A 72,089-nucleotide genomic window follows, 5' to 3' on the forward strand; every position below is an offset into this window, starting at 1 on the left:
ACAAACAATAAATTCTATTAGACAATTTCATTTCATTCGCTAATTTGTGCATAATGCAACAATCCTTTCATATTAAACTTGTAGGCTAATTCAGAGTCTATGGACGCCGAATTGAGACAAGTCGCTAATGGTTTTGACTATTAGGTCTGTTCATTTGACAAATACGACATCAACGGGTATCGTTTTCCTACCTATGGCAAAGAGCTATCTATGGCCGACCGAAAGTCTACAAATTGTTGTGTATCTGCTATCGGGGAAGGAGGTACCGAGTATTATGGGAGAGTTGAAGCAATTTATGAACTTCTATTCTATGGTGAAAACCCACCGAATGTCGTAGTCTTCAAATGTTATTGGTTTCAGCCGAAGGAGACTAGAAGGACTCATGAACATATAGGGCTAGTTGAAATCAACCAAAGCACCCATTTAGATGTTCCTGATGTCTATATTATGGCTCAACAGGCGACCCAAGTATTCTATCTACCCTGGGCCTGCCAAACTAATCCAAATCTGAAAGGTTGGGATGTCGTTTATGAAGTGCTGCCACGTGCGAGACTATCTCCCCCAAAGGAAGAGGATTATGAACCTCACATTAACCCAGACACATATGAAGGAGAATTCTTCTAAGAGACACGTCTTTCCAAAAAGCGTTTCAAGAACCGGTATACTTCACCCCAAAACATTGAAGTAGACAGCGACAGTGAATCCCACATCACCCCAGAGGAGGAACAAGCAGAGCCGGAACAAGAAGAGGTTACTGCTGCGGACGACCTCTCAATGCTTGACCGATTACGTAAAGGTGGCCTTCCACATGTTGATGCCACTGAACCCTATGAGCCTGTCATTGACTATAGTGATGATGATGATTATGCATTTATTGATGATACTGATCGAGATTATTAGTAGTCTCAGGTATTCAATTTTTTTATGTTGTACTTGATGATGATACACTTAAGTGATATACATATTATTATTCATGTCGGTATTTTTTTATGTTGTACAAATTTCGTTTACTCTTTGTCATAGCAGGTGTTGAAAGATGGAAGGGGAGACGACTGAGGCCAAGGACAAACGTGCCCAAATTGAAGGTGTGCCACACCATCAAGGTAGCTCCAGCTTATATTAGTTCGGACGGAATTGGGTAATGTGGTTTGCTTCATTATTAATGCAATTCATTCATCATGCTAGCTTGAGCCCTTTAATTACTAATTTACTTTGTTTCTCTCTTTCAGGCATGCTACAATAAGACGGATAAGGTGCCAGAGGGGTACGACCTGTATGCCATGGCCCACACTGCCTCTTACAAGCAAGTCAAGGGGAAGGCGAGGAAAGGGGAGGAGTTTAACCCGAGCCAGATCCCCTACAATCCAGAGCAGGTGATGACATCTAGTGGCGGGATGTCCCGTGGCTCCATAGCCATTGATCCAGAGATTTCTCCTGAGACCACGGTGAGTTTAATTTGAATGGACGTTACTTGCTAGTCTTAACATTTGAGTGTCATCATGCTAACGAAACATTGGAAATGATCTTTAGTGCAGGTTTACTCCACACAAGCATCACACGATCCTTCTCCAGCTACTGGCCTGAGCCAGCCCGCTCCCACACCTCCATGATCAAGGTAAGTTTCTCTAGTTTTTGGCTTAACAAATGCATAAAGACCTAGACTTAGCTTTATTTCATCCAATATGCTTACCTTAATGACCTAGACGTAGCTTCTTTTCCTGCAAAATGACTTAATAAGCTTACTGACCTCCAAAACCAGCCATTTTACCTAAGTTAGCTCTAAAACAATCTGTACTTAGCTTTGTTTCCTCCAAAATGACCTAAGTTAGTTATAATATGCTTAGTTAACTAGGTTTGCTCAATAATGACATGTACTTACCTTACTTATGTAAAAAACGGCATAATTAGCTTAGTTAGCTCATAAACGATCCATTTCACCTAAGTTACCTCACAAACAATGGCGTGCTTCTTCTTCTAGTCTTCTTCTTCTAGTCACCTTTTCCTAACTTTCTTATTTGCCATTTTGCAGATTTCAATCACTTCTCGGAAGCTAGCTTGCTATGATGGAGTGCTTGTTTTAAATTTCATTCTCTTCTAGTATTCTTCTAGCTTGCTACGATGGAACTTGCTATCTTGATGAAACTTTGCATTGTAATATGTATGTGCAACTTTTCTATCTTGGAACTTGCTATGTATGAGTGGATGGAACTATATACGTATGTACGATGAAACTTATGTGCTGTTAAATAGCTCTGTGAAATATATCTATATATGTCATATATATTTGCTGTGAAAATTGTTGGATTTAAACAAAACAGAAAAAAAGAGCCAATATGCAGGCTCTTTGCCGTCAGCCACCGATGGCAAAGGTCTCTTTGCCATCAGCACCGGACGGCAAAGAGGCCACGTGGCAGGCAACTGTGCTTCCTGGGAGGCTCACCTATTTGGTCAGTTTGGCAACAGTGGCTGACGGCAAAGAGAAATTTTTTTTGCCTACAGCGGCGGACGGCAAAGGCCTTCCGATGTTTGCCGTCAGCGGCTGACGGCAAAGGCTTGCCGTTAACCACCTAACGGTGTAACAACGCAATTATTGCCATCAGTATTCTTTGCCGCCGGCAGCTGATGGCAAAGGACCCTTTGCCGTTAGCCGCCCAAAGCCGACGGCAATGTAGCTCTTTGCCGTCCCGTACGTTGCCGTCCACTTTTGCCATCCGCGGCGGACGGCAAAGACCTTTGTCGTCCTCCATCCGTGCCTTTGCCATCCGCCGTGGCTGATGGCAAAGTAGCTGATTCCTGTAGTGTGTGTTTGATATTTTGATAGTATGTATGTTGTGATTCCCTTAGTGGTGTCATGTGAACGCCGACTACATGGCACTTTGCCATATTTGGGCCCAAGGGAATGCATTGTGGAGTAGTTATTAGATGATGGGTTGCGAGAGTGATAGAAGCTTAAATCCTAGTTTATGCGCTATTCCGTAAGGGACCGATTGCATCCAAAAGTTTAATGCTATGGTTAGAATTTATTCTTAATACTTTTCTCATAGTTACAGATCCTTGCGAGGGGGTTAATCATAAGTAGGAGGTTTTTCCAAGTAAGAACATCAGCTAAGCACCGGTCCACCCACATATTAAATTATCAAAGTAGAGAACACGAATCGAATCAACATGATGAAAGTGACTAGATGAAATTCCCGTGTACCCTCAAGAATGCTTTGCTTATTATAAGAGAGAGTTTTGGCCTGTCCTTTGCCTTGAAAGGATTGGGCTACCTTTCTGCACTTTTGTTACTACTATCATTACTTGCTAGTTACAAATTATCTTCCTATCAAACTAAGCTGTTATTATAATTTCAGCACTTGCAAACATTACCTTGCTGAAAACCACTTGTCATTTCCTTATGCTCCTCGTTGGGTTCGACACTCTTACTTATCGAAAAGTCTACAATTGATCCCATATACTTGTGTTCATCAAGGCTATTTTCTGGCGCCACTGCCGGGAGTGAAGCGCTCTTGGTAAGTGGAAATTGGTAAGGAAAAATTAGTACTATGTGCTGAAATTTATTGCCACTTGTTACTATGGAAAACAATCCTTTGAGGGCTTTGTTCGGGGTATCTTCACCTCAACCGGAACCACAATTAATCACCCCTCAACCTAATGCACCTACTGAAAATATACAATATGAAATTCCTTCGGGTATGATAGAATAACTGCTAGCTAATCCTTACGCAGGAGATGGAACCGAACATCCTGATATGCACTTGATATATGTGGAAGAAATTTGTTGATTGTTTAAGCTTGTAGATTTACCCGGAGATGAAGTTAAGAACAAGGTTTTCCCTTTATCTTTGAAGGGAAAATCATTGACATGGTATAGGCTATGCGATGATATTGGATCTTGGAATTGGAATCGATTGAACTTGGAGTTTCACAAAAAAAATTATCCTATGCATCTAGTTCATCGTTATCGGAAATATATAAATAATTTTTGGCCTTGTGAAGGAGAAAGTACCGCTCTAGCTTGGGGGAGGCTTAAGTCAATGTTATATTCATGCCCCAATCATGAGCTCTCAGGATAAATTATTATTTAGAACTTCTATGCTCGGCTTTCTCGTGATGATCAATCCATGCTTGATACTTCTTGTACCGGTTCATTTATGAAGAAGACTATTGAATTCTGGTGGGATCTTTTAGAAAGAATTAAATGCAACTCTAAATATTGGGAACTCGACAAAGGTAAAGAGTCAGGTATCACTACAGGAATCAGGCACTTTGCTGTCTACCATGGCTGACAGCAAAGGCCTTTGTCGTCAGCCAGCAGGGCACCAGGTCCGGCTGAACGAACTACGACAAAGGGCACTTTGCCAGCTGCTGGCAGACAACAAAGATGCAAAGGCCTTTGCACTACTAGGAAAATGCTTATACATAGTAGATAGTAGTAGCACTATAAAATTATAACCGCTGTTGATAGTTAGCAGTAGCACTTTTCCTGGCGGGCGCTACTAGTAACTTCGTAGTAGTAGCGCTAGGAGTCAAAAATACGCTACTACTATGTGGGGCCAGACGAGGCCACCGACGGTAGCTGGAGTTGTAGCACTGTACAGAAACAAGCGCTACTACTAACTGTTTAGTAGTAGCGATGCTTTAGAGCCCAGCGCTATAGCTAAGTTAGCTATAACGCTGGTCCTAACCCAGCGCTACTACTATTTTGAGTTAACCACCGCGAGGGCTCAAATTTTGTCAAGTCCCAACCCCACTCTTCCCACACTCTTCCCCCGCTCTGTTGCCGCCGCCCTGCCCGCCCTCGCCCCATCCGTCACCCTCGACTGCCGGCCGTCGCCCCTGGCCGCCGTCGACCTCATCGTCGACCGCCTCCCCGTAAGCCTGTCCTCTCCTCTGCCCTCCTCTCCCCTCACCTTCCCTCCTCTCCTCTCCCCTTCCCCCCTCTCCTCTCCCCTGTCCTCGTCTCCCCTCGCCGTACGCCTCTCCTCTTACCTCGCTGTAAACCTCTCCTCTCCCCTGCCCTCCTCTCTCTATGTTTAGGGCAAATTTAGCAAATTTTTGGGAAAGTTAGCAAATTTAGCCAAAAATAGCAAAGTTCGCAAATTTAGCAAAGTTATCAGCTTTTCTTACCAAATTAGGGCAGTAGCTGATTAGGAAATTTTTTGTTTTTTTAGCAAGTTAGCAAATTTTTGTAGCAAGTTAGCAAAAACTTAGGTATAAAAAATAGTAGCAATTTTTTTTAAAAAATAGTAGCAAAGTAAAAAACAGTAGCAAAATTGAGAACTACTCCTATTTTGAATGCTCAAATTTGAGAGCACTATTTTGAATACTATTTTGTTTTTGCAGCCAAATCTCCATGTCATCACCGCTATCATCCCCGTCACAGGCCCCCTCCGACCACGAGGTGAGACTAGCCAAATCTCCATGCCAATATGAGTCCTATAAGATATTTTGAAATATTTTTGTTCATATTTTCAACCATTGAAATGCAATGATCATCAAGTTTGAATGCAATGACCATCAAGTTTGAATGCAAATAGGATATGTGCTTGCCCAAGTGGCCATGTTTGCAGGTAACACCTCCGAGTGGCCTATGTTTTGCCGGAGTGTTGATTAATTTCTGTTCTGGCAAATTTCAGGCGATCGATATGTCCTTTTTTAGCAATGGTCATGCCGGATTGTTTCCGTGAATTTTGGCATGACTTGTGCTAGAATATGTAGGAAATATCGAGTGGCCTGTATTTTCTAGAAAGATAATTAAACGACATTTTGGGTTGACTTTAAGTCTATCGAGGCTCCATACATGACAATCAAAAAATGAGTGAGGGAGAAAGTCTGCATCATATATGAGAGAGGAAGAAACCCGATTGTTATTGCGGGGGCCGTTTCTCCTTCTTCTCCTTGTGCTAGACCTTTGTTAGGCACTAGGGGAAGGAGGAGTAACGGCCATCACTTACGGTTGAAAAATCAATGAGGGAGTGTGTCCACCATATATGAGAGAAGAAGAATGCCGATTGTTGTCATGGGGGTCGCTTCTCCTTCATTCCCGTGTGCTAGACATTTTGGTTTAATGCACTCAGGGACGAAGGGAGGAGCGACCATCACCAATTGTCGAATATATATGCCACGTGAGCTGAGAGTTTTCAAAAAAAAGACTTGATGGACCGATAGTCAACCTGTGCAGAATAATAGTGATCTAATTTAGTTTTTGTAGTACATATATTAAATTTTAGAAGTTTAATCATTGAATTATGAACATAGGAAATGTCGTCGGACGAAAGTCTCGTGGAGTTCTTCTGGTGCAGCGACAACCGGGCTTTCTGCGGCAGGCCTCACTTGGTAGAAGGTCAGCGCTTCAGCATTAAGCTCCAGGAGGCTTTCAATATTGAAATAGTATGCTACGACACAAAGTGTTTTTTTCGTAATTAAGCTCGACTTCTACTACTTCAACGTGTAATTTTTGTGTTTTACAATTCGACTAGCTTATCCCATGCCATGCAAGATGCTATGTCTTAGAGAGGATAGATTTTGAAGATCATGAGAGTATGGAAACAAAGAAAGTTCACCTAAGGACCCATCGTGCTATGGATTTTCAGGTAAATCTATACAATTCTGAGAGCATATCACATTTTGGTTGCCCGGATTGGGAAGCACTTTGCAAGATGTATGATTTTCATGAGGGTATGCTTGTCACCATGGATCTTGGTGATCCTGACATCGAGGAAGACAATTTGGAAATTTGGGTCCTTGTTGATACGCTTCCAATTCTACCCCTATGTGAGTTTCTCAAACATAGTTATTAAGTAATATTGTTTATTTCAAAATAGTTGACAACTTATTTCCATTGACAACTTATTTTCGTTCTTCAAAGAATGTGCGGAAGATGGTAGACAGAACCTACTACACCGATGGCTCTGAGTTAACTTGACTGGAGAAAAATCATCTAGTCGCATTTTGTGCTAATCTTGAGAATTATAATATCTATTATAAAACTCCTTCACATTATGGTTAATATGTGCCACTAATGCATGTGTTGAACTATGCTAACAACCATGGAGATGTCATGGTAAGATTTTTTAGTATTATGATAGCTTTGCATCTTTTGCATAAATTCTTCTAAAACTGAACTACATTGTTAACTACGAAGTTATTACTATGTTTTTAAATAGATAATCCCGCAGGAGTGTGTGCCTCATCTGATGTTTCAGAAAGGTCGCCTTGATGTTTTGAATATACGGCAAGGTCATCCTACGAATCACTCCTGTTCATATCGGATTTCTAAAACCAATATAGACATGACATTCAAAGATTGGAAAAATGTATGGTCACTCGTAGGGAGCTACATGGAAGCAACATTAGGCGAAGGGAAAGAATTGGAGACAGGATAATCTCCATTCTCCATAATGGAGAGTCAGGGCCTATCTTGTTTTATGCTATTTTACCTAAGAGAAGGTAGTAGGTCCTAGCTAATACTCAAGATCATGTGCTAAGAACAACTAAGTATAGGATTGGTTAGATGACTATGATGGTGATGTGTTATCGAGTAGAAGTTGTATGATCGATGATGATGAGTAGGACTTATTATTATGATACCAATGATGAGTTATTTAGTATTATGATCGATGATGCATGACGCTAAGTTGTTACATGAGCATGATGAGTTATTATATATATCAATGGGTGAAATGAACATGGAATAGATTCAAGTGGAGGCAGCATGTGGTGCACATCGAAAGTACTACTAATCCAAACTAGAGCAAGTTTGGATTAGTAGTACGTTCGACATGCACCACATGTTGCCTCCACTTGAATCTACTCCACGTTCGTTTCACCCACTATTATGTGTAATAACTAATCATGGTCATAACATCATAGGATGAAAGTATTGTATATAAAACCACAATGAAAATTAGCTGTATTTTCAAAAATACAGTAAAAGTTAGCAGCAGCGCTTTTCTAAAAGAAACACTACTGCTACTTTCTATTACCTGTAGCGCTTTCCCAAAGAAAGCGCTATTGCTAACTCGGTATAGCAGTAGCGCTGGCATTCCAGCTCTACTGCTAACAGTTAGCTGTAGCGCCTTAGTGGTAGCGCTTTACAAGCACTACTGCTAGCTACAAAACAAGCACTACTACTAGGGTTTTCCCTAGCAGTGTTGCCATAAGCCAATAGACAACAAAGGGCATGGACGGCACAAGTTAGGCTTAGGTCCGTTAAGGGGTTAACGGCGTGCTTTTCCATTTGCTGGCAGACGGCAAAGGCCTTTTCATCTTTGTCATCTGCTAGTAGATGGCAAAGTGGCCAAATAGGCCAGCCCGGGTGCCCCCCAGGTAGCTGCCATGTAGCTTGCTATGTCGTCTGCTGGCAGACGGAAAAGATGCAAAGTTCTTAGTCGTCTGCCAGCAGACAGCAAAGCAACCATATAGGCCAGCCCAGTGCCCCCCAGGTTGCACAGGTAGCTGCCACATGGCAGCTGTCGGTGTCAAAACCGACAGATCTTGGGTAGGGGGTCCCGAACTATGCGTCTAAGGATCAAAGGTAACAAGGCCGGGGACGCAATGTTTACCCAGGTTCGGGCCCTCTTAATGAAGGTAATACCCTACTTCCTGCTTGATTGACTTTGATGAGTATAGGGGTTACATGAGTTGATCTACCTCGAGATCGTATTGGCTAAACCCTAGATGTCTAGCCTGTATGATTGTGATCTCCCCTATGGACTACACCCTCCGGTTTATATAGACATTGGAGGGATCTAGGGTTGTACAGAGTTGGTTATGGAGAAAGGAAGGTACGTGATCCGAATGCCAAGCTTGCCATCCATGCAAAGGGGGAGGTCCTTCTATCTCATATCTTCACGGCCCATCAGTCCGGCCCATGTCACAAAGGCCGGCTCCCTGAGGACCCCATAGTCTAGGACTCCCTCAGTAGCCCCCGAACTGGCCTTCAATGACGACATTTGTATCCAGTTTCATGTCTTTGGATTTGCAAGGAAAGTTCCTCATTGTACTCCGTATAGTTCAGCCTTTACATTTAAATATTGTACTCTTTAACTTTTGTGCCACCGTCGCCTTGGCTTCCATGTGTCAGACGAACACGAAGGGTTTAAGTATTTTTACAAATAACCCCTTGACCATGTAGGGAAGGCGCTTATATAAAGAGATTGAATCTCAGATCCCATTACGCACCAGACGAAAATCCCTAGAGCTTGCCATAAGAAATCAACCAAAGATGGCCAATGCTCCTTGCTCTTCCTCGCGTGCCCAAGGCCCTCAAGAAGGCGACTGGGAGATCTGCTCGGTGCCCCATGCCCAATAGACCAAGCTTCAGGCGCAGGGATACCTCCCTCCATCGGATCTAGTCCCCGTTCGGGCGGGATAAACTACCTTCAATGGCGAAGCCCTGGCGGAGAAATTCCCCAATCCCCATAAAGGGGAGTGGGTGTGCTTCGTTTCCTTCTCGCCGAGGGGCATGGGATTTCCAATCCACCCTTTCCTCAGAGGTCTTCTGGAGTATTACGGTATCCTACTGCAAAACCTCACCCCGGGCTCCATTCTACACATCGCGGGCTTTGTTGCTCTTGACGAGCTGTTCCTAGGCTGCGAGGCCCATTTCGATTTATGGAGGAAATACTCTGCCTCGTCACCCGTTCCCAGAAGGGATCCATATTCGAGGTGGGCGGTGCCAAAGTATGGCGTGTAGGTGGAACAGGATGCCTGCCCGGCACTCCAAAGAAGGCATCCAAAGAGTGGCCCTCGGAGTGGTTCTATATTGAAGACATTGTCCTTCCGGACCCGATCCAGCAAGGTCTTCCCGAATTTTCTTCTGCTCCTTTAAAGAAGCACGCCAGCTGGCATCCCCGAAGCTATGAAGAAAAAGATAGTGCGGAGGTTAAGAGGCTAGCAAACAAGATCGGAATACTTGCCCACTCTAGACTATCTATAGTTGAGGTAATGGCGATTTCAAGAATGTGATGTGTTCATCCCGTTCAATTCAGGGGGCTTCCCATGTGGCATTACAATGGGGAGGACGACGCCTCTCGTTGTGGGTGCAAGGGTCCAGCTAATTTCTCCATGCTGGCCGCCACATTGGCTGACCTTTTCAAACGGGAAAAGGAAGAATTCGCTCTCCTAAAGTGTCGAGAAGGTTTCTCCATGTATACCCCCATTGACTGGGTGAGTCTTTGATTGTAGGCCTTAATTGATCTTTTCTCCTTAACTATGCTTTATAGTCGAATTTAATCCAACTGACTTTAACAGGAATGGAGAAAGGTCATCCCGGGGATCTACAACCCCGCTCCACATTTGGAGGACCATAATCGATACCTTGATCCTGGATACGAAGAGTATCCGGACATATTTGTAGATTTTGAGGATGGAGTCTTTTATCAGACGAGCTACGACGACACAGAAGTGGCCATTATGGCCGACTACCCCGGCCTACTCCATTCCTCCCATGTAAATACCCAGGAGACATCTCCTCAAAAAGAGTTTTCCCACTGCGACTCAACCACCACACTACCTCGTTCTCACAAGGAGCGACACTCGCACCAGCGTGCCGCAGCAAAGGCGTACTCCAAGCAGACGATGGTTGCATAAGCCGCATCTCTTAAAAGAAAGGTGAACAATGATACAACTTGGCCCTCTTCTGCATCGAAGATGTATAATCTTTTAGCACACACTTAGCGGATAGATCGGGCGGTGATGTTCCCTGTTGTGCCATATTGCAGGAGGAGTGTATGCCGAACTGCATCCGAAGACCTGGTCGGCCATGCACAGACTACTCTAGCCTCGGGCCCTACCCCAAGGACTGGAGGGAATGCGGGAGCAATGCCGGATTATCATCTCCCAGACGATTCAGATAATGTATCCATCACAAACTCTGAAATGGAGAGTGCGATGGGTCACCGACAGCGGAGAGCGACTATGCGCGACCCACATTTTACTGAAGAGGCTTTTAATGCTCTCAGCTCAACGGATGCTTATATCCGAGCTGCTCATGATGGAGTTGCTGGAGCCACTCACCAGGTTTCAAAGGAAATGCGGGTAAGAATTTTTTGCGTATATCCAATAATCATATGCCAGTAGCCCCTGAGTCTTGAAGTAGTTCGCCCAACTGATTTAAGAGTTGCTACATTGTTAGGTACGCACGGAGAGGAATAACATTCTATTGAAGGAGCTAGAAGAATGTTGAACTAAGCCGACTGCTGCCACCGCGAAACTGGAAATTTGAAGAAGTCCAAGAACACACCTGATGGTAAGTATAGCAGCAGCTCGGAAATAAGGTTCCGTGCCCATAACGAGGTTACTTAAATATGCTTTTGTCTCATTGGTAGGCTCGATAGATCAACTGGAGGAGAGGCTAAGGGCTGCTCAAGCGGATAAACAACATGCGGAAGGGCAAGAAGCCACTGGTCAACGTGTATTGACGCGGACCATTAATGAGAAGAACAAACTACAGGATGCAAATATCAAGCAAGCCGAAGAACTGAAGGATTTAAGAGCCCAATTATCGGATGCTTTGAAGGTGAACAAGAAGCTGAAAGGCGACATATTCAGTATGCTCTTTAACTTATCTGTCACAAGGTCTCCTGTTTGAAATTTTGACAAGTTTGCTTTTGTAGGTGTTCTAACCAGACGTCCCGAAGGAGAAGTGTCTAGATTCCAAGGCGGCATAATGGAAGTGTTTCACCCCGAGTGGCTGGCCAATCCAGTCCTCGACCTGAAGAAGAACAAGACCTGGCGCATCTGTATCGACTACACCAGCCTCAACAAGGCATGTCCCAAGTATCCGTTCGCTCTCCCGCGGATCGACCAAGTCATCGACTCGACCGCTGGGTGCGAGCTCCTATCCTTCCTGGACGCTTACTCCGTCTATCACCAGATCAAGCTGGACCCGTCCGATGCCCTGAAGACGTCCTTCATCACGCCCTTTCGGCCGTATTGCTACATCACCATGTACTTCGGCTTGAAGAACGCCGACGCCACCTTCCAGCGTTGCATGCAAAAATGCCTGCTACTGCAACTAGGCTGCAACATCCACGTGTACATGGACGATATTGTGGTGACGACCAAGCAGCACCTCACGCTCCTCGATGATTTGAAGGAAACATTCGCCAACCTCCGCGAATACAAGGTCAAGCTCAACCCGGAAAAATGCGTCTTCTGCGTCCTGGCAGGAAAGTTGCTCGGCTTCCTCGTCTTGGAACGCGACATTGAGGCAAACTCGGAGAAGATCAAGGCCATCAAGTGCATGCGCAAGCCAGCTCGGCTGTGCGATGTGCAGAAGTTCACCGGATGCTTGGCCTTAGTCAGCCGGTTTCTAAGCCGGCTGGGCGAGAAGGCGCTACCTCTATACTAGCTGATGAAGAAGACAAGCCTGTTCGAGTGGAACGGCAAGGCGGACGAAGCCTTCCAAGACCTCAAGCGCATGCTCTCCACCGCACCAGTCCTGGCCGCGCCGACCGACAAGGAGCCGATGTTGCTCTACATAGCCACGACCTCGCGGGCGGTCAGCATGGTGCTGGTGGTCGAGCAACCAGAGAAGGGCAAGATCCAGGCCGTCCAGCGCCCGGTCTACTACCTGAGCGAGGTGCTCTCCACCTCCAAGCAGAACTACCCACACTACCAGAAGATGTGTTACGGCGTGTACCTCACCGCCAAGAAGCTGAAGTAGTACTTTCAAGAGCACGTCGTCACCGTCGTCAGCACGACGCCTATCAGAGAAATCATTGGGTGCCGGTACGCCTCTGGCCGGGTCGCCAAATGGGCGATCCAGCTAGCCGGCCACACCATCCTCTACGAGCCCCGCACCACGATCAAGTCTCAGGCCCTGGTTGATTTCCTTGTCGACTGGACCGACCGCCTCCCGACTCAACGCATTGGCGCATGCACTTCGACAGGTCCAAGATGCGACTCGGCTTAGGGGACGGCATCGTACCGTCATCTCCAAAGGATGATCGACTCCGCTACGCACTCCAGATCCACTTTGCCGCCTCCAACAATGTCGCCCAATATGAAGCCCTTGTGCACGGCCTCCGGCTTGCCAAGGAACTCGGCATCCAGCGCATCTTGTGCTACGGCGACTCGGACCTGGTGGTGCAGCAGTGCTCTGGCGAGTGGGGCGCCCGCGACTCCAACATGGCAAGCTACCGCTTCCTCGTCCAGAAGCTATCCGGATCCTTCGAGGGCTACGAGTTCCTCCACGTCCAGCACGCAGAGAATGAGGAAGCCGACACGCTCGCCAAGATTGCCTCATCACGTCAAGCCATCCCGTCCGGCGTCTCCCTCGAGCACCTACGCAAGCCGTCCATCAAGCCATCGCCCGACTCCAAGTCCATCAACATTCCAGAAGACCCGGCCGCACCGCAAGCCGACTCGGGGACTGCTGAACCCAGCCCGGGGGATGCTCAGCTCAACCCGGCCACCATCACCCCGGACCCAGCTGTCGCCGTTCCCAACCTGGGGGCGGCGCAACCCGGCCTAGGGGCTGTCGACTCGGAACCTACCCTGGTGGCCGTCTTCACCGTGGTTGCGGCCCCATCTTGGGCCCTGCCGGTATCAGAATTTCTGGAGAATGGGGTTCTCCCCATGGACGAGACCGAAGCTCGGCAAGTTCAGCATGGGGCCTCCGCCTACAGCATCATCAACAATGAGCTTGTCAAGCGCAGCTCTACCGGCGTGTTCCAGTGCTGCGTCGAGCAGGATCGTGGCATAGACATCCTCCTCGACATTCACCAGAGCAAGTGCGGGCACCACGCCGCATCATGATCCCTGGTGGCCAAGGCGTTCCGCCACGGGTTTTACTAGCCAACGGCCCTCGAAGACGTCGAGTCACTCGTCCTCAAGTGTGAAGGGTGCCAACGCTTCAGCAAACGCAGCCACCAGCCGGTGTCAGCACTCCGCACCATACCGATCGCCTGGCCCTTTGCGGTCTGGGGCTCGACATGGTGGGACCCTTCAAAACCGCTCGAGGCGGCATGACGCACTTGCTGGTGGCAGTGGACAAATTCACCAAGTGGATCGAGGCAAGACCAATCAAGAAACTGGACAGGCCAAAAGCCGTCCCGTTCATCAAGGACATAGCGGTGCACTACGGCATGCCAAACAACATCATCACCGACAACGACACCAACTTCGCCAAGGGCGTGCTCGAACAATACTACTCCGTCTCTGGCATCCGCCTCGACCTGGCCTCCGTGGCACATCCGCAATCCAACGGGCAGGTCGAGTGGGCCAACAGACTCATCCTGATCGGCACCAAGCCGCGACTCGTCGAGCCACTCATCCGCTCACCCGACAGTTGGCTTGACGAGTTGCCTGCATTCCTCTGGAGTCTACGCACCACACTGAACCGGTCGACCGGGTTCACCCTGCTCTTCCTCGTTTATGGAGCCGAAGCCATCATCCCGACCGACGTCGAGTTTGACTCGCCGCGCGTTGCGATCTACACCGAAGCTGAAGCCAGAGAGGCATGCGAAGACGGCGTCGACCTGCTCAAAGAAGCGCGCCTTCTGGCACTTACCTGTTCGGCTATCTACCAGCAAGGCCTGAGGCACTACCACAGCAAGAAGATCAAGCCTCTCGCATTCCGTGAAGGCAACCTCGTCCTCAGACTCATCCAAGAGCAGGCAGGCCAACACAAGCTGTCCTCTCCATGGGAGGGCCCATTCATCGTGAGCAGGGCCTTGCGCGATCACAATGCCTACTACCTCATCGACGCGCGCAAGTCAAAGAAGCGCAAGAAGGACACCGCCGGCAAAGAAACGACCCGGCCATGGAACACGGAACTCCTCCGCCCGTTTTACAGTTAGCCGCACAAGTGTATGTATTGTCGCCTTTTGTAAACGTATGAAACTATGGGGTCCCCGAACGAGACTCGAGGGCTGCCTTTTGCCGACCAATTTATTGCATCCCTATTTTACATCACTTTACATCTGAACCCGGCCACTGGCTCGACTCGCTCGACCCAGGGGCTTGGTGGCAGGCCGGCTCGATCTCCACCCCGCCGCTTTACTTGGTGATTCCTGATAAAGTTAGGATGCCATGGTCCCCCACTTCGCCCTAAAACCGCAAATCCAGCTCTGGCTGTCGGCAGGCAAGCACAATGGGCCAAAGCTCCTCTATGATTCATACACTAAGTCAAAAGCCGCCGGGTCGATCAACCCGGCCCATCGCTCATCAACTAAGTTAGCCGCACGACCGGCTACTCACCAACCGGCCTAGCCGGATTGCCGCCAGCCAGCCCAGTGGGTGTTTTGCTCGTGCTCAACGCTTCTAAGGACCCAAGTCCTGCGCTCCCCTCTCAAACAATCAAACTCCTTGTCACGGACTAGAGCCTCGGCCGTCTGACTCGCGCAGGGGGGGGGGGTGGTTTGAGAGAGGAAAAGCGTATGAAATTGGTTCAAAAAAGCGGAAGGCAAAAAGCAAACAAACACTCACGACATTTACACACAAATAGCAAAGGCCCATGGCCCAAGTTCATTACACCCTGAAAAACCCCAGTGGGTGGGTGGACCTGCTACTTAACGGTTTTCTACACAAAGTTTCTCAGGCATCCCCAGCATCGCGTCATGACGTCGACGGCTCTCCCCTGTCGGCCTCCGGGTCCAGCGAGGCACCAGTGTCCTCTTCGGCATCCGCATCACCGTAGACACCCGTCTCCTCTGAGCTCCCCTCCGGATCGCGAAGAAGCAAGCCATAGTCGTCGTCATCCATGACCCCGCTGTCTTCCGTCCACTCCAGATGGAACACGTCGTGGAAGGCGAACTTGGCAATGTAGCTGGCTCGGGAGGCGATCCAGCCGGCTTGCTCCTGCAGCAACTACTCCGAACCAGCGTGCTGGCCCATCAGCGCGTCCAGTTGAAGATCTGGATGCCAAGACAGCGCGATCCGGAGTGCCATCTCAGCACCGGCCTGGACGGCAGAAACACGCCATTCGCCAAGGCAGTCCGGGCCCATCTCCAACCAGCGCCCCAGGCGCGAGAAGCTGCACGGATGGACGGAGTACGGCCACAGGGCCGTCGTCATCGCGGTGCCGGCCCGAGACAGCCGCTCCATCTGCATCACCAGGACCCGCAGGCTGGCCTCAACAGCAGCGATGATCTCCGGGAAGGTCCAGGCCGTCAGCGGATCCGTCCCAGACCCAGCAACACCGGTCGGGTCACGCTGGTAACGGACGGCTTCCTCCGCCAACCGCTGCGTCTCCGGGAAGGCCCCTATCACAAAAGAAGAAGCAAGTAAGAAGAACAACAAGGAAGAGAGGACTAGGTCCCGACCCGGCAAACTACAAGAAGCAGCACTTACTGGAGAAGGATTCTTCCAGGTGCTGCGCCTCGAGCAACCTACCACGCCGCTCTCGCTCCATGACGCGGTCGCGCTCCTCGAGCGCCTTCTCAAGGTTGGCCGCCTTAGCAAGGGCCGCCTTCAGCTCGATGTCCTTGTCTTCGGCCGCCTTCTCGGCCTCCTCACGGCGGTAAGTCTTGTCCTGACGAGCCTCCTCAGCCGCGGTGGCCTGCTCCCGCAGGCGCTCCACCTCGGCCTGGAGCTGGCCCTTGTCGTCGGCCTGCTGGCCGTGCTGCTGGTCCGCGTCGACCAGGACCTGCTGCGCCCCCACCACCTTGGCAGCCTCTGCCTGAAGGAGCTCCACCTCGGCCTCGAGGCGGCTCTTGTGACCCGCCAGCTGCTCATGCAGCCGGTTGGCCTCGTCAAGAGACCGTCGGGCCGTGGCCGCCTCCGCCCTCGCCTGCGCCGCCTCGATGCCAAGACGGCCGGTATCGGCAACAAGCCGGTCGTAATGATGACCAGCCCGGAGCAGCCGGGTCCGCCAAGATAGCACCTCGGCTGCAAAGAAGAAGAATTCAGCAGAAGAAAACAAAAAGACAAGACTTAAGATTTGGCCCAACTGTTACACAGTTGGCCCGGATCTCGGGGCCTACACCCAGTGGGTGCGCTAGCGCCCCCCCACTAGAAAAGAGCACAAGAGTACCTGCGGCGACGCGAAGCTCCTCCTCCTTGGTAGCAAGTTGCTCCTTGAGCTCCCGATGCTTGTCCAGGAGCTGGTTGAAGGCAACAACCCGGAATGCGTCAAGATGCTGAAAAAGGATAGAAGTCAGAACATGGCCAGCGCTCTTAAGATTCAACCCAACTACTACATAGTTGGCCCGAATCTCGGGGGCTACACCCAGTGGGTGCGCTGGCGCGCCCCCACAAAGAAGAAATCGCAAGAAAACAGAAGAAAGAAGACTTACCAGAACGGCGCGCTCCATCTCGCGTGTCCGCTCCACCTCGGCATGGGCGAAGGCCTCAAGCCGCACCGTCCGGCCTCGCGGGCGGCAGCTGACGGCGTCCAGCGCTGCCTCCTCCTGGTTTGAGGACCGAAGACAGTCGTGCCCCCGCTCTGCGCGGGCTGTTGGAAATATGCCCTAGAGGCAATAATAAAAGTATTATTATTATATTTCCTTGTTCATGACAATTGTCTTTTATTCATGCTATAATTGTATTATCCAGAAATCGTAATACACGTGTGAATACATAGACCACAATATGTCCCTAGTAAGCCTCTAGTTGACTAGCTCGTTGATCAACAGATATTCATGGTTTCCTGACTATGGACATTGGATGTCATTGATAATGGGATCACATCATTAGGAGAATGATGTGATGGACAAGACCCAATCCTAAGCATAGCACAAGATCGTGTAGTTCGTTTTGCTAGAGCTTTTCCAATGTCAAGTATCTTTTCCTTAGACCATGAGATCGTGTAACTCCCGGATACCGTAAGAGTGCTTTGGATGTACCAAACGTCACAACATAACTGGGTGACTATAAAGGTGCACTACAGGTATCTTTGAAAGTGTCTGTTGGGTTGACACGGATCGAGACTGGGATTTCTCACTCCTTATGACGGAGAGGTATCACTGGGTCCACTCGGTAGTGCATCATCATAATGAGCTCAAAAGTGACCAAAGTGTCTGGTCACGGGATCGTGCATTACGGTACGAGTAAAGTGACTTGCTGGTAACGAGATTGAATGAGGTATTGGGATACCAACGATCGAATCTCGGGCAAGTAACATACCGATTGACAAAGGGAATTGTATACGGGGTTGCTTAAATCCTCGACATCGTGGTTCATCCGATGAGATCATGTGGGAGACAACATGGGTATCCAGATCCCGCTGTTGGTTATTGACCGGAGAGCCGTCTCGGTCATGTCTACATGTCTCCCGAACCCGTAGGGTCTACACACTTAAGGTTTGGTGACGCTAGGGTTGTATGAATATGAGTATGCAACAAACCGAAAGTTGTTCGGAGTCCCGGATGAGATCCCGGACGTCACGAGGGGTTCCAGAATGGTCCAGAGGTAAAGAATTATATATAGGAAGTGCTATTTCGTCCATCGGGAGAGTTTTGGGGGTCACTGGTATTGTACCGGGACCACCGGAAGGGTCCCGGGGGTCCACCGGGTGGGGCCACCTATCCCGGAGGGCCCCATGGGCTGAAGTGGGATGGGAACCAGCCCCTAGTGGGCTGGTGCGCCCCCCCTTGGCCCCCCTACGCCTAGGGTTGGAAACCCAAGGGTGGGGGGCGCACCACTTGCCTTGGGGGGCACTCCATCCCCTTGGCCGCCGCCCCCCTTGGGAGATTCAATCTCCAGGGCCGGCGCCCCCCTGAGGGCCTATATAAAGGAGGGGGGAGGGAGGGCAGCCGCACCCTGAAGTCTTGGCGCCTCCCTCTCCCTTGATACACCTCTCCCTCTCGCAGAAGCTCGGCGAAGCTCTGCCGGAACCCTGCTGCATCCACCACCACGCCGCCGTGCTGCTGGATCTTCATCAACCTCTCCTTCCCCCTTGCTGGATCAAGAAGGAGGAGACGTCATCTTCTCCGTACGTGTTTTGAACACGGAGGTGCTGTCCGTTCGGCACTTGGTCATCGGTGATTTGGATCACGACGAGTACGACTCCCTCAACCCCGTTCTCTTGAACGCTTCCGCACGCGATCTACAAGGGTATGTAGATACATCTCTCTCTCTCTCTCGTTGCTAGATGAACTCATAGATTGATCTTGGTGAATGTAGGAATTTTTTTATTTTATGCAACATTCCCCTACAGTGGTATCAGAGCCAGGTTTATGTGTAGTTCTCTATTGCACGAGTAGAACACAATCTGTTGTGGGCGTAGATCTTGTCAACTTGCTTGCCGCTACTAGTCTTATTTTGCTTCAGCGGTATTGTGGGATGAAGCGGCCCGGACCGACCTTACACGTACGCTTACGTGAGACAGGTTCCACCGACTGACATGCACTAGTTGCATAAGGTGGCTAGCGGGTGTCTGTCTCTCCCACTTTAGTTGGAGCGGATTCGACGAAAATGGTCCTGATGAAGGTTAAATAGAAGTTGACAAAATCACGTTGTGGTAATTCGTAGGTAAGAAAACATTCTTGCTAGAACCCAATTGCAGCCACGTAAAAGATGCAACAACAAGAGGACGTCTAACTTGTTTTTGCAGCAACTGCCTTGTGATGTGATATGGCCAAAAGTTGTGATGAATGATGAATGATATATTGTGATGTATGAGATCATGTTCTTGTAATAGGAATCACGACTTGCATGTCGATGAGTATGACAACCAGCAGGAGCCATAGGAGTTGTCTTAGTTATTGTATGACCTGCGTGTCAATGATTTAACGCCATGTAATTACTTTACTTTATTGCGAAACCGTTAGCCATAGTAGTAGAAGTAATAGTTGGAGAGCAACTTCATGGAGACATGATGATGGAGATCATGGTGTCATGCCGGTGACGAAGATGATCATGGAGCCCCGAAGATGGAGATCAAAGGAGCTATATGATATTGGGCATATCATGTCACTACTATATAATTGCATGTGATGTTTATTATGTTTTTGTATCTCGTTTACTTAGAACGACCGTAGTAAATAAGATGATCCCTTATAACAATTTCAAGAAAGTGTTCTCCCCTAACTGTGCGCCGTTGCTAAAGTTCGTCATTTCGAAGCACCACGTGATGATCGGGATTGATAGATTCTTACGTTCATATACAACGGGTGTAAGACAGTTTTACACATGCAAAACACTTAGGGTTAACTTGACGAGCCTAGCATGTACAGACATGGCCTCGGAACACAGAGACCGAAAGGTCGAACATGAGTCGTATGTAAGATACGATCAACATGGAGATGTTCACCGATGATGACTAGTCCGTCTCACGTGATGATCGGACATGGCCTAGTCAACTCGGATCATGTAACACTTAGATGACTAGAGGGATGTCCAATCTGAGTGGGAGTTCATTAAATAATTTGATTAGATGAACTTAATTATCATGAACTTAGTCTAAAATCTTTGCAAAATATGTCTTGTAGATCAAATGGCCAATGCTCATGTCAACATGAACTTCAACGCGTTCCTAGAGAAAACCAAGCTGAAAGATGATGGCAGCAACTATACGGACTGGGTCCGGAACCTGAGGATCATCCTCATAGCTGCCAAGAAAGCATATGTCCTAGAAGGACCGCTAGGTGAAGCACCCATCCCAGAGAACCAAGACGTTATGAACGCTTGGCAGTCACGTGCTGATGATTACTCCCTCGTTCAGTGCGGCATGCTTTACAGCTTAGAACCGGGGCTCCAAAAGCATTTTGAGCAACACGGAGCATATGAGATGTTTGAGGAGCTGAAAATGGTTTTCCAAGCTCATGCCTGGGTCAAGAGATATGAAGTCTCCAACAAGTTCTATAGTTGTAAGATGGAGGAAAACAGTTCTGTGAATGAGCACATACTCAAAATGTCTGGGTTGCACAACCGCTTGTCCCAGCTGGACATTAACCTCCCAGACGAGGCGGTCATGGACAGAATCCTTCAGTCGCTCCCACTGAGCTACAAGAGCTTTGTGATGAACTACAATATGCAGGGGATGGTGAAAACTATTCCTGAAGTATTTTCAATGCTGAAGTCGTCAGAGGTAGAAATCAAGAAAGAACATCAAGTGTTGATGGTCAATAAAACCACCAAGTTCAAGAAGGGCAAGGGAAAGATGTTGCCGCGCCCGGTAAGCCAGTTGCCGGGAAGAAGTCAAAGAATGGACCCAAGCCTGAGACTGAGTGCTTTTATTGCAAAGGGAAGGGACACTGGAAGAGGAACTGCCCCAAATACTTAGCGGACAAGAAGGCCGGCAACACCAAAGGTATATTTGATATACATGTAATTGATGCGTACCTTACCAGTACTCGTAGTAACTCCAGGGTATTTGATATCGGTGCCGTTGCTCATATTTGTAACTCACAGCAGGAGCTGCGGAATAAGCGGAGACTGGCAAAGGATAAGGTGACTATGCACGTCGGGAATGGTTCCGAGGTCGATGTGATTGCCGTCGGCACGCTACCTCTACATTTACCTACGGGATTAGTTTTAAACCTTAATAATTGTTATTTAGTGCCAAGTTTGAGCATGAACATTGTGTCTGGATCTCGTTTAATACGAGATGGCTACTCATTTAAATCCGAGAATAATGGTTGTTCTATTTATATGAGAGATATGTTTTATGGTCATGGCCCGATGGTAAATGGTTTATTCTTAATGAATCTCAAATGTAATGTTACACATATTCATAGTGTGAATACCAAAAGATGTAAAGTTGATAACGATAGTCCCACATACTTGTGGCACTACTGCCTTGGTCACATTGGTGTCAAGCGCATGAAGAAGCTCCATGTTGATGGACTTTTGGAGTCTCTCGATTATGAATCATTTAACACATGCGAACCATGCCTCATGGGCAAAATGACCAAGACTCCGTTCTCCGGAACAATGGAGCGAGCAACCAACTTATTGGAAATCATACATACCGATGTGTGCGGTCCAATGAGCGTTGAGGCTCGCGGAGGATATCGTTATGTTCTCACTCTCACTGATGACTTAAGCACATATGGGTATGTCTACTTGATGAAACACAAGTCTGAGACCATTGAAAAGTTAAAGGAATTTCAGAATGAAGTAGAGAATCAACGTGACCGAAAAATAAAGTTCTTACGATCAGATCATGGAGGAGAATATTTAAGTCACGAATTTGGTACGCACTTAAGAAAATGTGGAACCATTTCACAACTCACGCTGCCTGGAACACCTCAGCGTAACGGTGTGTCCGAACGTCATAATCACACTCTATTGGATATGGTGCGATCTATGATGTCCCTTACCGATTTACCGCTATCATTTTGGGGATACGCTCTAGAGACAGCCACATTCACTTTAAATAGGGCACCGTCTAAATCCATTGAGACGACACCGTATGAATTTTGGTTTGGGAAGAAGCCTAAGTTGTCGTTTCTAAAAGTTTGGCGATGCGATGCTTATGTCAAGAAACTTCAACCTGAAAAGCTCGAACCCAAGTCGGAAAAATGCGTCTTCATAGGATACCCTAAGGAAACCATTGGGTATACCTTCTACTTAAGATCGAGGGCAATATCTTTGTTGCCAAGAACGGATCCTTTCTGGAAAAAGAGTTGCTCTCGAAAGAAGTAAGTGGGAGGAAAGTAGAACTCGATGAAGTCCTACCTCTTGAACCGGAAAGTAGTGCAGCTCAGGAAAATGTTCCTGTGGTGCCTACACCGACTAGAGAGGAAATTAATGATGATGATCAAGGTACTTCAGATCAAGTTACTACTGAACTTCACAGGTCCACAACGACACGTTCCACACCAGAGTGGTATGGCAACCCTGTCCTGGAAATAATGTTGTTAGATAACGGTGAACCTTCAAACTATGAAGAAGCGATGGCGGGCCCAGATTCCAACAAATGGCTTGAAGCCATGCAATCCGAGATAGAATCCATGTATGAAAACAAAGTATGGACTTTGACAGACTTGCCCGATGATCGGTGAGCGATAGAAAACAAATGGATCTTTAAGAAGAAGACGGACGCGGATGGTAATGTTACCATCTATAAAGCTCGACTTGTCGCTAAGGGTTATCGACAAGTTCAAGGGGTTGACTACGATGAGACTTTCTCTCCCGTAGCAAAGCTAAAATCCGTCTGAATCATGTTAGCAATTGCCGCATACTATGATTATGAGATATGGCAGATGGACGTCAAAACGGCATTCCTTAACAGCCATCTTAAGGAAGAACTGTATATGATGCAGCCAGAGGGTTTTAGCGTTCCTAAGAATGCTAAAAAAGTATGCAAGCTCCAGCGATCCATTTATGGGCTGGTGCAAGCATCTCGGAGTTGGAACATTCGCTTTGATGAGATAATCAAAGCGTTTGGGTTTATGCAGACTTATGGAGAAGCCTGCGTTTACAAGAAAGTGAGTGGGAGCTCTGTAGCATTTCTCATATTATATGTAGATGACATACTTCTGATGGGAAATGATATAGAACTTTTGGACCGCATTAAGGCCTACTTGAATAAGTGTTTTTCAATGAAGGACCTTGGAGAAGCTTCTTACATATTAGGCATCAAGATCTATAGGGATATATCGAGACGCCTCATAGGTCTTTCACAAAGCACATACCTTGATAAGATATTGAAGAAGTTCAAACTGGATCAGTCCAAGAAAGGGTTCTTGCCTGTATTACAAGGTGTGACATTGAGCTCGGCTCAATGCCCGACCACGGCAAAAGATAAAGAAGAGATGAGTGTCATCCCCTATGCCTCAGCCATAGGATCTATTATGTATGCCATGCTGTGTACCAGACCTGATGTAAACCTTGCCGTAAGTTTGGTAGGAACGTACCAAAGTAATCCCGGCAAGGAACACTGGACAGCGGTCAAGAATATCCTGAAGTACCTAAAAAGGACAAAGGACATGTTTCTTGTTTATGGAGGTGACGAAGAGCTCGTCGTAAAGGGTTACATCAATGCTAGCTTCAACACAGATCTGGATGACTCTAAGTCACAAACCGGATACGTGTATATGTTGAATCGTGGAGCAGTAAGCTGGTGCAGTTGCAAGAAGAGCGTCGTGGCGGGATCTACATGTGAAGCAGAGTACATGGCAGCCTCAGAGGCAGAACATGAAGCAATATGGATGAAGGAGTTCATCACCGACCTAGGAGTCATACCCAATGCGTCGGGGCCAATCACTCTCTTCTGTGACAACACTGGAGCCATTGCCCTTGCCAAGGAGCCCAGGTTTCACAAGAAGACGAGGCACATCAAGCGTCGTTTCAACTCCATCCGTGAAAATGTTCAAGATGGAGACATAGATATTTGCAAAGTACATACAGATCTGAATGTCGCAGATCCGTTGACTAAACCTCTTCCACGAGCAAAACATGATCAACACCAGAACTCTATGGGTGTTCGATTCATCACAATGTAACTAGATTATTGACTCTAGTGCAAGTGGGAGACTGTTGGAAATATGCCCTAGAGGCAATAATAAAAGGATTATTATTATATTTCCTTATAAATGATAATTGTCTTTTATTCATGCTATAATTGTATTATCCAGAAATCGTAATACACGTGTGAATACATAGACCACAATATGTCCCTAGTAAGCCTCTAGTTGACTAGCTCGTTGATCAACAGATAGTCATGGTTTCCTGACTATGGACATTGGATGTCATTGATAACGGGATCACATCATTAGGAGAATGATGTGATGGACAAGACCCAATCCTAAGCATAGCACAAGATCGTGTAGTTCGTTTTGCTAGAGCTTTTCCAATGTCAAGTATCTTTTTCCTTAGACCATGAGATCGTGTAACTCCCGGATACCGTAAGAGTCCTTTGGGTGTACCAAACGTCACAACGTAACTGGGTGACTATAAAGGTGCACTACAGGTATCTCCAAAAGTGTCTGTTGGGTTGACATAGATCGAGACTGGGATTTGTCACTCCATATGATGGAGAGGTATCAATGGGCCCACTCGGTAGTGCATCATCATAATGAGCTCAAAAGTGACCAAAGTGTCTGGTTACGGGATCATGCATTACGGTACGAGTAAAGTGACTTGCCGGTAACGATATTGAACGAGGTATTAGGATACCGACGATCGAATCTCGGGGAAGTAACATACCGATTGACAAAGGGAATTGTATATGGGGTTGCTTAAATCCTCGACATCATGGTTCATCCGATGAGATCAACGAGGAGAATGTGGGAGCCAACATGGGTATCCAGATCCTGCTGTTGGTTATTGACCGGAGAGCCGTGTCGGTCATGTCTCCATATCTCCCGAACCCGTAGGGTCTACACACTTAAGGTTCAGTGACGCTAGGGTTGTATGAATATGAGTATGCAGCAAACCGAAAGATGTTCCGAGTCCCGGATGAGATCCCGGACGTCATGAGGGGTTCTGTAATGGTCCAGAGTTAAAGAATTATATATAGGAAGTGCTATTTCGTCCATCGGGAGAGTTTCGGGGGTCACCGGTATTATACCGGGACCACCGGAAGGGTCCCGGGGGTCCACCGGGTGGGGCCACCTATCCCGAAGGGCCCCGTGGGCTGAAGTGGGATGGGAACCAGCCCCTACTGGGCTGGTGCACCCCCCCTTGGCCCCTCCTGCGGCTAGGGTTGGAAACCCTAGGGTGGGGGGGGCGCACCACTTGCCTTGGGGGGCACTCCACCTCCTTGGCCGCTGCCCCCCTTGGGAGATTCAATCTCCAAGGCCGGCTCCCCCCTGGGGGCCTATATAAAGGAGGGGGGAGGGAGGGCAGCCGCACCCTGAAGTCTTGGCGCCTCCCTCTCCCTTGCTACACCTCTCCCTCTCGCAGAAGCTCGGCGAAGCTCTGCCGGAACCCTGCTGCATCCACCACCACCCCGTCGTGCTGCTGGATCTTCATCAACCTGTCCTTCCCCCTTGCTGGATCAAGAAGGAGGAGACGTCATACGCTCCTTACGTGTGTTGAACGCGGAGGTGCTATCTGTTCAGCACTTGGTCATCGGTGATTTGGATCACGACGAGTACGACTCCCTCAACCCCGTTCTCTTGAACGCTTCTGCACGCGATCCACAAGGGTATGTAGATGCATCTCTCTCTCTCGTTGCTAGATGAACTCATAGATTGATCTTGGTGAATGTAGGAATTTTTTTATTTTATGCAACATTCCCCTACACGAGCTGTGGCATGGCAGCTCGGCGCCCTCCCTGCCGCAGCACCAAGGCGTGCCCCCCGCTGGCCGCTTGCAATGCGACCAGCACCTCCTCCGACGCTCCTCCCGGTATCGTCGGAAACCCGGACACCAGGATGCCCTGCATCGCCACCTCAGGCACCGCCGCCCGTGGTGCCTCCTCCATAGTCGGCGGCGCTTCCGGCGCCGCCGCCCATGGCGCCTCCTCCAAGACACCGCCGCCTCCGCCACCATCGGCCAATGCGCGCTCGACTACGTCGGCTCGCGGCGGGGTATCGCCCCCACCTCCATGACCTCCCAGTCAAGGACCACCACCTCAGCCCGGCCTCCATGGCCACGCTCCCTCACCGATGATGGCTCAAAGACCGTCGCCGCCACCGCCGTGCCCTCTGGCATCTCGCGTCAGGCCAGTTCCGCGCCGGCTCGCGCCCATGCCGCCGCCGCGTCGGTCCAACACTACAAGAAACCTGTTAATGCATGATGGATTTCCGGTGACAGTATCAGAAACCGCCCAAAGCCCGCCTAAAGCCCTAAACATTTCCTATATATAACCTAAACATAACATCCCAATCTCAGTCCTCCTTCCTCCATCCGCCGCCGCCACATCTCTCCTCTCCTTGTCCCGGTCCTCTGTCTCCACCTCCCTGCCTCCAATCGATGACGGCGGCCCGAGATCCATGGCCACGGCGGCAGCAGTGGCCCGATGGAGGCGGTAGCTAACCTTAGCCGCTGCGGCGCGCCTCTGCTGCACACAACCAAGGACCAGGTCCATGGATCTACAGCAGGGGCCTCACTGCTCCATCTCCCAGGTCATGAAGCTGCCTCATCATCCGGAGATTCGCAGCAAAAAGCGCCAGACGAGGAGAGGACGACGACCTTGACCTGCGGGAGGCCCGAGCTCAAGCTCCCCAGCAGCAACGACGCACCGCACAGGGTCCCTCCCTACTTCTCCCCATTGATTCATCTCTCCTTCATTCCTTCCGTCTCTCCCCCATTCCAATAGACTTTTTTTGCTTTGATTTAGATCAACATGAGCTCTCCCCCTCTCCAGATCCACGCATGGAGACGACCAGGACCCCACGCTCAAGCTCCACGAGCTAGACGAGGTCGACAGCAAGGTCATCTGCCCCACTCACCATGATTCCCCGCAGAACAAGAAGGTCGACCCTCTCGCTCTATTTTCCTTTCTTTCCAAGTGATTGTTGCTGTACTCTTGGATAGTTCTATAGGGGCTCTCAAATTTTCTTGGACTGAACTTGATGCAAAAAACGTGGCCACTTTGTTTCCTGATACTCGCAGGTTACAGCCATCGATAGACTAGCATCGCTCGCTATTTCTTTTTCTTCTCTCACTGTGTGAGCACTAGCGGTGTAGAACTTGTGAGATCTGCTACTTAGTTAAGCAACTACTAGTTTAATAAGTAAATTTCCATGAGATGCTCCTGTTGGTTCCTTCGATTTTTCTTGTTTATGGAGGGAAAGTAATTCATTCATCTCACTGATTCGATTGGCCAAGAGTAGATTGTTTGTTAACTAGGCCTGCTATTACACTGCTTCTCTGTTATATAATATGTGCAAACTTTCTATTTGTTATGTGGTGAAAATATCCATCATATTGATTTCCACACAATCAAGTTGATAAAAATTGTGCCACATGAATTTTCATGCTATTGTACCAAGATGAGGGTGGTGCTTGTTGCCATGGAATGCTTAGTTTGATCCCATTTGTTATCAGCAAATAAATATATGTGTTGTATTTTTGTACGTTTTGTTATGAAAGACAAGTCCCTTTGGAAGAAAAAGACTACTTGGAAGGAAAAGGGGAAGCCAAAATAGCTGACAACTATGTATTCTCGGTTATTGGTAAAATCTAAATCTGGTACAACTCATGCTTGATTGTTACTGGGTTATTGTCAAGCTGCTTATACAATCGATGATACTATTTTTTATATGCATAACTAGAAGTAGTTGCCATCCTTGTACTTCATCCGCTTATATAATTGATGATGCACATACAAGTAGGCTCCTGATCTTTGCTCAGTTTAATATATATCACAATTTGATGATGAATTCCTTGTTTCCAGTACATGTCACCAAGTTCAGGATATTATGTAGTAAATGCCTCCATCTGACAAGATGTAAAAATAAACCTTTTCCGGCCTTTTACTCTGTTTTATTTGTTTATAATGGAAACTAGTGTAGAGTTGGATACTATAGTTCTTGAAGATTTGCCCTCTTAAGTCCTCTTAAAATAGTTTGGCCATAGTTTGTACCTACACGTGCCTTGAGCATCCTCATTTTGCCCAGCTGATATATATTTGTTATTATCTAGATTTGTTCTCATGGTGGTTAACTTGGTTTTTAATGCCATTGTTTAATGGAGGTCATTGGTATATATTGTTTATGCAAGCATATATATACACAGAAAGCGGAGGCTCCTTTTTCAGAACGGTTCCAAGAAAATTCAAAGTGATGTAATATTGATGTTTGTAAATCACAACGTCCACCACTGAATGTCTCTGCACATTTGTAGGCCTTGATTTGATATAAAACAGTCCAATTTATCTTCTTGCTTTTGTCTTGGATTTCACTATGACTCTCTTTCTCTGATTTCTTGTTACGCGGCATGCTGCCCCATAGGTGTAGATGCTGAAAAATTCCTACTGTATGTGTTCCTTTCACATGATTGCTGAGGTGTTTGATAAAAAATATGGCCTTATGCAATTCCATCAAAATAGCTTAGAAATTGCTACTCCATGGTGTACATGTAAGTCCCCAGAGATCCCATGTCATACTTAATTAATTGTGTGCATGAAGTATTATAGCTTGCATAAACTAAGGTGACTTTTTACTATTATGTATATGCGTGTTCAAGCTTGCATACACTAATTAAGATCACAAGAAACATAGACATGCTTCTGAGTTGATCCGAAGATATTAAATATGAAATTATTGGAGGGTATGTGGTAGGATTTTATAGTTAAGTAGTGCCTTCTATTTCATGGTGATACATTTTTGGTTCTCCTAATCTGAGAATGCAATCTGTACAAGATGAACCAATGAAGAAAAGAAACTTCAGACTTCCGCTTGTACCTTAATAACCTTGCTTTGCTTTAGAGGGGCCATCAACGTTTGTTTCTGTGGTCTGATTTGGCTTGTACCTTGATAATTGTGGAGTGATTTTTAAGCCATGTATATAGACTAAATTTGTAGTTCTCGTGCAAGCTATCATCTTGTATACATGTATACTGGTTCATTTCATTATTGTTTCCTGTTATAAATAATAGTACTATGATGGTCAAGTTGACAGCAAGTATTGTTACTATAAAGATTTAAGAATCTTGGAGATGTAATTCTTTTCCATCTCTGCTGTAGTTCTCTTTTTTGTACTATCTATTCGTATCTACAAATATCTAATATTCTTGTAAATATGCTAGGTAACGAGCTACTTGGTGTTGCCTATCACAATCAACCACGACATGATGGTTGCCACAAAGGGCTGAGGGCAAGAACGTGAACAAGTCACAATAGTTTATATGTTTTGTTGATGTAAAATGGATTGTACTGGTTCCTAACCTTGACGTGTGATATATTTTGTTAATCTGTGTTGTAAGTTACCATTTCATAGAGGGTTTTGGAGGAATTTATAAACTACTACATTGATACATACAGATGGTTGTATACTGGATGAACTGTGTACTGTTTGACACTTTGCAAATTCTTCCTCTTGGGTCAAAACTGGAATTAGGATTTGTGTGATGCATTATTCCAAAGGCATACTGGGTCAAAATTAAGCCAAAATAAATGGGCTAATAGGCTTGATTTAATTTACATAATCCATGACGAATTTTATGACAGAGAATAGTATCCACGTAGGCAGCCATGTGGCAATTGAAAATCCTATGTGGCATCAGTCCAAGACGGTCTGCTCCCTCACAATGGTTTGGGCCTGGGCAGGCTTGGGGAAGATCTATGACGGTCAGGAACCGTCAAGGAAGGTACAATCTCAAATTATGACGCGATATACATGACAGATTTCATATCCGTCATGTCTGGACACCCATGACAGTTTTTCACTTATGCATGACGGATTAGATCCGTCATGTATTAACAGATTTCTTGTAATGCAAGCCTGGACCGACGCTGCCTCTAGCTCCGCCTCGGCCCGGTTCCTGTCTCGCCTGGCCAAGGCTTCGGCATCGCTCGGGTCCAGGCCGAGGTCCGAGTCGCCCCGTCCCTCCTCCTCGGCCAGGCCGGCGAGGTCGTAACATCTCCTGCGGAACGCGCCCCCCTCGGCAGCCGCGGCCTCCGCCGCCGCCCTCGCCAGCGCGATTGGCGACCTAAAGAAGAAGGCAGAATAAGCAAACAAGAGACAAGACTAGCTCAAGAAATCCAGGACAAAGCAGGAAATAAGGCCTACACAGTCACGACCGGGACTAGGGTCGGCTTTCCACACTTCTTCTTGGCCGGCCTCCCAGGCTCGGCCGGGTCCGCCGTGCGCTTCGGGGCCCGGGGTCGCGGCGTGACGCTGTCTTTCCCATGCGGGAGGCTCGGCGCCGCCCCATGCGAGGGCCCGGCTCCGCCCGCCTTGCTGCCTCCCCCGCCAATAACCGGCGTCAGCGTCACCTGCGCCGCAACGTGATCAATGCTACATCTTGAGCTAGCATTGGTTTTGCCCGAAGAGGAGAGGGTGATGCAGCAAGTGTAGCGTAAGTATTTCCCTCATTTTTGAGAACCAAGGTATCAATCCAGTAGGAGGCTCCTCAAAAGTCCCACGCACCTACACAAAACAAACTGAGAACTCGCAACCAACGCAATAAAGGGGTTCTCAATACCTTCACGGCCACTTGCAAAAGTGAGATCTAATAGAGATAGTATGATATTTTTGGTATTTTATAATATACATGCAAAAAGTAAAGATGCAAATAAAAGTAGATTGAAAGCAAATATGATAAGAGATAGACCCGGGGGCCATAGGTTTCACTAGAGGCTTCTCTCGAGATAGCATAAGTATTACGATGGGTGAACAAATTACTGTCGAGCAATTGATAGAAAAGCGCATAGTTATGAGATTATCTAGGCATGATCATGTATATAGGCATCATGTCCATAACAAGTAGACCGACTCCTGCCTGCATCTACTACTATTACTCCACACATCAACCGACTCCTGCCTGCATCTAGAGTATTAAGTTCATAAGAACAGAGTAACACATTAAGCAAGATGACATGATGTAGAGGGATAAACTCATGCAATATGATATAAACCCCATCTTGTTATCCTCGATGGCAAAAATACAATACGTGTCTTGCAACCCTTTCTGTCACTAGGTAAGAACACCGCAAGATTGAACCCAAAGTTAAGCACTTCTCCCATGGCAAGAAAGACCAATCTAGTAGGCCAAACCAAACTGATAATTCGAAGAGACTTGCAAAGATAACTCAATCATACATAAAAGAATTCAGAGAAGATTCAAATATTATTCATAGATAAACTTGATCATAAACCCACAATTCATCGGATCTCGACAAACACACCACAAAAAGAGATTACATCGAATAGATCTCCACAAGAGAGGGGGAGAACATTGTATTAAGATCCAAGAAGAGAGAAGAAGCCATATAGCTAATAACTATGGACCCATAGGTCTGTGGTAAAATACTCACAACTCATCGGAGGGGCAAGGGTGTTGATGTAGAGGCCCTCCATGATCGATTCCCCCTCTGGCAGAGTGCCGGCGAAGGCTCCAAGATGGGATCTCGCGCATACAAGAGGTTACGGTGGTGGAAATTGTGTTTCGTGGTGCTCCTGGATGTTTTCGAGGTCCGTAGGTATATATAGGAGGAAGAAGTACATCGGTGGACGCCCGAGGGGCCCACGAGACAGGGGTGCGCGCCCCACAGGGGGGGCTATGTCGTGGGGTCCTCGGGAGCTTCTTGACTTGCACTCTAAGCTTTCCGGATCACGTTCGTTCCAAAAATCAAGCTCTCAAAGGTTTCATTCCGTTTGGACTCCGTTTGATATTCCTTTTCTTCGAAATACTGAAATAGGCAAAAAACAGCAATACGGGCTGGGCCTCCGGTTAGTAGGTTAGTCCCAAAAATGATATAAATGTGTAAAATAAAGCCCATAAACATCCAAAAGAGGTAATATAATAGCATGGAACAATCAAAAATTATAGATACGTTTTCATTACACAAAATACTCCCATCATGCACAACCCCGATGACGAGCCGAGCAATTGTTTCATACTTTTTAACGCGCTTCAGCTTTTTCAAATCTTACGCAATACAGGAGCATAAGCCATGGACATAACACTATGGTGGTATATGGTGGTGGTTGCCAGGACAAAAAGAGGGAGAAGATAGTCCCACATCAACTAGGCGTACTAAAGGGCTATATGGAGATGCCCATTAATACATATCAATATGAGTGAGTAGTGATTGCCATGCAATGGATGCACTAGAGCTATAATTATATGAAAGCCCAACGAAAGAAACAAAGTGGGTGTGCATCCAACTTGCTTTCTCACAAAGACCTAGGGCATTTTGAGGAAGCCCATCATTGGAATACACAAGCCAAGTTCTACAATGAAAAATTCCCACTTAGTATATGAAAATGACAACATAGGACACTCTCTATCATGAAGATCATGGTGCTACTTTGAAGCACAAGTGTGGAAAAAGAGATAGTAGCATTGTCCCTTCTCTCTTTTTCTCTCATTTTATTATTATTTTTCTCTTTTTTTTCTTTTTCTTTCTTTTTTCTTTTTCTTTTTTTTCTTTTTCTTTTTTTTCTTTGGCCTCTTTTTTTTATTTTTGGCCTTTCTCAATTTTTTCTTTTCTCTTTTTTTCTTTCTTTTTGTAAAGTACGAAGTCTCATCCCGACTTGTGGGGGAATCATAGCGTTCATCATCCTTTCCTCACTAGGACAATGCTCTAATAATGAATATCATCAAACTTTTATGGATTTACAACTCAAGAATTACAACTCAAAGCTAGAATAAGATATGACTCTATATGAATGCCTCCGGCGGTGTACTGGGATATGCAATGAATCAAGAGCGACATGTATGAAAATTATGAAAGTGGCCTTGCCACAAATACGATGTCAACTACATGATCATGCAAAGAGCAATTTGACAATGATGGAACGTGTCATAATAAACGAAACGATGGAAAGTTGCATGGCAATATATCTCGGAATGGCTATGGAAATGCCATAATAGGTAGGTATGGTGGCTGTTTTGAGGAAGGTAAACAAAGGGTTCAATACCGGCGAGAGTTGTGCGGTAATAATAAAGGCTAGCAAAGTAAAAGGGTAAGTGTGCATATGTCCATGGGCTCACATTAGTCAAAAAAGAACTCATATACTTATTGCAAAAGTCTACTTCGCCCTCGAAGCGACGTACTACTACGCATGCCCCAAGAGGGATAGATTGGTAGGAAAAAATTCCATCGCTCGTCGCCGACTGCCACTCATAAGGAAGACAATCAAAAGAGCACCTCATGCAACAAATTTGTCACACAACTTTTACCATACATGCATGCTACGGGACATGCCAACTTCAACAGAAGTATTTCTCAATTTCATAATTACCCACTAGCATGACCCTAAGATTACTACCTTTATGTCTCAAAACAATTATCAAGCATCAAGTTGATCATAGCATCCAATTCTTTTTCTATGATAGTTTTTATTATACCCAACTTGGATGCTCATCATTCTAAGACCAACTTTGTAACCATAGCAAATACCATGCTGTTCTAAAAGACTCTCAAAATAATATAAGTGACGCATGAGAGACTAGCAATTTCTTCAAAATTAAGCCACCACCGTGCTCTAAAAGATATAAGTGAAGCACTAGAGCATAAACTGTCAAGCTCAAAAGATATAAGTGAAGCACATATAGTATTCTAGCAAATTCTAATCAAGTAGGCTTCTCCCAAAAGGTGTGTACAGCAAGGATGATTGTGTTAAACTAAAAAGCAAAGACTAATATAATAAACGACGCTCCAAGCAAAACACGTATCATGTGGCAATATAGCTCCAAGTAAAGTTACCAATAAACAAATACGAAAGAGGGGATGCCTTCCCGGGGCATCCCAAAGCTTAGGCTTTTGGCTATCCTTGAATATCTTGGAGTGCCATGGGAATCACCAAGCTTAGGCTCTTGCCACTCATTATTCCATAGTCCATAAAAGCTTTACCCAAAACTTGAAAACTTCACAACACAAAACTCAACAGGATATCTTATAAGCTCCGTTAGTGAAAGAAAAGAAAACCACCACATAAGGTACTGCCATGAACTCATTATTTATTTATTTTGGTTTATAACCTACTGTATTACAACTTCCTTATGGTTTATAAACTAATTTACTAGCCATAGATGCATTGAAATAAGCAAACAACACACGAAAAACAGAATCTGTCAAAAACAGAACATTCTGTAGCAATCTGTAACTAACGCAAACTTCTGGAACTCTAAAAATCCTACCAAAATAGGACGTACTGGAAAATTTGTTTATTGATCAGAAGCAAAAAGAATCAATCCAAAATCATGTTTCTGTGATTTATTGAACTTTCTCTCGTGAGCGCAAAGTTTCTGTTTTTCAGCAGAATCAAATCAACTATCATCATAGGTTATCCTATAGGTTCTACTTGGCACAAACACTAACTAAAATATAAAAACACATCTAAACAGAGAGTAGATGCAATATTTATTCCTAAACAGGATCCAAAACAAAAAAACATAAAGAAAATTGGGTTGCCTCCCAACTAGCGCTATCGTTTAACACCCTAGCTAGGCATAAAAGCAAGGATAGATCTAACGAGTGCCATCTTTGGCACTAAATTCATAAGTAGAACGCATGATAGATTCATAAGGTAATTTGACTTTCTTTCTTGGAAAGTGCTCCATGCCTTTCTTTAAGGGAAATTGGAATCTAATGTTCCCTTCCTTCATATCAATAATCGCACCAATCATTCTAAGGAAAGGTCTACCAAGAATAATAGGGCAAGAAAGATTGCAATCTATATCAAGAATGATAGAATCTACGGGCACCAAATTTCTATTTGCAACAATAAGGACATCATTGATACTTCCCATTGGCTTTTTAATGGTGGAATCCGCAAGGTGCAAATTTAAAGAGCAATCTTCAAGATCATGGAAACCTAGAATATCACATAAAGTTTTCGGAATTGTGGAAACACTAGCACCCAAATCACACAAAGCAAAACACACATAATCTTTAATTCTAATCTTTATAGTAGGTTCCCACTCATCATTACTTTTTCTAGGTATAGAAACTTCCAAATTAAGTTTTTCATCATAAGATTGCATCAAGGCATCAACAATATGTTTGGTAAAAGCTTTATTTTGACTATAAGCATGAGGAGAATCAACAACGGATTGCAACAAGGAATTACAACCCTTTAAAGAGCAATTATCATAGTCAAATTCCTTGAAATCCGAGATAGTAGGTTCAACGTTATTAGAAGTTGAGGATTCTCCAATCTCACTTTTACCAACTTTAGCATTAAGATCTAAAGACTCCGAATTCTTGGGACGCCTTTTAGGAAAAGTTGATTCCTCATGAGTCCCATAATCATCAAAATTCATATTGCAAAACAAAGATCTAATCAGAGACGCATTAATAACTTTAAGATCCTCATCATTATTTTCACGGAAACTAGAAGAACATGCTTTTATAAAAGCTTTCTTTTTTAGCACGCAATCTAGCAGTTCTTTCCTTACACTCATCAATGGAAATTCTCATTACTTTGAGAGACTCATTGATATCATGCTTACGAGGGGAAGATCTAATTTTAAGAGAATCAACGTCAAGCGAAAGTCTATCAACGTTCCTAGCCAAATCATCAACTTTGAGCAATTTTTCTTCAAGCAAAGCATTAAAATTCTGTTGAGAAATCATAAATTCTTTCACACTTTTCTCAAAATCAGAGGGAATCTTATTAAAATTACCATAAGAATTATTGTAGGAATTTCCATAATTATTAGAGGAATTACTAGGGAACGGTCTAGCATTAAAGTTTCCTCTATAAGCATTGTTTCCAAAACTATTCCTACCAACAAAATTCACATCCATAGATTCATTATTATTCTCAATCAAAGAAGACAAAGGCATATCATTAGGATTAAGAGGAATATTTTTACTAGCAAACATCTTCATAAGTTCATCCATCTTTCCACTCAAAACATGGATTTCTTCTATAGCATGCACCTTTTTACTAGAAGATCTTTCGGTGTGCCATTGAGAATAATTAGCCGTAATATTATCAAGAAATTTTGTAGCATCTCCTAACGTGATTTCCATAAACATGCCTCCCGCGGCCGAATCTAAGAGATTTCTAGAAGCAAAGTTCAAACCGGCATAAAAATTTTGTTTTATCATCCATAAATTCAAACCATGAGTAGGGCAATTGTGAAGCATCAATTTCATTCTTTCCCAAGATTGGGCAACATGCTCATCATCAAGTTGTTTAAAATACATAATATCGTTCCTAAGAGTGATGATCTTAGCGAGGGGGGGAATACTTAGAGATAAAAGCATCTTTGCACTTGTTCCAAGAATCAATACTATTTTTAGGCAAAGACGAAAACCAAACTTTAGCACGATCTCTAAGTGAAAACGGAAATAACTTCAATTTGGCAATATTGCTATCCGTATCTTTCTTCTTTTGAATATCACACAAATCAACAAAATTGTTTAGATGAGTAGCGGCATCTTCACTAGGAAGGCCGGCAAATTGATCTTTCATAACGAGATTCCGCAAAGCAGCATTGATTTCATAAGACTCAACATCATTAAGAGGAGCAATCGGAGTACTAAGGAAATCATTCTTATTGGTATTCGAGAAATCACACAATTTGGTATTATCTTGCACCATGGCAACAAGTAATCGGACACACAAGCAAGCAGAAAAACGGCAAGCAAAAAGAGGGACGAGATTGGGAAAGAGAGGGCGAATAAAACGGCAAGGGTGAAGTGGGGGAGAGTAAAACGAGAGGCAAATAATGTAAATGCGAGGGAGATGGGTTTGTGATGGGTACTTGGTATGTCTTGACTTGAGCGAAGACCTCCCCGGCAACGGCGCCAGAAATCCTTCTTGCTACGTCTTGAGCTAGCGTTGGTTTTCCCGAAGAGGAGAGGGTGATGCAGCAAGTGTAGCGTAAGTATTTCCCTCAGTTTTGAGAACTAATGTATTAATGCAGTAGGAGGCTCCTCAAAAGTCCCACACACCTACACAAACAAACTGAGAACTCGCAACCAACGCAATAAAGGTGTTGTCAATCCCTTCATGGCCACTTGCGAAAGTGAGATCTAATAGAGATAGTATGACATTTTTGGTATTTTATAATATAGATGCAAAAAGTAAAGATGCAAATAAAACTAGATTGAAAGCAAATATGATAAGAGATAGACCCGGGGGCCATAGGTTTCACTAGAGGCTTCTCTCGAGATAGCATAAGTATTACGGTGGGTGAACAAATTACTGTCGAGCAATTGATAGAAAAGCGCATAGTTATGATATTATCTAGGCATGATCATGTATATAGGCATCACGTCCATAACAAGTAGATCGACTCCTTCCTGCATCTATTACTATTACTCCACACATCGACCGGCTCCTGCCTGCATCTAGAGTATTAAGTTCATAAGAACAGAGTAACGCATTAAGCAAGATGACATGATGTAGAGGGATAAACTCATGCAATATGATATTAACCCTTTCTGTCACTGGGTAAGAACACCGCAAGATTGAACCCAAAGCTAAGCACTTCTCCCATGGCAAGAAAGACCAATCTAGTAGGCCAAACCAAATTGATATTTCGAATAGACTTGCAAAGATAACTCAACCATACATAAAAGAATTCAGCGAAGATTCAAATATTATTCATAGATAAACTTGATCATAAACCCACAATTCATCGGATCTCGACAAACACACCGCAAAAAGAGATTACATCGAATAGATCTCCACAAGAGAGTGGGAGAACATTGTATTGAGATCCAAAAAGAGAGAAGAAGCCATCTAGCTAATAACTATGGACCCGTAGGTCTGTGGTAAACTACTCACAACTCATCGGAGGGGCAAGGGTGTTGATGTAGAGGCCCTCCGTGATCGATTCCCCCTCCGGCAGAGTGCCGGCGAAGGCTCCAAGATGGGATGTCGCGGATACAAGAGGTTACGGCAGTGGAAATTGTGTTTCGTGGTGCTCCTGGATGTTTTCGGGGTCCGTAGGTATATATAGGAGGAATAAGTACGTCAGTGGACGCCCGAGGGCCCCACGAGACAGGGGGGCGTGCCCTACAGGGGGGGCGCCCCCCTATCTCGTGGGGTCCTCAGGAGTTTCTTGACTTGCACTCCAAGCTCTCCGGATCACGTTCGTTCCAAAAATCACGCTCCCGAAGGTTTCATTCCGTTTGGACTCCGTTTGATATTCCTTTTCTTCGAAATACTAAAATAGGCAAAAGAACAGCAATACGGGCTGGGCCTCCGGTTAATAGGTTAGTCCCGAAAATGATATAAATGTGTAAAATAAAGCCCATAAACATCCAAAAGGAGTAATATAATAGCATGGAACAATCAAAATTATAGATACGTTGGAGATGTATCAATCAACAATTCAAGACAAACGAAGAAGGAAAGATTCAAAACTTACCCGCGCGACGCCCAGCGCCGGCATCGGCCTCGGCCACCTCCTCGCCGCCGTGAGCCGCGGGCTCCTCTGGTGCCACCGGCGCCACCTATGGCGGAGCTCGGGCGTAAGGATGCCGGCTCGCGTTTAGAAGTATCTCCCGTGACGCGTCGGGATGAATAAGAAGATGCGCGGCGACAAAATAAGAAGACCAGACGCTCACCTGCGGCACCGGGTTCGCCTAGCTGTATGGCGCCTTGCCGAATCGCCAGTCCTCCCCAAGGTTGGCCTTGGAGATGTCATTCACGCCGTGCGCAATCTGCTCCACAGACAGCCGCGTTGACCCCATCTGGTTGGGGTCCTGAAGCCCGATCATTTCTCCAATGAGGCAGGAGCGCCTCTGAAGCGGAAGGACCTGGCGGGTGATGAACGCGGCAAGGAGGTCGGTGTCGGTGAGCCCCTTCTGCATCCTCATCACTGTGACCCGCTCGCAGAGATTGACGATTTCTTGCAACGGGCGCCAGAGCGAGTAGCCCCAGTTCATTTTCGCCCGCGGCGGCGCAACGGTGGAGGGAGGAAGATTAATATGGTCCGCACCGTGGTTGCGGACGTAGAAGAAGGAGTTCTGCCACTTCATGGCAGAATCCTCGAGCGGGATCTTGGGGAAGTCCGCCCCTGACCGCTTCGAGATGACGGCGGCCCCGCAGTCGGCGAACTCCCCGGCCGACGGGCCCTGCTGCTTCAAGGAGAAGAAGTGTGCCCAGAGGTTGATTGTCGGCTCGACCCCCAGGTACCCCTCGCACAGGGTCATGAAGCCAGAGAGTTGGACGATAGCGCCGGCGCCAAGATGGTACGGTTGGAGCCCGAAGAACTCCCAGAACGCGCGTAAGAAGGTGCTCGCCGGCAGCCCGAAGCCACGCTCGAAATGCATGAGGAAGACGATGCACTCCTTCCCCTCGGGCCGGGGCCTCTACTCGCCATGCGGCAGACGGACACCAACGTCCGTCTCCCGCGGCAGGCGCCGCGAAGACCGAAGATAGGTGATGTCATCGGTGGTGACGGTCGAGCCCATCTAGGAGCCCGACGGCAGCGACATCGCCGGAAGAGAAAGAGAGAAGATGGACGACGGAGAGATCTCTGCTCGGGGCCGCGGGCGCAGCTGTGTGTCGGTGGCGAAGAGAAGAGCAGGAGCAGGGCCCCCCCCTCAATTTATAGCCCCTGGTTCAAACGTGGGGGAGTGGGATTGTCTGCACACGCCCATTCCACTGCCCCGCAATAAGTGCGCACGTACACGCGCACTAACTGCTCGGGGAAGTGCAACCGGACCCCATACGCCGCAATAAATCCATGCGCGTGGGCCAAGGGCGCGCGGCGGCCGGTCCCTTCCTGTAGCCCAATCCCGTCACGCGCGTGGCCTGTCAGGCCCCTCCGACTTCCGGGCGCCACATGGCGCCTGCACGAAGCCCGGGGGATCGCCTCAAGATTCGATGGACCCCTCGGTTCCCGCCATAAACGGGATGCCGCGATCCCGTTTCCGAGAAAACTGGCATACAGTGGGTGTTGCCGGACCCGGCACTCGTGGATTCCGCCTTGCTCAAGGGGGAAAGTGCGAAGGCCCACTCATCCGAAGACGGCGGACCTTCACAACTTTGGGGACTACTGCCGGGGGGATGAACCCCGGGCAGGCAACGGAAACCAGATCCTTTTCAAAAACAGCAGGGCCCGCGTCGCCCCGCAAACCGGCACGCGCCTAGCCGGGTTGCTCGACCCGGAAAGGCCCGGAACCCGTCCAAGCCCCTCGACTCGGCAAGGTATGTCGACCCGGCCGCAGCAGCTGGTGCAAGGCAACTCAACCCGGCGCAGCCATGGCTTCCCCAGCAAGCCAACCCACCCGTGGCGTCCACGGCAACCCAGCCATAGGTCAGCTCCCGTCCCATCCAAGCCGTACAATGAGACGAGACCTCAACCACCGATGACCAAGACAACAGTGTTCCTGCCACATGCCTATGGTCAGCCGGAGCGTGGCAACAGTGCCCCTTACCTACCCGATGACCAGGGCTGGCGTGGCAACAGTGTTCCCGCCCTCACCATTGACGACAGCAAGCAGCGGCCTGACGGAGAACACTGTACATGACTTGAATCGTCCATGCCCTGACGATCGACTTGACAGCGCACAGTTCCCCTAGGCACGCGGGGCCCACACCTAGGGGAACCCGGCGAACCACAAGCCCACAAGAGGGACCCAGCCCGGTACGCAGGACACCGGCAATACGGGCCCACCTACATGGCATATTACTATTGTAGCCCTGGGTGGGTTGATCTATAAAATCCCCAGGAGCCCACGCCTACAGGGGCATGAGAGGTGAAGCAAGATAGATACAAGATATATGTAAGAGAAACACAGGCGAGCATAGTACTAGCTACCCAACAGCAACACCAGGGAGAAGGAGCAGCCCGAGCCTTGGCCAGCTTCCTTCCTCCTCCATACAGCTCCAGGAGCGACATTGTACTATCGATCATCCAACTAAACTCGGCAGGACTAGGGGTGTTATCTCTCTGGAGAGCCCCGAACCTGGGTATGTCCGGCATCCCGCGCCCGCGCATATCAACCTCACCTCTGGAGCCCACCAGCGCCCCCGAGCCCCATCCTCTCTTTAGCCATCCCTTGGCATCTGCCATGCGCCCACCACGACAAGAGTTGTCCAAAGTGCATGAGCGAGCTTGTAAAGCATTGAGGAACATGGCTAAGGCTTTATGGCCATCCGATCCCCCTCCAGGAAGTATGGATGAGCTTGCGAATTTATTCAAGGGAGCTCGTCACCGTTTGGAGCGATGGAAGATATCAGCATGTCAGGAAGGCACCCGAGAAGCCTGGGCCATGGTGAAAACAAGATATACCAAGCTTGATCCGAATCATATGGCCCAGGTCGGACCACGGGGACCAGATGGACAATAAATTCCTGTTAGCTTAGTGTACGACCAAGTGAAAACAGCCGCTGAGTTTTCTCAACAGGATTGTAAACTAGACAACCTACTAGAGGTTCTAGAGGAAGAAGAAGTTTTTGAGTCCAAGTAGTAGTGTACTTTATCAAATAACTTATCTCCAGCCGAATTGTAAATTGATTGTCATGGCAGACTTTCCGCTTCGACCTCCAGAACCCGAGGTTTGGAGTGTTTTCGGATATTTATACCATTACTAAACACCAAGGCATGTTCAGAAACTAGGCAGTTCGGTCATAGTTACTTAAACATACAAGTTCTATTTTGGGAGTTATGTTATATTACATTTGATCGTAAGAAACATCTTCTAAAGAGAATAGTTCCATTAAGGGTTCCTTTCCCTGGGCCAGCATGCGTTTTTGCGCATGCATAAGTTGTGATGCGAGAAATCACAGAACACATTGTAATTTTGGGGTGTACAGTGCAACGAGGGCAGTTTGTCTCTTGTCCGCCGAAGGTTTTGGCTTCACCCGTCTGAGGTACACGTCCGGATAACCCGGCTGTAACAATCGCAAAGGTGGTCCCTTTATGCCCTAGCCGAACAAGCGGGAACATAGGGCATAAGCACAGGATCAAGGCAACCAAGCTTGGCAAAAACTTAAGTCATAAAGGTGCATATAATGGCAAAGACAAGACACATATGAGATGACAACACATATATACGGTGAGCTTGACGCTCCAAAATAATAATCGTAATAAGATTCTATGAAAAGAAGCCCCCAGGTATCATGGGTATGTACATTTAATGATGTATATCCCTCGAGTGTGCGGTTTATCCGAACACTGGAAGAAGTCGTACAAAAAAGAAAAAGAGAGAAAAAGGGGTGAGAGGGAGAAAAGAAAAGACCAAAAAAAAGTTAGACACAGAATCTTCAGAGCCGAGCGGCGTTCCATGGGTTTGGTTCCAAATGATTATCCGAAGCGTTGCGAAGGCGATAGGCACCTTCGGTGAGAACTTCATCTATGATAAAGGGACCCTCCCATTTGGGCTTGAGCTTATCCTTTTTCTTCTCTGGTAGGCGCAGGCCGAGTTCACCAACATTATAGGTCTTTGCCCATACTTCCCTGCTTTGATATCGTCGAGCTTGCTGTTGGTAAAATGCCGAACAGGCCTTCACGATGTTGCGCTCCTCCTGCAAGCCATCTAGATTGTCCTGCCGATCGAGCTCGGCCCCTCTCTCTTCATAGATGCGCACTAAGGTGAGTCATGAATAATGTCACGAGGCAATACTGCCTCAGCGCCGTACACCATGAAAAAGGTGTATATCTGGTCGTGTGATTGGGCATGGTACGCAACACCCAGTGTACAGAATTGAGTCCTTCAATCCAGTGCTTGTCTGATTCTCGCACTAGTCTGGGTTTGATGCCGCTTATTATCAGGCCGTTAGCCTGTTCGACCTGACCGTTTGTCTGAGGGTGATATACGGAGGCGTAATTGAGCTTGATGCCCAAATTAGCGCACCGGGTTTTCACCTCATTGGCCATAAAGTTAGAGCCGTTTTCAGTAATAATATTGTGCGGGACACCATAATGGTGTACCACACCAGATATGAAGTCTATAACCGGTCCGGCTTCAGCCATTTTGACTGGTTTGGCTTCTATCCACTTAGTGAACTTGTCTAGCCACTTAGTAAATATTTCTTCTTATGGATTCCCCCTTTAAGGGGTCCGACCATGTCTAGCCCCCATACCGCAAAAGGCCAAGTAATGGGGATTGTTCGTAAGGATGTGGGCGGCATATGGCCTTGATTGGTGAAAAGCTGACATCCATCACAGCATTGTACAAGGTCTTGTACATCTGCTCGGGCCGTGGGCCAAAAGAAACCCGTACGGAAGCCCTTACTTTCAAGGGCCTGAGCTGCGGCATGATGGCCACCAAGACCGGCGTGTATTTCAGTCAAGAGTTGTCGTCCTTTGGAGTACTCCGATGGTACTTTTATTGTACAGTTCTCCCTCATGGACTTTGTAGGCCTTCGAGCATCGAACAATGCGACGGGCCTCTACCTGATCATGTGGGAGTTCATTCCTAGTAAGGTAGGCGAAGAAAGTTTTGGTCCACGGGGCAATTATAGCCACGGGTCGATGGTGTTATCTCGGTGCTCGAACCCCCGACGATATTGGAGCTGTGTTTGGAATCTAGGGGTATGGTCGGCTCAGGAAATGTGTTGCCGCTATCATCCTGCCATACTACAGATAGCTTGAAGAGCCTCTCCATGAAGGTGTTAGGTGGGATGGGTTCGCATTTACTACCCATGCGGGCAAGTATGTCCGCATCTTGATTACTCTCTCAAGCAACATGATGAAACTCGAGCCCTTTAATCTGAGCTGATATTATGAGTACGGCGTTAGGATAAGCTGCCATCTTTGAATCTTTTGCATCGAAGTCTCCATTTATCTGAGATATTGCAAGGTTTGAATCCCTGCGCACTTCAAGGTGTTTTTATGCCCATGGAGATAGCGATCCGAAAACCGTGCAATAGGGCCTCGTATTTGGCTGCATTGTTAGAGTGTGTATACAATATTTGGAGCACATAACAGATTGTGTCTCCTGTGGCAGATGTCAAGACGAAACCAGCCCCCAATCCGGCTAACATTTTAGAGCAGTCGAAGTGAATCACCCAGTTGGAATATGTGTCGTATTCTTTAGGGAGTTCGGCCTCTGTCCATTCGGCGATGAAGTCAGCCAACACCTGTGATTTGATAGCTCGGCGTGGCTTGTAAGTTATTTCAAATTGTAAGAGCTCGATGGCCCATTTGGCAATCCGGCCAGTGGCATCCCGATTGTTTATAATATCGTTAAGCGGTACTTCGGAAGCCACTATGATGGAGCACTCTTGAAAGCAGTGTCGCAACTTGCGGGATGCCATAAAGACCGCATATGCTATCTTTTGATAATGCGGGTATCGGGACTTGCATGGTGTAAGGTCCATTGATACATAATATACTGGTCTTTGAAGTGGAAATTTATGTCCCTCATGCTCTCATTCGATGACGAGCACCGCACTCACCACCTGGTGAGTTACAGATATGTAGAGAAGCATCGATTCGCCAATGCTTGGTGCGGCCAGGATTGGGTTACTCGCTAATAGAGCCTTTATTTCTTCCAGTCCGGCTATGGCATCGTCCGTCCACACGAAGTGGTCAGTGCGGCGTAGCAAGCGATGTAATGGAAATGCCTTTTCCCCTAGTTTGGAGATAAATCGGCTTAAAGTTGTCACGCACCCAGATAATTTTTAGACCTAGTTGAGGTCTGTTGGTGTTGCCAATTGTGACAAGGCTCGGATTTTTGCCAGGTTTGCTTCGATTCCTCTATTGGAGACGATGAACCCAAGTAGTTTCGCAGCTGGAATGCCGAAAACGCATTTTTTTGGATTGAGCCATATGTCATATGTTCGGAGGTTGTCGAATGTAAGGCGGAGGTCCTCCACTAATGAATCGACACGTTTGGTTTTGATGACTACGTCATCTACATATGCCTCCATAGTTTTGTCGATATTTTTTTCCATGCATGTTTGAATCATGCGTTAGTAGGTTGCACCGGCGTTCTTGAGCCCGAAAGTGAAAGTATGTTAAGTCGACTAGAGGGGGGGGCTGAATACGCGACTTTTACAAATTCGTCACTGAGGATTTTCAGGGTGAGGAAATTCCTAAGTCATGAACAACTAGCAGCGGAATAAGTACTTAGGTATAAGCATCACAGAGCAATAGCATAGTCATTATGATGAAATGAAATACGAACACGGAGTATAGAAAGCGAAAACACATGATAAGCTGGCTGAAGACAATGTGACTGAAGAAATTGGGTTGAGCAAATAGAGAAAGTCTTTAGTCAAAGTCTTCAAACAGTAATGATCAAGTTCATCAAGACATGAATGAGGAAATTAAAGGGTTGAGGAAATAGAACCAGTAGGCTTGGTGAAGACAATGATTTGGTAGACCAATTCCAACTGTTGTGACAGTTGTACGTTTGGAAGGAGCGGCTGAGTATTTAAACTCGAGGACACACAGTCCCGGAAACACAGTCCTCACCGTACTCTCCTTGAGCTAAGATCACGCAGATCTCACCCAACACTCATGGTAAGTCTTCACAGATGACTTCCAAACCTTCACATACTTGGTCACTCGGCGATCCACAATCCCTCTTGGATGCTCAGACCATGACACCTAACCATATGGAGGATACACAATCCTCAAAGGTAACAAGCATCGGTTCCACGCAGGAACAATCTCTTTAGTGATGCTCAATCACTTTGGGTTTGTAGGTTTGGGTTTGGGATTTGGGTTTTCCGTACTTGATGATTTTCTCTCAAAGTCCTCGGAGGATGGGATGCTCTCAACCAGCTAGTGGTTGTAGGGGGCGGCTATTTATAGCCTAGGGAGAAGCCCGACATGATAAGACATAAATGCCCTTCATGAATATGACCGTTAGATGGTAGGGCATTTTTGGACAGCTGGCGCGTAGCACAACAATAGTTGGATTTGAGGTTCAAATTCCTCAGGGCTATCATGTTCCTCACTATGTAGGCAATCCACACTGGTGAATTCCTAACTCCCCAGTTAGAAAAAATTCCTCGGAGACCAGAAGATCTTCGTCTTTGTCACTGAAGAAATTGACTGAACTGATATGAGATTTCCAATGGTTTTACTCGAAACGATTGGGTAGGTATAGGATTTTGAGATGAGCATCACATGGAAATCAGTTTCCTTAGTATTACCTCGACCCCCTTTAACAGTACGGTGTTTCCTATGTCTCAAGAAAGAGAAAATGAAAATACAAAAACAAAAGTCTTCACGCTTCATAATCCTTGCATGAATATCCAAGTCTTCAAGGTTGCACCAATTTCATCATTTTCAAAGTCTTCAGGAGAACCAAAGTCTTCAGCTGAAGACATTCATTTTTAGGGGTCGACTTTCACTGTAGATATCAAACTCCTCATCGAATTATAGAGCCTGTGTATACTCACAAACATATTAGTCCCTTAACCTATAAGTCTTCAACACACCAAAATCACTAAGGGGGCACTAGATGCACTTACAATCTCCCACTTTTTGGTGATTGATGACAATATAGGTTAAGTTTTCAATGGGGATAAACATATGAATTGAAAGTGCTCAATATTGAGGAATTTGATTACATGATATAGAAGAACTCCGCATGAAGATGTGCATAGCGAGGAATTTTCTTTTGAAGCAATGCACATTTGAAGAGTAGAATCATGGAGATCTCCCCCTATATCTTGTAATTCATACACGCATTTAACATATCGAATGAAGAATTTGAAATGCACGATGAAATATGGTGATTGATGTAATTCAGCATGCGTGCATAGCATGTATGAGGAAATAGCATGCAGAAAAATAGAGCAAAAGTATCAGATCACCATCGGCTTAAGTTTACAACTCAATCAATAAACACTTCAGAAGAGTGTGGTTGCCAGCCAGTGGTAGTCAGAGTCTTCTGCATCGCAGTATGACCCCAACTTCACCTACGGGTATCCGCCAGGCTATCCCTGGCAATAGACCAACTTAGGCCAAAATTCTAAGCTTGGGGGAGTACGTATTTCCCACCGACATTACATTCATGTTCACACACACTCATTGCTAGATGTTGGTGCTCATACTCTTTCACTGTAGTATCCATGCTAGTTTATTTTCTTTTTTTCCTGCTTTCTTCTTGTGTGTTTAATAAACCTGAAGAAAAACCAAAAACATTTAGTAGTAGTTTATCTCTTTGTTGTAGTAATTAATAAGAAAAACCAAAAATATTTCCCTTTCTTCTTTTGCTTGTTGGGAGCTTTCCCGTGTAAATAGTTTTATTTTCATTTCTTTGGGGTCGAGAAGACTATATTGAAAATGCTTAGTGGCTCTTATATGCATGATTGTTTATTTAACTTAGAGCCCATATTACTAGTCTTCTGTCTTGAGTTTAATGCTTGCAGATTCTGGCTTAGTCCAATGCATGTACACTCCTATTATTATTCACATCGTTCGGTCGTGCAAGTGAAAGGCAATAATGATGATATATGATGGACTTATTGGGATGAGAAAAGCTGGTATGAACTCGACCTCTCTTGTTTTGGTAAATATGATGATTCATCATTCCCGAGTCAGCTATTATGAAGTAAGCATATTTGCAATGACATTTAGGGATTATAGTTTCTTGTGCCATTCTTGATTAGCTATGAGTTATAATAGTTTACCTTGCATGCCAACATATTATTAGAATGATTATGATGTGGTATGATGGGATGGTATCCTCCTTCAAATGAATTGAGTGACTAGACTTGGCACATGTTCACGCATGTAGTTGAATCAAATCAAAATAGCCTTCATGATATTTATGTTCATGGTAGACTATATCCTACTCATGCTTGCATTCGGTGTAAATTAGTTTTAATGCATGTTTACGACTGTTGGCGCTCTCTCAGTTGGTCGCTTCCCAGTCTTTTGCTAGCCTTCACCTGTACTAAGCGAGAATACTACTTGTGCATCCAAACTCCTTAAACCCCAAAGTTTTTCCATATGAGTCCACTATACCTACCTATATGCGGTATTTACCTGCCGATCCAAGTAAATTTGTATGTGCCAAACTTTAAACCTTCAAATAATTATTCTGTTTTGCATGCTTGAATAGCTCATATGTCAACTAGGGCTGCCCTTATTTTCCGTGTTGGGCGGGTTATTCTCAAGAGGAGTGGACTCCGCTCCTCATTCACGAGAAAAGGGCTGGTCGCCGGGATGCCCAGTCCCATGCTTTATGCAAACTAAATCAAAATAATTGCAAACGAAACTCCCCCTGGGACCCATTGAATGTTGGAGGCACTCATTGTTTCGAGCAAGCCATGTATTGATGCTTGTGGAGGAGGGGGAGTATAAACTTTACTATTCTGTTTGGGAGCCGCCTATAGTTTGTTTACCATGGAAGATATCATCATCTCTTAGTTGTCATGTTGACAATGAAAGTATGTCACTCAAAATATAATTTATCTCTATTTCAAAACCGAGCTCTGGCACCTCTACAAATCCCTGCTTCCCTCTGCGAAGGGCCTATCTATTTACTTTTATGTTGAGTCATCATCCTTCTTATTAAAAAGCACCCGCTGGAGAGCACACTGTCGTTTGCATTCATTATTATTGATTTATATTGGGTATGACTTGACTGGATCTCTTTTACCATGAATTACAATGTTTAGTCAGCCCTTGATCTTTAAAGGTGCTCTGCATTTATGTTTTGCGGTCTCAGAAAGGGCTAGCGAGATACCATTTTGTTATATCATGTTATGATTATTTTGAGAAAGTTTTGTCATCCGAGTTTTGTTATTATAGCTCGCTAGCTGATTACGCTATTGATATGAGTAATTGTGAGACCTATGTGTTATTGTTGGTATGGTTAGTTCATAATATTTGCTGAAACTTGAATGCTGGCTTTTCATGTTACAACAACAAGAGCAAACAGAGTTTGTAAAAGTTTTTCTTTTTCTCTTTCAGTTTGTCAACTGAATTGCTTGAGGACAAGCAAGGTTTTAAGCTTGGGGGAGTTGATACGTCTCCGTCGTATCTACTTTTCCAAACACTTTTGCCCTTGTTTTGGACTCTAACTTGTATGATTTGAATGGAACTAACCCGGACTGACGCTGTTTTCAGCAGAATTGCCATGATGTTGTTTTATGTGCAGGAAATAAATGTTATCGGAATGACTTGAAAGTCCACGGAACATGTTAGAAAAAATAATAAAAAATCCTCGCGAAAGATGAAGACTAGGGGGCCCACACCCTGTCCACGAGGGTGGGGGCCGCCCCCCCCCCCTCCTGGGTGCGCCCCCCTACCTCGTAGGACCCCTGGTGGCCCTCCGACGCCAACTCCAACTCCATATATTGGCTTTCGGGGAGAAAAAAAATCAGAGAGAAGAAATCATCGCGTTTTATGATATGGAGCCGCCGCCAAGCCCTAATCTCTCTCGGGAGGGCTGATCTGGAGTCCGTTCGGGGCTCCGGAGAGGGGGATTCGTCGTCGTCGTCATCATCAACCATCCTCCATCACCAATTTCATGATGCTCACCGTCGTGCATGAGTAATTCCATCATAGGCTTGCTGGACGGTGATGGGTTGGATGAGATTTATCATGTAATCGAGTTAGCTTTGTTAGGGTTTGATCCCTAGTATCCACTATGTTCCGAGATTGATGTTGTTATGACTTTGCTATGCTTAATGCTTGCCACTAGGGCCCGAGTGCCATGATTTCAGATCTGAACCTATTATATTTTCATGAATATATGTGAGTTCTTGATCCTATCTTGCAAGTCTATACTCACCTACTATGTGTTATGATCTGGAAACCCCGAAGTGACAATAATCGGGACCACTCCCGGTGATGACCATAGTTTGAGGAGTTCATGTATTCACTATGTGCTAATGCTTTGTTCCGGTTCTCTATTAAAAGGAGGCCTTAATATCCCTTAGTTTCCAATAGGACCCTGCTGCCACGGGAGGGTAGGACAAAAGATGTCATGCAAGTCTTTTCCATAAGCACGTATGACTATATTTGGAATACATGCCTACATTACATTGATGAATTGGAGCTAGTTCTGTGTCACCCTATGTTATGACTGTTACATGACGAACCGCATCCGGCATAATTATCCATCACTAATCCGGTGCCTACAAGTTTTCCATATACTGGTTCTCGCTTATTCACTTTTCCGTTGCTACTGTTACAATCACTAAACCATACCAAAACCGTTACTTTTAATGTCTTTACTTTTGTTACCGTTACCACCACAATCATATCACTTTGCTACTAAACACTTTGCTGCAGATATTAAGTTTCCAGGTGTGGTTGAATTGAAAACTCAGCTGCTAATACTTGAGAATATTCTTTGGCTCCCCTTGTGTCGAATCAATAAATTTGGGTTGAATACTCTACCCTCGAAAACTGTTGCGATCCCCTATACTTGTAGGTTATCAGGACCCAGCTGTCATCCTCTCCATGTGCAGTCCACTTCAGATGCATGTCGGTCGTCCACTGCGTCGACCACGCCACGCCGAGAGCACCAGGGCGATGGACGACGGCGAGGCTTAGGAAGGAAATGACACGGAGCCAGGGAAGACTCGACAGTTCTTTCCCACACGGAGGGGAGTACGACTGTATGAGGGTTTACTGGTTTGTCTGCCATCGCGGGAGAATAACAACAGGTGTGGGTGAGTAGAAGGATGGCTAGGCCAGCGATGGGAGTACGGTGGGGCGGTGAGGCCTGCGCGGCAGCACAGCCGATCGCGGGGAGTAGGGAGCAGGCAGTCCCGCCGGCGCTTGTTTGAGCGGCTGGAGCAGGAAGAGCAAAGATTAAAGAAGCACGACAGCCGTTGGATGGATATCCAACAGTCACTGCTTGTGCGTCAACCTGTTTTTAGCAAAGCCTCGAATATGTGGAAAACAACATACAACCCATCTGCCATTCTTTTTAATAATTTACAGCCCATTTGCTAATTCTAAAGGTTTGTTTTGGAGCCCATATCTTTTTGTTAGCATTACAGCCCATATTGTGGCCACGGTTAAAAAATTATAAAAAAAATTTCATATTTCGGTGCGGTCCGAACAATTTTTAATCCCGAAATTTTGAGTCACATTCAAACTGATTTTAAAAATAAATGTATATCGATATAAAATCCAATAAATTGTCCATGCATAATAATCAATGCAATTTAAAATCTCGAAATGAAAAAAGAAATTTGAAACTAATTGCCGGTTTGATGTGTTTTAAAAATATACAACCCATTTCTCATTACTGTTAGGCCATTTTCTCGGCCAGATGAATGGAGCTCTCCTCGTCTTGAAAGATTTGCAGCCCAACAGGCCTGACAAAGTGACTTACTTGACAAATCACAATAAAACTAGGTTAGCCATTTTTAGAAAGAAAAAAACTACTGGGCTGGTCTGTGGTAAACATAAAAGAAAAGGCTGTCTATACAGGCCAGAGTGCCCCGCACAGCCCAGCTGACACCCTGCTTCCATCTCAAAAACAAATTAGATAAATGCCACTCCAATTATGGCAATTCATAAAAATGCCATTGGAATTTCCAAACATTGAAAAATGCCACTACAATTTTTGCAAACTTTGAAAAACGCCACTCCAGACTTCGAAAAATGCCACTGGAAATGGCATGAAATGGCATTTTTCGAAGTCTGGTAATTGCAGTGGCATTTCTTGGAAACACCAAATTTGGAGTGGCATTTATCAAATTAACCCAAAACAAAAATAACTGGGCGAGCTGCTGGGTCCCTGGTGTCAGCCGCTCGTGTTGTGCAATTCTCTCGTTTATTGACTATGTTGACAATGGCATGGGACCCAGATGTCAGAAATCCATTAGGAGGAGCCATGTTTTTTATTGGCTTGAAATAAGGAGGCACTGGCTTGCGTACTGCCTTGACCTTGGCGGGTCCCAGCTGTCTTCCTCTCCATGTACAATCATCTCCTGATTGTGTACGCGTCAACTTGGTAGGCCCACAAGTCAACCTCTAAACCCGTGGAGGACAAATAGAACCCATTTAAAAAATTAACAGCCCATTCCGTATGTTCAGACGGAAAGTTCAACATTCAGAGCAAAGTAACAGGTCTGATCCACATATAGAGTACTGAACTTCCATGTTGACAACCATCATAGCCAAGTTAACTGATACATCTCCGCCGTATCTACTTTTCCAAATACTTTTGCCCTTGTTTTGGACTCTAACTTGCAAGATTTGAATGGAACTAACCCGGACTGACGCTGTTTTCAGCAGAACTGCCATGGTGTTATTTTTGTGCAGAAATAAAAGTTCTCGAAATGACCTTCAAATCCACGGAGACACTTTTCAGAATTAATAAAAAATACTGGCAAAAGAAATAATGTCAGGGGGCCCACACCCTGGTCACGAGGGGGGGGGGGGCGCCCCCCTCCCCTAGGGCGCGCCCCCTGCCTTGTGGCCCCCCTGGACGTCGATCGACCTCAACTGCAACTCCATTATTTGCTTTCGTGGAGAAAAAAATAAGAGAAGAAAGGTTCATCGCGTTTTACGATATGGAGCCGCTGCCAAGCCCTAAAACCTCTCGGGAGGACTGATCTGGAGTCCGTTCGGGGCTCCGGAGAGGGGAATCCGTCGTCGTCGTCATCATCAACCATCCTCCATCACCAATTTTATGATGCTCACAACCATGCGTGAGTAATTCCATCGTAGGCTTGCTGGACGGTGATGTGTTGGATGAGATTTACAATATAATTAAGTTAGTTTTGTTAGGGTTTGATCCCTAGTATCCACTATGTTCTGAGATTGATGTTGCTGTGACTTTGCTATGCTTAATGATTGTCACTAGGGCCCGAGTGCCATGATTTCAGATCTGAGCCTATTATGTTTTCATGAATATATATGAGTTATTGATCCTATCTTGCAAGTCTATAGTCACCTATTATGTGTGATGATCCGTTAACTCCAAAGTGACAAAAATCGGGATACTTACCAGTGATGACCGTAGTTTGAGGAGTTCATGTATTCACTAATTGTTAATCCTTTGGTCCGTTTCTCTATTAAAAGGAGGCCTTAATATCCCTTAGTTTCCATTACGACCCCGCTGCCACGGGAGGGTAGGACAAAAGATGTGATGCAAGTTCTATTCCATAAGCACGTATGACTATATTCGAAATATGCTTACATTACATTGATGAACTGGACCATCATTGATCCAATGTTAAGTTTTGTGTCACCCTATGTTATAACTATTACATGAGGAATCTCATCCGACATAATTATCCATCACTAATCCAATGCCTATGAGCTTTTCATGTATTGTGAGTTGCTACAAGCTGCTCCTAGAGCTGTTCGGTGAGAGGAAGAAGAAGGGCACGGCTAGCTCCTCTCTCCCCTCTACGTGGTGGCTAAAACTATCAGGGTCCAACCCTTTGCATGGGTGTCCTGGGGGGGGGGTTATATAGGCCTACTCCCCGGGGGTATAATGGTAATCCAGCCTGGGCGTGGGCCCAGGCTGTCACGTCTACGTCCGCCGGCTTCTGGGTCCCGCTAATAGGTGGGTCCCGCCGGCTACCGGCCCCACCACTTGGGGGGTCTTGTCAGGGGCTGGTTACTGTCGCCTCGCCTCTGATGATGAGGGCTTTGTCGAGGTAAGCATGGCTACAGTGCCACTGCCATGCGGGCGCTTACTATAGCCTTACCTCGTCCTATCCGCGTGATGGTGCGCGCGCCCCGAGGAGGGGGGCAAGCCGGCTGCAGGAAGCCTGCCTGGCCTTAGGCCGGCTAGGGGAGGCCAGGCCGCCCTCGGATGTCTCTCTGACTAAAGGGGCCCGCCGCGTCTGGACCGTACCAGCGGCCCGTTGTGGAAGGCGTCATGGTTCGCATGGCAACATTGCCTCACCGGACAGGAGATGTACGCCCTGTACGGCATACTATAGCCATGCTTGTCCCGAGATTCGAGGGTGGCAGGGTCCACTGTAGCCACGCCCCGTCTCATCATTGTTATGGGGGGTTGACTACAGGGTGCGGCCCATGGCCGCCTGCCATGGGCCGGCTTTCGTGGAGCCGATCCTTCATGGGCCGGCTTTCTTAGAGTCGGCCCTGTTGTGGCATCCCCCGAAGATGGTTTACGGCCGGGCCACCTTCCGCTAGTCGGCCTAGGCGATAGCCGGCCTGAAGAAGGTGGCCCCGTGTCTTGGGGGTGTCAGGGCTCCGACGGCCCATTGTTTTTTCTGAGGGCCGAAGGGAGCCGGTTAGGCTACCCGTGGTCATTTACTTCGACAGTAGTCCCCGAAGCTGGTTGGGATTCACGACTGAAGGGGGAACGAGAAGCTCGGCCAGCTTCCTATCCCAAAGAGCCGGCAGCTAGGATCCGGCCTCCCTTGCGTGTGCCTTCTCGGCGAAGCCTTCCCAAATTCCAAAGGCGGGAAAATAGCTGGAGCGCCAGCCGAGCGGCTGGTCGACCGCCTGCCACCCGCGCGCCGCGTGGCTTCCTTTGGCTGGGAGGGCCTGCCAGCCCACGCGCGCAATGGGACGCCGCTGCAGGCAGGGCCCACCACTTCCGTGCCTCGGCCCGTGCACGGTTTTTTTGTGGCCCGAAATCAACCGCACGTCTTCCGGCGGTGGTTCCCACTCGCCATCAAGGCGCGATAATCGCGGGATGCGGGGGAGTGGGCGCAGTTAATCCCACGCCCCCACCCCCCCTGCCCCGTGCCTCGCCTCCTCGGCTTCGCCGCGCGAGGCTATAAGTAGGAGCGGGGAGGGGGAGCAGCAGTTGTTCGCACGCTCACCCTCGCCCTGCCTCCTCCCTTTTCCTCCTTGCCGCGGTAGCCCTTCGCCTTGCTCCCTCCGCGCCGAGCGCTCTCCGCAGCCACGCTTGCCGTCATGGCGCCGATGTCGAGCTCTTGGGGTGGCTCCATCGTCCGCGAAGACCACATTGATTTCCTCCGCAAGACGCGGCGGCTTCCCGGCGAGCATCTTGTGCGAGTCCGTCTTGCGCTAGCGAGGGAGGTTTCGCCGGTGCCGGAGGAAGGCGAGCGAGTAATGTTCTACTCGCACTGCCTGCGCGGCGTCGGCCTCCCCGCGAGCGGCTTCTTCCGCTTATTTCTCGATTTCTACCAGCTTCAGCCGCACCACTTCACCCCCAACACGGTGGTACTGCTGTCGGCCTTCGTCTCGTTGTGCGAGGGTTTCCTCGGCGTCCTCTCCACCATCGAGCTCTAGGGGAGCTCTTCCAATCCAAGCTCGACACGGTCGTCGCGGGCATGCCGGCTCCGTGCGGTGCCTTCATCGCCATAAGGAGGTCCACCGCTGATAACCACTTCCCTCCAATCGCGCTGATCCAGTCGGTGAAGCTCTGGCAACGTTCTTACTTTTATGTGAAGAACGTTGCCCCGAATGGTGATTATGTCAATTTGCCGGCTTATGTGGCCGGCCCGCCGGCTGCGAGGCCGGCTTCATGGTCCTACCAGTCCAGGTCGCTAACGCCGTCTGGAGCCGGTGCTATCGCCCGGCTTTGGGTGCTGGGCCAGTCGGAGCGCCTGACCGGGCCTGACTTGATCGCCGCCTTCGTCGAGCGCCGGGTTCTCCCGCTTCAGGGCCGCCCTCATCTCATCTGTCAAATGAGCGGCCGCTTTGACCCAAGCCGGCTCAGCACCAGGGAGATGCCTCACGACGAGGTGTCATACATGGTGAACTACATCGCCAACTGCAAGCTCATCGAGGACTGGCAGTATGGCAAGGCACCGTACTCTTGCACCAATCCCCCACCCTTGGTAAATTTTCTTTCTTCCTTTGTTGCACAATTTTCTTTTCTAGCCGACTCCTGACCAGTCAGTTTGACTTCAATCAGAATCCTCTCCTTCGTCCTTCGGCTGGGACTGCGGGGCCGGAGCGTGAGTTTGCCCCCGACCGCGAGGCGGATGACTCCGAGGACGCCGACTTGGGGGCGGCCGCCCTGGGTGACGATGCCGCGGGGGGCAGCAGCGAGACAGGCGGCTCCGGCTTTACTGCCGGCTTTGACGATTGGCCTGATGATGACGAAGCCGATCCCATCCCCAAGGCTTTGACGATTGGCCTGATGATGATGATTGGCTTTACTGCCGGCTACCGATCCCCAAGGCGCCGGCCCATCCGGCGGGCCGACCGCACGAGGTGGCGTACAGAAGCGTCGAGCACCGCCGACTCTCATCGGAGGCCGGCCGAAGAAGCCCAAGGGATCCGCGGCGGCGACCAAGCGGGACGAGGCGGCCGCGAAGGCGGCTCGCTTCCGCAAAGTGGTGAAGCAGCCGCAGGCGGTCTCAGCGTAAGTTTTGGCCATTTCGCCCTTTTTCTTTCTTTAGTCGATGTTATTCTAAGCCCTTTCTCCATTTTGCCAACCAGGGCCCCTCTTTCTCTTGAGCGGACCACCGCCACCTCCACAGTCGGCGGAGCGGGAGGGTCTGCGGGCTCCCGTCGCATAGACCCCCGCGCCGAGCTTCAGGCGGCGACGGAGCGGAACACGCGGGAGGCGCAGGAGGAGCGGGAGGCGGAGGAGCGAAGGGCAGCCGCCGCCAAGTTGGCCCAGGAGACGACAGCGGAGTCGGCCGAGGCACACTCCGACGCAGCAGCCAGGGCCCGAGCGAAAGCCGAGGCCGCGGAGAGGGCGGCGGAGGCCCTGCATGGCCAGCCTCCGCAACTTGTCATCCCCCTTCGCTCCGCGCTCCCAGGCGTCTCGTTGCCCCCGACAGAGGAAATCGGCTGTGACCCGCCGTCGATGGAGAGGGAGGAGGGCGACGTAGCCATCCCAGAGGGAGTAGTGGTGCCGCCTTCGTCGGCCGGGACTGGCCAAGGCGGCCAGCCCGAGGTGCCACCTGAGCAGCCGGCGGGAGGAGAGCCGACTGGAACGGCGGACCTTGTGGTCCTGCCGCCGACTCGCCGACGTGCGGGGAGAGCGGCTTCAGAGCCGGATCCGCAGAGGGCGGCCGGCTCCAGCTCGTTGTCGCATGACCTGGAGTCGGCCACAGCTAGCTCGCTGGGGTGGACGCCGGGTGGTGGGACGGTCACGCTGAACTTGGCAGCGCAAGATGTTCGAAGCCGGCTTCAAGCTCAAGCCACCGCACTGCAGCAATGTACCCGAGAGTTTCTTGCGACCCGGGCGGTCATTTGGGTGAGTTTTCTTGCTCATCATTTTTTTGTGGGGGCGTGTCAACGCACCCACTGGGTGTCGTCCCCAAGTTCCGAGTCGGCTGCTGAGCAGGCGGCTTGGAACTTCTTCGAAGATTTTGCCTTACTGATTTGCTTTTGCCTTCGCAGGATTATCACAACCTCCACGCCGCTACCTTCAACTCCCAGGTCCGGGAGGCAAATCAAAGGACCGCCGATCTGACGGAGAGCCGGCGTGAGTGTCTTTGTCTCTTTATCTCATGTGGGGGCGCGTCAGCGCACCCACTGGGTGTAGTCCCCGAGATTCGGGCCGACTGCTGAGCAGTCGGGTCGGATCTTTCTTGTCGACTTCTTCTTAACTTTTTCCTTCCATGCTGACAGGAGCCACGCCGACTTGAGGCAGCAGGTGGGTGTGGCCCAGACTGCCCTTCGCACCAAGGAGGGCGAGCTCAATGCTCTGGCTCTAGAGTGTGACCGCCTGGCCAAAAGACTGGCACAGGACAGTGAGGCCACCCTGAAAGCCGAATACGAGACCAAGGAGGTGAGCTAGGCTGAGGCAAGGCAAGCTCTGAGCGAAGGCTACGGCCGAGTCGAGGATTTGGTTGACGTTAGGCCGCCTTCTTCTTCTTCACTTTTGCTTGTTCCTTGCGGGCCAGCTTGTCTCCTAACTTGCTTTGTTTCTTTCTCCTTTGTGAAGAGTACTTTCCTGGCTATTTTGTCGCCGCCAACCAAGCCATGGAGTCTCATCGCGAGGCCCGGCGGCAGGCTGGGGTTGAGATCGCGTCGGGTGCCAACCGGTCACTTGAGGAGCAGCTTTTAGCGATCCAGGCCCGTCTTCAGCCGACCTACCGCATGCTCTGCTGGCTTCAGCGCGCCAGAGCATAGGTGTTGGCCGCCCTCTGGCCTAGAGAAGTAATTCCTCGCACCCCGAGTCATACTGCCGACTGGCTGGATGTAGCCGTCGGCCGCCTTGAGGCCTGGAAGGCCTCAGCAGCTCGATCCGGCGCCTGCCGGGCGCTAGAGTTCGTCCGGGCTTGGTACCCTGGGCTGAACTTGGACCAACTGCGCACCTGGCGACAGGAGGCTGACGAGGAGCTGGAGGTGGTGCGGCCGGCTATCATCCAGCGCGCCTCGGCAATCGCCGACTTCACCGACACCAGCGTCCTTGCTCCTAAGGTGAACGAGGACGGCATCGCGCAGCAGGAAGAATGGTTCGGGCTGAACCCAGCCGACGGTGAAGACTCGGCGGAGGAGATTGACTCCAGTGATGAGGGCGAGGAGGAGGAGGAGGAAGACAGCAAAGATGCTGTGCCGGATGTTGGAGCAGCCAGCCAGCCTCAGCCTGACCGTGCCTCCAGCAACGAGGCAAGCACGAATGCCCCGCCTGCTACCGGTGATGACCAGGCCGAGACTCGCCAGCCGGCCACTCCTCCAGCCGACACCGTCACTTCAACCAATCTTCCCGATGCTCCGGGCGCTCCCTTGGCTTGATTCACTGTTTTTATTTTCCTGCTCGACACTTTTTGAACATATTTGTTATCTTTGTGCAATTCCACCCACTGGGGTGTATTCAAACTTCATCGAATGCCGGCCTCTCAAAGGCCTTTTGTGTAAATATTATCATGCATGAGCTTGGATTACGTTCCTACTTGCTTTTTATCTCTCGGCTTTTTTCCTTTGCCGCCTTCCCTTGGGTGCCGCCTTCCCAGCCGGGCAGCTGCTCTGCAGTCTATGGCCAGGTAAGGAGTTCAGCCGTCTGGGAAGGCAAGTACTCAAGCTTTCTTAGATTGTAGCAGAGTCGGAAAGGAAGCCGGCCAGCCGGCTGCTTCAACAGCCGGTTGGCGAGGGGGAAGCCGGCTCGTGTTATGTAAGTTCATTGGTCCTTAGCCGTTTTTCATGTGGGCATCCTTTCCGCCTTCAACTCTCGCTAGTCGGCAGTCGATTCTTTGAGCTGTGCCTTTCGCGAGAGACGGCTTGGGTGTCGGCACATTACTTGTCTGACTGCACGTAGAACTTGGACATAACTCAAGGCGGCGAGTCCCCGGGTCGACTAGTCGGACCCGGTGCCGGACGGAAATGTGGTAGGGAAACCATGGGTATGATACCCGGCATACATAGATAAAATAGGGTAGTTGTAAGTGCATCTAGTGCCACCCCGAGTTGGTTTTGGAGTATTAACGACAAAGTTGGTTGAGGGACTAATGCATTTGTGAGAATTGCAGGATAACGCAGGTAGTGTCCCTCATTGATTCGGTTTACCTACCGGAGATGACCCCTAAAAATGTATGAAGACATTGAAGACAATGGTGGTATGAGAAGATATTCATATTGAAGTCTATGACATGAGAAGACATTGCGTGAAGACTATGGAGCGCGAAGACTGTGTGTTTTCGTTGTTTCATTTTCTTCTTTGTTGAATCATAGGAACCACCGTACTGTTAAGTGGGGTCCAAGTGAACTAAGTCAGAGTGACTGAAGTGATACTCAACCCAAATCCTATGTCTTCGAGCGAAGACAATGAGAGCAAATCTTATGCAGAGCTGGATGAGTCAGCTTTGCTTGTAGCCCAAGTAAAGTTGCCGCGTGTGTTTGAAATCTGACCGTTGGAACACGTGTTAGTTCCTTAGTGACCCAGGGTCATTTCGGACAAATCAGGTCGGGTTGCCTTGTGGCTATAAATAGCCCACCCCCCTACACCATAAATTGGTGGCTACTCAGAGTTAGTGCACGACTTTTGTCGTTTTGAGAGCAACCCACCTCGAAGCATTTGAGAGAGAGAAATCCTTGCGAGGAAAAAGCCCAAACACCCAGAGCCAAAGAGTGTTAGGCATCACTGAAGTCTTTCTGTCTGTGTGACCTGAAGACTTATTACACTTGAGGACTGTGTATCCTCCAGCCGGTTAGGCGTCGTGTTGTGAGCATCCAAGAGTCATTGTGGATTGCCGGTGAACGAAGTCTGTGAAGGTTTGGAAGTCTACCTTGAAGACTTACCAGAGTGATTGGGCGAGGACTAGGTGTCCTTAGCTCAAGGGGAATAAGCTGAAGACACGATCTTCTGAGTTAAATCTCAGTCTCCCTAACCAGACATACAGTTGTCACAGCAACTGAAACTGGTCCAACAAATCGTGTGTCTTCAACAAGCAACTGGTTCTATCCCTTTCCATCCTTTACTTAAGTTTGTCTTCGTGAAGTCACTGCCTATCTGTGTATCTGTTTGACTTCATTGCTTGACTACTACTATTGATTGGCTTCACCCTATCTTCCATCTTGATCCTTACTACTTAGCTGCTATTAGTCCTGTACTTTCACATCATTGCATATTTGACTATGGATTGCTTATGGTAGTTTATCTTCCGCTGCATATCAACTAGGTCATTTCTCTTGTTTGTCTTCGAAACTTCTAAGTTTTGAAGACTTTCACAAAAATTGCCTATTCACCCCCCCTCTAGTCGATACTAGCACTTTCAATTGGTATCAGAGCAAGGTACTCCCTTGTTCTGTGTGATTCGGTTTAACCACCTGGAGTTTCAGCTATGTCGACTGTAGGGATAATCAAAGTCTCCGCTGCTTGTCCGGTGTTCGATGGAACTGAATATCCCTACTGGAAGAATAAGATGTGCATGCATCTTGAAGCCATTGATGTCGATCTCTAGTATGTCGTCAAGAACGGCGTTCCCAAAACTGGTGAAGGTGTCACCCCACTAATGTCAAGAAGTTCATTCAACTAGACTCTACTACAAAGAACATCATCTGTGGTCATCTAACCAAAGGACAGTATGGCCGTGTGAGTGCTCTGGAAATGTCGAAGCTAGTCTGGGACTGGCTATCCAAGGTCAATGAAGGCGTCTCAACACAGAGAGATCAAAGGATCAGTGTTCTTCGCAACCTCTTCAACCGCTTCAAGAGAAACGACAATGAAAATGTCCAGCTCACGTTTGATCGTCTGACTGACATCACAAATGAGCTTCAAGCTCTTGGCACCACCGAGATCACCAAGCATGAAATCATCAAGACTCTGCTGAGATCACTTGACAGCTCCTTTGACACCCTTGCCCTCATGATACAAGAACGTCCTGACTTCAAGACACTCGATCCGTCTAATATACTTGAGAGGCTCAACACACATGAGTTCCAGCTTTCTGAGAAAATAGATATCTATGGTCCCAATTATGGCCGAACTCGCACGTTGAAGGCAAAAGTGGCTTGCTCATCTGAAGAAGAATCTGACTGCGGTTCTGATGATCCTGAAGACATTGGAAAGGAACTTGCCCTGCTTGTGAAGAAGTTTCAGAGGTTCACCAAGAAGAAGGGCTTCAGAAAGTCTTCACGATCTAGCTCCAAGAATGATGAAGCTTCCACCCATGACCACAAGAAGAGAACCTGCCACAAGTGCAAGAAACCTGGTCACCACATATCTGAGTGTCCACAGTGGGACAATGAGAAGAAGAAGAAGAAGAGCAAGGAATATGATTCTGATGACAAGAAGAAGAAGAAATCCTCAAAGTCTTCTTCCAAGTCTTCATCACACAAGAAGAGCTCATCAGGCAAGGCGTGTGCCTTTGTTGGCAAGGAAATGGATTCAGAGGAGGAGTCTGCTTCTGAGGAGGCGGAGGTGGAATCTGGAGAGGAGTCCGACCCTGGCATTGCAAGTCTGGCTCTAGCCACAACCTATGTTGCCAAGTCCATCTTCAACACTGAAGGCAATGACTTCCACACCAACGCTGAAGCTGATGACATGGACGATCCTGCTCCCACCTACTGCTTCATGGCACGTGGTGCTAAGGTAAAATCACGCGATGCTTACTTTCAAACATCAAGTGAAGATGACTCTGATTGTGAATCCAAACCGAGCTACAAAACACTTGCTAAAGTTGCTACTGAACAACAAAGGGCTATGGAACATACTCAAAAATTGTTAGACAAAAGCGATGACCTGTTGGACGCGGAAATGACACATTCACAGTCCTTAGTAGAAGAAAAAAAATCTTCATGCTAAGTACCAAGAACTTGAAAGTCTTCATGAGACGCTCTCAACCACATATGAAAAGCTCTCCTATGATTATCTTCAAAGGAAGCAAGAGCTTGAGAAATTGAAAGCGACTCATGAAGATCTTGAAATAGAGAATGAGTCACTTCGCGCTCAACAGATCAGTTCCGCTCAGGATGGATTTGAACCACCATGTCTAAAATGCATTGAGCGTGATAACGCTACATCTGTTGCTGAATGTTCCACTGCTGCTGCTGCTGTTTCATTGTCTTCAACTACTGATGTGGTTACTAACCCCTCTGCGGAGGATACCACTACTATTGCTGATGAAAATGCTAGGTTGAAGACATTGCTTGAAACAGGGATGTACAAAAGTTTGAAGGGACATCAGACACTCTGCGATGTCCTCAAAAAGAAGATTCTGAACCGAAACCCTAGGAAAGAGGGTGTTGGGTTCGAGAGGAAAATGAATGCTGATGGTTCCTACTGGAAGCCTGAGCAGTATCCCAAAACCACTTGGGTTGCTGCAAAGGAACCTTCAGTGGATCCATCCACGTTATCATGATTTACCTGTGCTAATCCTATTATCATTGATGAATCCTTTGATGCAAACTATAAACTGTTCAAAAATCAGAATGGTGAGGTGTTTGCCAGGTACATTGGTACTAACTGCAGGAATGGACCTCCTATGAAGAAGATCTGGGTTCCCAAAACCTGCCTTGAGAATCTTCCGGTGAATGCCATCATGACACCACCAGGGAAGAAGACAAACCCCAGACCGAAGGCATCATACGGTCCAACGGCTTCATATGAACAAAGGACTCACTTGAGTCACCCTAACGCCAATGTTTTGCAGGGAAATCATACTCAGACTCATGAATATGAGCATGTGTCTTCAAACCGCTATGTTCATAGAACTAAGAACTTTTCTGCTTATTCACATGAGTATCATTCATATCCTGCAAGGCTATTTGCTAGGGCTTCAAAGCCAAAATTCTCAGATGCTGCACTTAGACTCATTGCTTCTAAGCCACCCCTGAAAATGTGGGTGGTGAAGAAGAATTAACTCTCTTTTGCAGAATGTGGTCTCCAGCCAGCAATCAAAGGCGTCCGATATTATTGCTGGGGACCTAAAACATAAAGGGACACATGATAAAATGACTTACTATTTATTCCACATATGAATCTCTTATCTGTCATACTGTGTGTTCTAATCTTGATCTAAGCTGTGATAATCCTAGTATGCGTCAAATGCTTATGCTTCACAACATACCTTGTGAAGCCTATCCTCCTAACCTCACTGTAGGGCATGTCACCAAAAGCTTCAGAATGGATTATTGACAGCGGATGCACTAATCATATGACTGGTGATGGAAGTCTTCTCATGGACTCAACCTTACGTCCATCTGACAAGAGTCAAATCACATTTGCTGACACTGGTAAAAGCAAGGTATTGGGTCTAGGTATAGTTGCAATCTCTAGGGATCAACACATGGATAAAGTGATGCTTGTTGAATCCCTTGGGTTCAACTTAATGTCTGTCTCAATGCTTTGTGTCTTAAACATGATTGTGCTATTTGGAAAATACCATTGCCTTGTAATAATGGAATCTGACAAGTCTCTAGTCTTTGAAGGATATAGGAAAGATGATCTATACATGGTAGATTTCTGAGTAGGTCCACAGCTTGCCGTATGTCTTCTCACAAAAGCTTCAGAATGCTGGCTCTGGCATCGAAGGCTAGGACATGCTGGCATGAGGAACTTACACTCACTCGTCAAGAAGAAGCATGTCATTGGCATTGAGGATGTCAAGTTCAAGAAGGATCATTTGTGTGGTGCCTGTGAAGCTGGAAAGATGACAAGGGCAAAGCACCCCTCGAAGACAATCATGACAACATCTCAACCCTTCGAGCTACTACACATGGACTTATTTGGACCTACTCACTACTCCACCCTCACAACAACTGCATGTCTCTATGGCTTCGTCATTGTTGATGACTACTCAAGATACACATGGGTTCATATCATTCTTTACAAGACTGAAGTGTAAGATGTCTTCAGGCGCTTCGCCAATCAAGCAATGAACAATTATGGCGTGAAGATCAAGCATATCAGAAGTGACAATGGCACTGAATTCAAGAACACATGACTTTATCTATATCTGGATACAATTGGAATCACTCATGAGTTCTCTGCTCCATACACACCTCAGCAAAATGGCATCGTTGAGCGCAAAAACAGAACCCTCATTGAGATGGCTCGAACAATGCTAGATGAATACAAGACACCAAGAAAGTTCTGGCCTGGAGCTATTGATACAGCATGTTACATCATCAACCGTGTCTACATCCATAAGCTTCTAAACAAAACATCCTATGAGCTCCTTACTAGCAAGAAGCCAAATGTCAGTTACTTCAGAGTATTTGGAGCTAGATGCTGGATCAAGGATCCCCATCACAAGTCAAAATTTGCACCTAAGGCTCACAAAGGCTTCATGCTTGGCTATGGAAAGGACTCACACTCCTACAGAGTTTTCAACCTCTTTCACTACAAGATCATCGAAACTGTGGATGTGAGATTTGATGAAACCACTGGTTCACAAAGAGAACTCCTGCCAAGTACACTAGATGAAGCACCTCCAAGCGAATCTATCAAGCTGATGGGAACTGGAGAAATCATGCCTTCTGAAGCACAGCCTGAAGAGGAACTTATCATCTCTGCACCAAATCAACCTGAAGACAATGCTCAGACCGAAGACAATCCTCCCAATGATGACAATGATCAGCAAGAGCAAAGTCTTCGTCCTGTTCATCCTCGTGTTGCAAATGAAGTACAAATCGAGAAGATAATTGATAGCATCAATGCGCCTGGTCCGCTTACTCGGTCAAGAGCAACACAGTTAGCAAACTTCTGTGGGCACTTTTCATTTGTGTCAATATCAGAACCCAAGAAAGTTGCTGAAGCTTTTGTGGAACCTGAATGGATTCAAGCCATGCAAGAAGAACTTCAACAGTTCAAGCTGAATAATGTTTGAGAACTTGTCAAGCGACCTGACCCTCGCAAGCATAACATTATTGGAACGAAATGGATATATCAAAACAAGCAAGATGAGCATAGTCAAGTCGTCAGAAACAAAGCACGTCTTGTGGCTCAAGGAGATACTCAAGTTGAAGGAATTGACTCTGATGAACCATTTGCTCCTGTTGCTAGGCTTGAAGCTATTCGCATACTGCTAGCCTATGCTAATCATCACAACATCTTGCTATATCAAATGGATGTGAAGAGTGCATTTCTCAATGGCAAGATTGAAGAAGAAGTATATGTCGCTCAACCACCTGGCTTTGAAGATCCAAAACATCCTGATATGGTGTACAAGCTAAAGAAAGCACTGTATGGCCTCAAACAAGCTCCTCGCGCATGGTATGATACGATCAAAGACTTCCTGAAGAGCAAAGGCTTCAAACCAGGATCCCTTGATCCCACCCTCTTCACGAAGACATATGATGGCGAACTGTTTGTGTGCCAAATATATGTGGATGACACTATATTCGGATGCACCAACCAGAAGTATAGTGATGAGTTTGGATACATGATGCAAGAGCAATATCAGATGTCCATGATGGGAGAACTGAAGTTCTTCCTTGGTCTTCAAATTCGTCAGCAAAGCAATGGCATCTTCATATCTCAAGAAAAATACCTCAAAGATTGTTTGAAGAAGTTTGGAATGGAAGACTGCAAAGGTTATACGACGCCAATGCCAGCCAAACACCACCTTGGTCCTGACGACAATGGTAAAGAGTTCAATCAAAAGGTATACTGCTCCATGATTGGTTCTTTACTTTATCTATGTGCATCTAGGCCAGATATTATGCTTAGTGTTTGCATGTGTCCTCGATTCCACGCGGCACCAAAGGAATCACATCACTTAGCTGTGAAGCAAATTCTTCGATATTTGGCTTACACCCCAACACTCGGATTATGGTATCCCAAGGGCTCAAAATTTGATTTGGTTGGATTCTCAGATGCTGATTATGCTGGTGACAAGGTGGATCGCAAGTCTACTTCAGGCACATATCATTTTCTTGGTCGATCACTTGTGTGTTGGTCTTCAAAGAAGTAGAATTGTGTATCACTCTCAACTGCTGAATCTGAATACATTGCTACTGGATCCTGTTGTGCTCAGCTTCTATGGATGAAGCAAACTCTCAAGGACTATGGCATCAACCTGAAACAAGAACCTCTCTTCTGCGACAACGAGAGTGCCATCAAGATAGCCAACAATCCAGTCCAACACTCGAAGACAAAGCACATTGAAAGTCGTCATCACTTTCTCAGAGATCATGTCATGAAGAAAGATATTAACATCATTCACGTCAACACTGAAGAGCAACTAGCAGATATCTTCACAAAGCCCTTGGATGAGAAAAGGTTTTGCAAGTTACGGTGTGAGCTAAATATCTTGGAATCCTCTAATGTCCTGTGATCAGGCACACATCCTAACACTCATGCATGTTGATGACTTAGATGTGCAACACACAAAGTAATGTATATCCTCAATCAATGAAGATTTACACTCTGAGTGTGAATACATTAACATGGAATTTAACTTCGGAGCACCACGATAATTGTGCGCCGTGTCTGGGTCTAATACATCCTATACGGTGGGTAACGCCACCACCAAATTTCTCTGTTTGAAGTGTTTCACTCATGGCGTTACTTTTGAAAGGCTTCGCATTTGGTTTGTCTTCAGTTTCAACTTATCTTCATGATCTTCTGCACTATGATGATTTGATTGCATATATATATATATATATATATATACAAGTGTTCTGTCCTCTACAGCATTCACTTATTTCTATGTCTTCAACTTGAATCTTTTGAACTAAGTGAATGTGATCGGACCTAACCTCTCTATGCTTTCTATCTCAAACTCTATCTGTCCAAATCATATGCATTCTATTGAAACTGTCGAATGTCTTGTCTGCGTCCTAGTCAGCAGAAGGCAAAGAGAAAAACATTAAATTTGTTTTAAATGACTTATCCTTATTGTTGAAATCCGGAGAAGCCGGAACAACTCCCCGACATGCCTGGCGGGCGTGGGAACGTGGGACAACTCTGAGTATGTTGTATGCTTGCCACGTGTCCCACGGATGTGAACAGACAGGGGCACCTGCGTAATTGCGCTGTGCGGCACACCTACTTATAAATACATGTCCCCTGTGGTAAAGAAAACCTTCTTCCACCTCTCCACCTCGTCAAAACCCTAGCGCCATCGCTAGCTCTTGACGAAGACGGCGACGAAGCACTTAGCTGCCGCGACTTCTCCGACGCCGTCCTCACGCCGGCCGCGGACATCGTCCTCTCCGCTGTCACCGTTGGTGTCCTCCGTCACCAAGTTAGGGCACGGTGGGCTGAACTGCTAGGTCTCCTATTCATCCCATCTAGCAGTTCTTCGTGCGGTAATTATAACTATTTTTACCACCTTTTTGATCTTCATAGATTCATCCTATTTACCGAAAGTGGTTTCTACCTACTCAATGTTAGATCTATTCTGTCTGCATCTCATAATGCCTAGTCGACTCACTTAGATTCCCTATCTAGTTTGATTCCTCACTTGTACTTATTCACGGATTGGTACAAATCTGGAACCAACTCACCTCATATAAGTGAATGTCTTCACATCATGAGGTCAATGTCTTCAAACTGATTTATCTTCAAAATCTTCTAAGAATGCATATGACCTCTTCCCCCTTCCCTCGCATCTCTAATGCTGTCACAGGTACATGTCCGTGGGAGAATCCCTTGGTTCTCATAGTCTGCATTCGTTTGCAGAATACTTACAGCATCATATCAATTCTCCTGAAGCCAGTTCCAGCTTGACCAGCAAGCGAAAATCTCTGAAGACATTGAACGTATTGGAGCCATTCAGTTTGAAGTGCATGGCCGCAGAAAAATCAGCAAGGAAGGGTGGCAGACAGCGACGAGAAGGAACATCCAAAGATCTGCCTGATGACCTAGCAGAGCTCTACAAGACAGATCCTGAAGAGACATATCATCAGTGCAAGACACGAATCCAATGGATTCGACGCTATTGGGCTGAAGAGTGGTTCAAGTACAACTTCATAACCAAGGAATATGCAGAGAAGAATGCAATCAAGAGTCCTTGGGGGCGATATTCTCTATCAAGGTCTTCAACCCAAGAACAGAGCTGAAGCTATTACACAAGATTTCTATCCTTGCATGGTCCATGGACCTCAGCCTGAGAATGCCGATCCCACATCATTGCTCTGGTGTCGTGACGACAATCTCTTCAAGCGCAACTTCCAGTTTGCTAAGGCTTCGGCAAAGGAAAACAAGAAGTCACGGGGATTAGAATTCAATCCTGGTCCCTCTGCTCCCCGTGATGATGGCACACGTGAAGCTGAAGAAAATAGAATTGGCCCCTTTGCAAACCTTGATGGCCTCATCTCCTACATCTTGGTACAAGGTGCCGAACTGAAAGTGCGTTATGTCGACTAGAGGGGGGGGTGAATAGGCGATTTTTATGAATTCTTCACTGAGGAATTTGCCGGTGAGGAAATTCCTTAGCGAAGAACTATTATCAGCGGAATAAGTACTCAGAAGTAAGCATAACAGAATACAAGCATGGTCATCATGATGAAATGAAGACTAGCACAGAGTACAGAAAGCGTAATCACAGGATAACACAAGATGAAGACAACCAGACTGAAGAAATTGAACCGAGGAAATTGAGAAAGTCTTCAGTCAAAGTCTTCAAACACAGATATGAACAAACACTCAACATAGTAATGAGGAAATGAAAGGGTTGAGGAAATAGAACCAGTAGGTTGGTGAAGACAATGATTTGGTAGACCAGTTCCAACTGCTGTCTCAGTTGTACGTCTGGTTGGAGCGGCTGAGTATTTAAACTCAAGGACACACAGTCCCGGACACCCAGTCGCTGAGCACGCAGCTCAGGACACCCAGTCCTCACCGTATTCTCCTTGAACTAAGGTCACGCAGACCTCGTCCAATCACTCATGGTAAGTCTTCAGGCGACTTCCAAACCTTCACAGACTTGGTCACTCGGCGATCCACAATTCCTCTTGGATGCTCTGGACCTTCACCCCTAACCGTCTGGAAGAAGCACAGTCTTCAAAGGTAACAAGCATCGGATCCACGCAGGATCAATTTCTTCAGTGATGCTCAATCACTTTGGGGTTTGTAGGTGTTTGGGTTTGGGATTTTCCTCACTTGATGATTTTCGCTCAACGTCCTCGGAGGATGGGTTGCTCTCAAATGACAAGTGTCAAGTTCTCTTGGAGCAGCCAACCAGCTAGTGGTTGTAGGGGGCGGCAATTTATAGCCTAGGGAGCAGCCCGACATGATAAGACATAAATGCCCCTCGATGATATGACAATTAGGTGGATAAAATATTTTGGGACAGCTGGCGCGCAGCACAACAACGGTCGGAAATTTGACTCTCAAATTCCTCAGGGCTATCATGTTCCTCACTGTGTAGGTAATTCGCACTGGCGAATTCCTAACTCCTCAGTCAAAACAAATTCATCAGCGACCAGAAGAACTTCGTCTCTGTCACTGAAGAAAGTGACTGAACTGTATGAGATTTCCAAAGGCTTCACTCGAAGGGATTGGTAGGTGTAGGATTTTGAGTTGAGCACCACGTGGAAATTTTTCCTTAGTATTTCCTCGACCCCTTTTAACAGTACGGTGTTTCCTATGACTCAAGAAAGAGAAAATGAAACTACGAAAACAAAAGTCTTCACGCTTCATGTTCCACAAATGAATACCAAGTCTTCAAGGTGACACCAATTTCTGCACTTTCAAAGTCTTCGGAAAGTCTTCAAAATATCAAAGTCTTCATTTGAAGAACTTCATTTTTAGGGGTCGACTTTCTCTGTAAATATCAAACTCCTCATAGACTTATAGACCTGTGTACACTCACAAACGCATTAGTCCCTTAACCTATAAGTCTCCAATACACCAAAATCACTAAGGGGCACTAGATGCACTTACAATCTCCCCCTTTTTGGTGATGATGACAACATAGGTTAAGTTTTCAACGGGGATAAACATATGAAGTGTATACACTGATATTGAGGAATTTGATTACAAGATATAGTAGAACTCCCCCTGAAGATGTGCATAGTGAGGAATTTGCTTTTGAGGCAATGCACATTTGAAGAGTTGAATCATGGAGATCTCCCCCTATATCTTGTAATTCATGCACGCATTTGATATATAATATGAAGAATTTGAAATGCATGATGAAATATGGTGCCTGATGAGATTCAGCTTGCGTGCAATGTCATTAACGAGGAAATAAGAATGCAGAGCATACTGCAACAAAAGTATCAGTGCACCATATGGTTTAAGATTACAACTCGATCCAAATAAAAGTTTCAGAAAAACGAGAGTTGTAACTTAAAGAAATTCCCTTAATATAGACCCGCTTGAAGACTAACTCAGATTTCTCCCCCTTTGTCATCAAATGACCAAAAGGATTGAAACTGAGGACTAACGCCCCTGAAGAATTTCAAGTTGATGGAGGAGCGCCAGCGTTGTCGGGGTTGTTTGTTGTAGCAGGGCCTGCTGCAGTGTCGTCCAAATCTTCATACTCATCAGTGTCACGCGATGAAGAATAAGAGCTGGCCACCAAGGAAGGAATTTTGAACTTCTTGAATCTCTTTGGTGGAGGTGCAGACCAGTCAAATTCTTCCTTGAGACCCATATTCTTCAGATCTGCAGTGCTGTAGACATGAGGGAGAACAGCCCAGGTGTGGTTGAAGGTTTCATGGAGGTAGTATTGGTTTTTCTTCACAGCATTGTGTGTTGAGGTCATGTTGTGAAGAATTGAACCAAACTGACGCTTGACCCATTTATGATTGCGATCAACCTTCTAATGAAGACTGAGGAGTAACTCACGGTCAGTCATCACCCTGGGTGCTGTGGATTGAGGATTTTGCTTGGCTGAGGTATTTGCGGCAGAGTCATGTGTGGCAGAATCGTCATTGGTAGAGTAAGATGCAGCCTCGCGAAATTGACCATCCAATGGACGAATGCCTTCATCGATCACAGCAGCGGCCTTGCCATTATCATCAGCTGATGAAACTGTCCGTTTGAGGACTTCAATGGGAGGCAAGTAGCTACCGTGGTTCAGAGTGTCAGCTTTGTAATTCAGTGAAGATCTTGCCCTGATGAATCTCATAATCCAAGGAGCATAGGGCTTCAGCTCGAATGGTGACATAGCAATATTGGCCAGAGTCCTCATGAAGAAATCATGGAAGTTGACGGGAATGCCATGAATGATGTTGAAAAGCATATTCTTCATGATGCCAACGACTTCTTCATCATTTGAGTCGTGGCCTTTGATGGGACTCATTGTCTTCGTCAGAATTCGATATACAGTCCGAGGCACATACAGTAATTCCTTGACGAGGAATTTGGTTCGTGGGGCCTGCCTTGGCTTCAAAGGCTTCATCAGCACTTGCATATAGTGATTTGAAAGTTCTGGTTCGTTGTAGATACAATGAGCATCATCAAGTGGAGGACTAAGTGGTAGAGCACGAAGCAATTCAGTTGCTGGTGCCTTGTAGTGAGTATTTTCAGACATCCAGTCTAATACCTAGGAGTTTATGTCTTCAGCGTCTCCTTTTGATGTGCAGAGTTGCATAG

The sequence above is a fragment of the Triticum dicoccoides genome, chromosome 2B (assembly GCF_002162155.2).
Source record: "Triticum dicoccoides isolate Atlit2015 ecotype Zavitan chromosome 2B, WEW_v2.0, whole genome shotgun sequence".
Classification (NCBI taxonomy): Eukaryota; Viridiplantae; Streptophyta; class Magnoliopsida; order Poales; family Poaceae; genus Triticum; species Triticum dicoccoides.